Below are 72,089 nucleotides of genomic sequence, written 5' to 3' on the forward strand. Positions count from 1 at the left end.
TCCTGCGCCTTGGTTCATTTCTGTGGCTTATGGAAAATGTTTTAGGGAAGGAACGCATGGAATGTGGAATAAATTGAGGGAGTTGTCAGCAAAGATGGATGGTTTGCCATGGATCGTGGGTGGTGACTTTAATATTTTTTTGGCTGAAGATGAGAGACAGGGAAGCAATAAGAATAGAACCCGAGAAATGATGGAGTTGGCAGAGGCAGTTAGTGATTGCCAGCTCTTGGATGTAGGTGCGGATGGTCCTAAATTCACGTGGGCCAGAGGTAATATTTTTGAGAGACTTGACCAAGTTCTTGTCGGGGAAGGTTGGGCGAACATGTTTGATTCTACTAGAGTGACGAACCTTCCGAGGATTCAGTGTGATCATTGTCCTCTCCTAATAAGGTGCCGAGCACCTGGGCCGCGGTCCAGCCCTCCTTTCCGGTTTCAGAATATGTGGATAAGGCATCATATGTTTCTTAATGAAGTTGACAGGAGCTGGAGAGAGGAGACAGGAACGGCTGGAATGATCAACGTGCAACTCAAGTTAAGTAGGTTAAAGAGGTGTTTGAGAATCTGGAATCAAGTGGTTTTTGGTAACATTTTTGAAAGACTCAAGAAGGCGGAGGCAGAGGTTCAGGAAGCATTAGAGAAATTTGAACAGGACCCGTCTCCGGCTCTTAGATCTGAAATGAACAGAGCATCGGCCGAGTACCTTTTAAGGTTGAAAATGGAAGAAGATTTTTGGAAACAAAAGGCAGCCATACGATGGGTGACGGAGGGGGAAAGAAACACAAGGTTCTTTCATGGGTGGGTGAAACAGAAAAGAATCAAAGCGAGAATCCATATGATAGAAGACGGGGATCAGGTTCTTGCTGAGGAAAGGGATATCAGGGAGTCAGCTGAGAAGTTCTTCAGAAACTTACTGACTGAGGATGTGGGGCAGCTAAAAGAACCAGAGCTGGAGTTGCTGTCAACTCTCCCTGCACACGTGAATTTTGACCTGCTGGAGATGGAACCTTCGGCAGAGGAGGTTAGAAAGATTGTTTTTCAAATCAACCCAGAAAGTGTGGCTGGACCAGATGGGTATTCGGCTCTTTTTTTTCAGACTTGTTGGGAGATTATTGGAAGGGATGTGGTTGAAGCGGTAAGGGATTTCTTTTCTGGGTCTTTAATCCCGAGGGGAATCGCAGCTACTTTAATAGTTCTCATTCCAAAAAGATGAATCCGACAAAATGGGCTGAGTTTAGACCAATCAGTCTATGTAATGTCATGAATAAAATCATCTCTAAGCTTCTTGCAGCTAGATTGGCTCCGTTGCTTCCGTTGATCACGGTTCCAAATCATAGTGGTTTTATAAAAGGACGGCTTCTGAGTGATAATGTTCTCTTGGCTAAGGAATTATTTCATGAGTTATGGAAGGGGGTGACTTCTCCTAATATGGTGCTTAAGTTGGATATGGAGAAGGCCTATGATCGTGTTCAATGGCCATTCCTTCTCAAAGTCCTTAAGCGCATGGGATTCTCTGATAAATGGGTGAAGCTTGTTGAAAATTGCATATCCCCTTGTTGGTTTTCGGTGCTAATAAATGGCTGCTCAGCTGGTTTTTTCAAGTCGACAAGGGGGCTTAGGCAAGGGGATCCGATATCCCCATCACTCTTTATTTTGGCGGCAGATTACTTGTCAAGGTTGCTGGACCGCCTCATTTTGGGAAGAAAGGAAATGATGTATCGCACGGCAAGGTATACCATGGGGGTTTCTCACCTAGCTTATGCGGATGACATAATTATTTTTTCGCAGGCACAACGGTCGGCCATCTTGAACTTGTCGGAATGTTTGAAGCATTATATGGAGGTGTCAGGGCAGAAGGTGAATGTGGGAAAGAGTTTTTTCTTCCTTGATAAAAAGCATCTTACCTGGGCGGAAGAGATAAAGGAGGTGGGTGGCTTTCAACAAGGGGGCTTCCCATTCACATACCTTGGGGTTCCCATCTTCCGAGGCCCAAAGAAAACTAGCATGTTCATGTTCATTCGAGACAAGCTCTCATCTAGAATACATGGCTGGGGCCACAGACACTTATCCTTTGGGGGTCGCCTTACATTGGTAAAGAGTGTTCTAGAGGCCATCCCGATTCACATCATGCAGGTTCTTGAACCTACAAAAGGAGCCATGAGACAAATAGAACAAGTGATGGCGTGGTTCCTATGGGGCTCCTGTAATACCTCGAGAAAAACTCATTGGATGAATTGGCAGAGAGGGGGTTTGGGTATCCGTCGGCTGGTTGACATTGTGGAGGCGTTTAGTATTAAAATGTGGTGGAGGTTTCGAGAACAAGGATCGTTGTGGGCTCGGTATATGTCCCAAAAGTACTGCTCGGCCTCCTTCCCTTTGGTGATATATCGGTCAAACCGATTTAGCCCGATGTGGAGGCGGATGTTTAGGATGGGAAACATATGTCGTGAGCAGATTAGATTGGTGCTTGGGGAGGGAAACATCAGTTTTTGATATGATGAATGGGTGTCAAAAGTGCCTTTGGTGAATCTGTGCAATCCAGGAGTCTCTATACAACAACTATCTGTTAATGAGCTCTGGGTGGGGGATAGATGGAATGAAATGGAACTGTGGATATTGGCAGAGGAGGTGGGGCTGCCTGATGAGATTGTGGAGGATATTTTGCAGGTCCCATTTAACAGGAGGGAGAAGGATAGGGGAAGGTGGAAACCATCAAGCTGTGGCAATTTTTCTACTGCCTCGGCTTGGGAGGTGGTAAGACCCAGGTCCGATAGGAGGTTAGTCCATGAACTGATATGGGGAAAGTGCATTAGCCCCTCCATATCCTTTTTTTTGTGGAGACTCTTGGCAAATAGTATCCATGTGGATACGAAGCTACAGTGGAGGGGGATCTCTCTGGCCTCTAAATGTAGGTGTTGTGAGAAGCCGAGTGTTGAGTCTAGGCTCCATCTTTTTGTCAATGGAGAGGCTGCAAGAAGGGTGTGGACGCATTTTGCGAGATGGTTTCCTCAGGTGCCGGTTTTTGGTGAGATAGGTGAGAATATTGATTTGAGGTTGAGATGGTGGCAGAGGCACCTTGGCATCTGGTCTAGGCATCATCTTTGTGTCTTAATTCCATGCCTCATATTATGGTTTATCTGGACAGAAAGGAATGAGAATGTTCATAGGGAAAAGGCCTTTGAAGTAGAGAATGTGATTAAGAGGGTCAATATGCAGCTAAGGAATCTGGTGTTGGCAAAGTTGATCGGATCTGAGCAATGGAGAGAGTGCTGCCCAAGGCTCGACGTTATGACAGATGCAATAAGCAGGGCACGAACTAGAAAGATTATTAGGGTGTAGTGGAGACCCCCAGACCCTTCTTGGATCAAACTCAATGTAGATGGAGCTTATCTACAGGCGGGACAGAAAGCTGGAGGAGGTGGAATCATAAGGGGACCAGATGGTGAGATTATATCGGCTTTTGCTACTAATTTAAAAGGTGAGTCGGGACTGGAAGCTGAGGTTGCAGCTCTGCTGCTGGGCGTGGTTCTAGCCAAACATCAAGGAAACAAGCTATGGATTGAAATGGATGCTGAATTGGTGGTTAAATGGCTGGGGTCGGGTCTGCTGGGACCAGCGGAGGTCTGCACGGATTTAGCCAGAATCAGGAAAGAGTTAGAGGGAATTACATGGAAAGTGTCTCACATCTTTAGAGAAGGTAACAAGGCTGCAGATTACTTGGCTGAGATAGGCATTCATTCTGGGATGGAGACAATTTTTTCTAAAGAATCAGCGCCTGCCCGGGTAAGGGCGTTATGCAGATTAGATCAACTTGGTCTACCTAACTTTAGATTTTGATGGCTTTTTATTTTGTTGTCTTGTGGTTGGTTATATATTGATGTAGTTGTTCGTTTTGAGGCTGCCCACTTTTGGGGTTTGCTTGATGTTATAACTTTTCTTTGAATGATATAGATGGGACGAGGGACCTACTCAACCCTCCACCGTGAAGATGTTTGATAAAAAAAAAAAAAAGTGTTATACGTTCTGCATGATTATCCATACTGACAATAAATCCTTATTTTAGGATCGAAGAGAAACAGAACAATGGATGAAGAGTTTGTTGGGGAAGCTCATAAAGACTTAACAAAAGCTAGATGAAAAGGGAATAAACAGAGAAAGGAAGCTGCTAAGCAGTCATCTGGACAGCCCAGCAAATCAACAAATTAAAGAGAGGCCCGAGACAGTTCGTCAAAATGAAGGAGGTGCTAAATGATGATCACATGGTTGTCGTAGAAGAAATGGGGTTCAGCCACCTAGTACACTACAAGATGACATCAATTCCACATAAACTCGCGTATGAAATAATTCATGCCTTTGATCAAGACAGTTGCGGCGTGAAGTATCAACGTGGCATACTGCTAGGTTTGGTATACTGAAAAGCATGTTTTGAGCAAGTTTTGCGCGAATAGAATCAGGCTTGTATACGTAAAACTCTACAATCCACTTTTAACCCGATTCAGTATTATTCGAGCAGTCTCGCACGGATAGAATCACTATTATTATTACATTGTGTTTGCTTGTGCATTTATAAGATGTTTTACAAACATTTAAATGCATAAGTAAACAAAGTTTAAGTCTTTTGCTTAGTAGACCGGTTGTGGGCGTCGTCCACTTTAAGGTGACACGGTCAGATCTATGCAATGTTTTGCAAAAGAAAAAGAAGAATTTCACAACCTAGATAGGCTTTGGCTACCTACCGTGAAAGGTTGCAATATCAGATAACATTGGTGTGGTATAGCACTAAACGGATCTAACAGCAAGACGTGTCTTTATGCTATCTACTGAAAGACTAGGTCTTGATAAAATACTACTTCTTAATCTACATATGTTAGCATTGAGCATACGGTATCGATTATGCACTACTTTAACTTATCAAATGGTGCGGGATTTTCGCAACCCAATGATCTTGATATATTGGGTAGTGGTGATTGATATCTAGCGGTGCTAGGATTGCTATTATGTTGAAACGTGCGCGAGGTGAGTCTCGTTTGATAATGTCCTCAAGAAGAGCTCAAACAAGGTTTTATTATTCGGAAAACTGGCCAGTTGGAGTTTTATCGCTCTATGAATAATAAATAAATGTTTCTTGCTAAGTCCACTCTTGGAATTAATAAAATGTTAATTAATTAAGTCCATAGCAGACATTAATTAATTAATGGACATTTATATCTTAAGCGCGAGAAATAAATAATAAACAAAGTGGAAACCCGAATTACTTGTAATTTCGGATTTGGATGGGGAGAGTTCAATATTACTTCTGTAGTGACTGCTCGTAATATTCCAATATAAGCTTGTATTAAATTGTGGGTTCAATTTAATTAGTAAAAAGCTAATTGGGCGAGCCCATATCCAAAACCTTCCATAGATCCCTGTTTGGGCCCAAAAGGAACTTAATATAAATAGGAGAATGAAGGAGAGACAAACATAATTTTTTTTACTTGAAATTTTCGATCTCCTCTCTCTACTGAAGGAGTCGAAATTTTCAGCTCTCCTCCGTGAGAATTTTGTGTCTTCTTTATTCGAGTCCTAATATTATGATGAGATCAGCCCACCGGCCTGATATCGAGATACAGTTCGAGAACCAGAGAGAAGATCCGTGGTCTAGCATTGAAGATCATCGTGGAGAAGGCGCAAGCAATCGTCGATTCTTTGGAGAATCAAAATCGGTAACCCTAAACCATAGAATTCATGTTTTAGCATTTACTTTCTTTGAGCATGAATTATTTGCGTTCTAGCATGCAATTATCTGTTTAACACGTGAATTGATTAATCGCATAATCGGTCAAATAGATCCTTATCTGATTTATTTGTTTTGTACAAGTCTTCCGTTGTGCAAGAGGCACCAAACACCAGCAATTGGTATCAGAGCCAGGTTTTTGGCTCTGATTATGTGGATTAATTTCATGTTATTTGAGTTTGAATTGCCTGAATGCATGATATTATGTGTTTTCGTTTTTAGTCTCTCGAAATACTATAAACCAAGATTTTCGCGCTACTGTGGGAGTATGAAATATTGCATAGTCTATGTGATACATTAATTGATTCCCGCATATTTGATCATTTAATGATTATGCATGTTCTTGTTTAAATTACTTATTCTAATTAAATGGAGTAAGCTTGGCTTTTATTTGAATCGGTGGCTGTTCGTGAATGTGTTTACGACAAGAACCATACCGTTATCAATAGGAAGCAGCAACAAGTGAACAATACAGAGGGCAGTAGCGTGATGGGGCTGGCCTAAGATCGTGACAGCAGCGATGGCTGTTTGGTCGATCATGGCAGCAGCAGCTCCAAAGCAGAGATAGCTCGCAATGGTAGCGATCAAGCAGCGACTTAGCTGCACCGATAGCAGCGGCGATCTGCCATCGAGACGTTTAGCGGCTGTCCGATAACTTCGGGGTGCAGCACCGGCGGCAAAGCATCGACGCAGCAGCGTCGGAGTTCACGCAAACAGCAGCCACAGCGTACGGCAATGACGAAGAAGAAGCAGCAGCATCTGCAGCGACGTCGTCACGTTGGCAGGAGCGGCTGTGGTGCGAGTGGGAGCCCTTTGCAGGAAGTTCCCGGACTCGAGACTTGAATGCGAGAAGTTCCATGGATTCAGTGGGAGCCCAGCCCAACCTTGCAAGGTTTGGTCAAAATATTTTCCAACTTTTGATTAGGATTTAATACAAGCTTATATTGGAATATTACGAGCAGCCACTACAGAAGTAATATTGAACTCTCCTCATCCAAATCCGTAATTACAAGTAATCCGGGTTTCCACTTTGTTTATTATTTATTTCCCGCACTTAAGATATAAATGTCTATTAATTAATTAATGTCTACTATGTACTTAATTAATTAATATCTTATTAATTCCAAGAGTGGACTTAGCAAGAAACACTTATTTATTATTCATAGAGTAATAAAACTCCAACTGCCAGTTTTCGAATAATAAAAACCTTGTTCAAGCTCCTCTTGAGGACATTATCAACGAGACTCACCTCGCGCACGATTCAACATAATAGCAATCCTAGCACCGCTAGATATTAATCACCACTACCCAATATATCAGGATTATTTGGTTGCGAAAAACCCGCACCATTTGATAAGTCAAAGTAGTGCATAATCAATACCGTATGCTCAATGCTAACATATGTAGATTATGAAATAGTATTTTATCAAGACCTAGTCTTTAAGTAGATAGCATAAAGACACGTCTTGCTGTTAGATCCGTTCAGTGCTATACCACACCAATATCATCTTACTTCAGTAAGGCTTAGAAATAATCAGACTGACATTGCAACCTTTCACGATAGGTAGCCAAAGCCTATCTAGTTTGTGAAATTCTTCTTTTTCTTTTGCAAAGCATTGCATAGAACTGACTGTGTTACCTTAAAGTGGACGTCGCCCACAACCGGTCTACTAAGCAAAAGACTTAGGCTTTGTTTACTTCTTATACATTTAAATGTTATAAATGCACAAGCAAACACAATGTAATAATAATAGTGATTCATTCGTGCGAGACTGCTCGAATAATACTGAATCGGGTTAAAAGTGGATTGTAGAGTTTTACGTATACAAGCAAGATTCAATTCGCGCGAAACTTGCTCGAAACATGCTTTTCAGTATACCAAACCTAACAATCTCCCACTTATATTCAAAACATGCTTTCGAGTATACCCACTGCCAAAAACTCTCCCACTTATACTCAAAGTAGGTCTTTGAACTAGATATATTGAACTACAATTCATTTCACTAAGTGAAAGAAAAATCTGCTTGGTTGTTCTCTGATAATATCTTTTTCATCATAATGTCTTTGTTGCGTACTTGATCTTTAATTAATTTCATCTCCATATGTGATTGCTTAGCTTAATAAACTCGTGTGTCCCTTGAGTTAGCCTTTACTAGAGTAATCAAAAATAATACTCATAGGCATACTCAAACTTATGATTAAAGCTATTAGGAAGATATTCCTAAGGTAAACACATATTCAGAGGATGACTTACTCAATCACTGATTAGTCATAAAATTAAGAGAGTGTAACCCCAAGGACATTACATGAATGACATGTAAACTAGAATATAGTTACTAGCCTTTTTCAAGTACTAAGGTATACTCTCTACCTTAATCAAAGTCCTTTTCCATGGTTAATGTGATATACACTTGTCATGCATAAGCACAACTAATATCAAACTTAGTACACACTATAGCATACATGAGACAACTATCTCTGAAACTAGTCTCATAATTCTTGATCTCACTAAGCGTCAAACGACACTTGACTAGAGACAAGACAATTCCATCTTAAAAGGTATAAACCTTTTCATGGAATTTCTAATGCTAAAATGTTCCAAGAAACGTATAGATATACGATTCCTAAGAGGATCTGATCATTCTTTCTAGCAATCTTCAGATGTTCAGAATGTAATTAGTTTCTCTTTAATCCTTTATCTTAAACTGGGTAGACAACCAGTTTCCTACGCCAGATGCCAATCTTAGTTATCTGCAACTTTTGTAGATTTCATCATCGTAGAGTACCAATAATACCATATTTAATGCACTTTCAACTTCTTTGTGCTTACAGCACTGCTATGGGCAAAAGTCAAATTCCAGACATTTGACAATTTTGATAAAACACATATACTCTGATTTAGATGCTTGCTTAAGACCACGAAAGTCTTTATAAGCTTCCAATCATGCGTTTCTTTCCCTTAATTACATATCTATTAGGACATTCTAGTAGATGATTTCCTCAAGACTTCTATTTATAGAAGGCTATCTTGACAATCATAATACATACATTCTAATTTAGGTAAGTTCTAATAGACAATAGGATCAAATAACTCCTGGCACAACGATAGTGAGAAGATAATTCTCTTTGGGCATAACCCATTGTCATTGTCTAGCCATTTGATATCCACACTTACACTTGCAATGATACTTGCTCCCACTGACTGACACAGCCTTTAGGTGGTTTTGCAAGTCTTGTAAAACGTGTTGTCTATCTTAGATTATAGTTTGGAATCTATCACCTTTTCTAGGATGAATATCCAAATGAACCAATACTACATTGTAGTTAAAGGGATTATGTTCAAGTTAATCTAAGACTGAGTCTTACGACACTCTTAGACTCATGAACTTGTTGTGTTCCATAGGAACGCTCCCACTACGACATGGTTCTTACAATCTTAGGTAATGAAGTTGATTTTATTAGTGCAAAAGTTTATAATGGTATGACTTCTTGGTAATCTGGAAAATCCGACATCTCTCTCTTTATTTTGAGAGTTATCACGCTGTTAGGCTTGTAGTTCATCTCTTGATCTTCATACAAGAATTATATCTTTGAAGATTATAGAACTTATAACCTTACATCATTTGGGACAACCTTAAAACATGCCTCAGCACCCAACTCCAATTTCTGGGACATTTTTCCAACACGTGTTGGAACAACATTACACCTTGAGATGTGCTAGACTAGAGACGCTCTAGTCCACAACTCCTGTTTTGTAGAAGGTACTGATGTTGGTAGTTTCTTTAACGCTTATCCCATCAATGATAAGATTTTAATGAGTACAACTCATCACTTAATCAAACTTGTCTTAAAAAGACATTGATTCCTTCTTACATAACTATCTCATTCATTAGAAGAATGCTTGGATTCGTCAATGGAGATTAGACTCCCACTACTGATCATAACACTTTGCTCGTCCTCTTATGGTGTAAACCATTAAGACTCGCTAGTCTTTCTATGTTGCACTTCTATAAGTATTCTGAATCAAACGATTCTAACTCATAGTGCATCAAACAGACATTCTCTACTTTCAAACTATTTAACAAACAAATTGTTAAAATCTTGATAGTCTAGATCAGTTTTGAACAATAGCTAAGTATTTTCTTGGCCTAAAGATTTAAAGCAATAAATACTTTATCATTCATTGTTTAAGAAGTTGATGTGTTTTTTAATACTCTATCTTGTTGCATTTATATTGTTTCAATACTATGATGTCATAAACATCAATCATAAAACAATAATTGAGCATTAATAGCTCTTATTGCAACAAATGCCTAAATGGATCAAGATCTCTTACTTAGAAGTTGCATTTTCATGTAAGTCATTGTCCTTCTATAAAAGAGGCCAATCCAACTTACAAAGCATCCTCACTCGCTTTAAACAAACTTTAATGACAATTCAGGCTCTCCCATTTTCATATCTAGTCTTTTGTTCAAATGAACTAGGACTTACGAAAAATGCAGCCTTTATGAATTCGTCACCTATCATGTTACTTTCCTCTAACAGTAATATAGGAACTAATATTCTGAAAGTTTTCTATGTTTCAGTTAAACCTTTCTAGTAGTAATTTCTTATTACTTTAGGCGATGACTTGAGTCAGAAAACTATTTGAGTGATCAAAAGATTCCTCAAAACATTCTGTCCCTTTAGGATATTCCAATTGAATAATCTAGACAGATTCTATTGATATCCATCTTTCATTGTCACTAACTAAGACTTGTTGAGCTACTTAAAAGAAAATAGCTTGACCTTATTCCTCAAAGAGCTTGTCAAGTACATGCATAATTCATTCTCGAACATTCTTCGTGGAATTATATCGAGGAAATGGAGGACATGAATCGGTGAGTATAAACTCAAGGTTTTCATCGATGAGAATCTTATCCATTTTTGTTTCCGGTCCACATATTTTTGGCATTCAAGTTTACTTATTAAGGATCGTAGACAAAAATCGAATGACATCATGAATATTTGGCAAATAAACTTATTATCACATACTTATGCTCAATACATAATCACAGACAACCACAAAACAATTATGTATCTTGCAACTGTAAAATCGAAAACAGGTACCCTCCATAAGAGGTCAATACTCATTCACAACTTTAACATTTTTACCGGTCACAACACCGACGAATAGTCCAGAGACCACATAATGGCATGGCCGCCTAATGTTGCCTAAGCTCGACCATCAGATTTCGCATTACAGAATTTTATTTCTACAACACACTCTCATAACAATGCTCATGTGTTGATAACAAAATCAAGCTATCTCATAAATTCTGTAAAACCCTGAATGACCCAGGAACCCTCTAACCTCCTTCTGATTCGTGGGGTAGGGTAGCTTCGAGATCACATCCACCTTGGCCTTATCCACTTGAATCCCTTTCTCAGAAACCACATGACCTAGGACTATTCCTTCTGGCACCATGAAATGGCATTTCTCGAAATTTAGGACTAGATTCTTCTCCTGACACCTTCTCAATACCAAATCTAAATTGGCCAAGCACGAATCAAAGGAATTTTCATACACCGTGAAATCATCTATAAAGATTTCAATACACACTTCCAACAAATCTAAGAAGATGCTCATCATACAACGCTGGAATGTGCCTGGTGCATTGCATAAACCAAACGGCATTCTTCTATATGCATAAGTACCGAACGGATAGGTAAAGGTTGTCTTTTCCTAGTCTTCAGTATCCACATATATCTGGAAGTATCCACTGTATCCGTCTAGGAAGCAAAAGTATTGCTACCCAGCCAATCTTTCCAACATTTGGTCAATGAAGGGTAAAGGAAAGTGGTTCTTCTTGGTGGCTTCATTAAGCTTCCGGTAATCAATGCACATCCTCCATCCAGTCACCAATCTAATAGGTACCAACTCATTCTTGTCGTTCTCTATCACTTGTATTCCTGACTTCTTTGGCACCATGTGAACTGGGCTGACCCATTCACTGTCTGGAATACAGTAAATAATACCCAAGGATAGCAACTTCAAAACTTCCTTCAGAACCTCTTCCCTCATGTTTGGGTTTAGCTTACGTTGCGGGTCACCCAAGTCAATTCCCTCGTCTGGGCTCCGCACTTGAACAGACCCTGTCGACTCAATTGACAGTGGTTGGTGGCAAAATGCCATGATCGCTTCATTGATCTTTTCGTCTGTCAAATACCGACCACCCTGCCACATCATTGTCAACAGACTGACTTAACTCCGAATTGTTGAACTGTTCCTGTATTAATTCGGTCTCAAGGTACTCCTGGACCAGGGGGTTAATAACATCAACAACATGCAAATTTTCCACAGCCAATGGTTTTTTCATGGCTTCATCAATGCTAAAGATGTATTTCTCCCCATGGTAGTCTAGGCATATAGTACCGTCAAACACATCAATAATAGTCATAGCGGTGCGTAGGAATGGTCTTCCTAAAAGCACTCCACTAGACTCAGCAGATTCGTTATCACTCATTTTAATTACATGGAAATCAGCTAGGTACAGGAAATCATGCACTTTTACTATCACATTCTCCAGCACACCCTCGGGTGAAATGCATGTTCTATCGGCTAACTGAATTACTACTTTCGTATCAACCAGACTTACCCCTATCATCTTCTTATATATCGAAAGTGGTAACACATTTATCGAGGCTCCTAGATCACACATTGCATGCTCAATTTTAATGTCACTGATGCACTTTTAATCAGCACTAAAAATACATGCAAGTATACAGGGTAGATCTAGTATAGCTAAAGGTCAGTACCGGGATATCAAACACGGGGAATAATTTACAAACTGTGTACCACATACTCAGTCTCAAATACTATTTGGACACAAAGTTGAGATTTGATTAAACTAAGAAAAACAGAAAATAAAAGCAAGTAAATAAAGCAATTAAATGAAAACAATGAAACAGCTTCGCAGTTTGCAGTTAACTTGGTTTGCAGTTAACTTGGTTTGAGAAAGCAGATGAGACAAGGGAATCCTAGGGTAGTGATTTCATCAACTCATTAGTAATTCTAATTATTTAGTTATACGTTCATCCGAATCAAGCTCTACTAGGAGTTATTCCTATCGTGTATCAACACTCATGTCACAAATATTGCATTGACACATAAAATATAAACTACTCAAAGTCATCACTGATAAGAGATTAACAAAAATCAAAGTAACAACCAAGCAGTAAAATATAAACCAAGGAATAATTAAAGTAAAACGAGTTCTGAACATTAAACAAAATAAAAAGAACTACATAGAGACAATTACTTTCATCCCTAGGATTCTACAAATTTAGCTATTCATAGACAGCTAATCTAAATAAATATAATCAAAATAAGACATGTTCAATCTAACCAAAACTAGATAAAACCCGGAAGAATTAATCTTGCTCTTGCTTGGTCTCCCTTGAATTCAAAGCTCCTTGTAGAAGATGGAGGAATTTATGTGTAAGGTAGGAGATGGAATTAAGGCTCTAAGATTGGTGAATAATATGAATTAGGTTATGGGGTATTTATAGGCTCGAAAAGGGTTTGGAGAAGGTAAATTTCGTGCCTTATTGGTTAAGGAAAAGATTTGGTTTCACAAGGTAATATATTCTTTCCTTCCTTGAATTTCCGCCTAGTCTGCAGCTGGCAGCTTTGCGCAACTTTGGTAGAACGGCCATAACATTCTCCACAGAACTCCGATTGAGATGATTCTTGTACCATCTAGAAGAAATTTTCAAGACGAAGAGAATGGTGTGTAGAACGCCCTGATCGGACTTTAGAATCGCCGGAAAATTGAGTTTGAAGACAGTTGTCGCGCGCCGCATGTTTGTGGCGGGCCGCCGCACCGGCGGTCGCCGCGCGCAGTCCAGAAGCTTCTGACTCCTTGTGTCAGTCGCCACGCATTTCCCGGCGGTCGCCGGGTGTGTCTTTGTCTATGCTAAGCACCGGCGGTCGCCGGATGCCACCTGAAGCTCTCTAGATTTCCTACTTCGTGTTTTAACTCCCTTTTTAGGCTCAAATATGCACATTTCTCACAAAATATGTCAAAATACCAAAACAGATAAGATATGCAAATAAACGAACCACAAAATGGCCTTAAAATAGTGCAAAATGGGAGCGTATCTGTCACCCAGAGAAATGGGCAAAGTGAACATACCTGGGTCTGTGCATTTTGATGGCATTCTCCTTTTCGTTATCACAGCCGACATATTTTCTCCAATTACTATCTTCCCGTCGGGCTTGGTTTTTCCAGCTATGAACTCCTTGATGAATTTACTGAATGTAGGCAGCTTCAAAGCTTGTAGGAAGGGTAGATTGATTTCCAGTTTGCCGAAGATCTCCATGAAGTCTTCAGTGTCATCCTTCTTCTTCTTAGCTTCCCCTCGGTGAGGAAATGGCTTCATGCGCTTCAACGTTCCTACTGGACCCCCGACTGAAGATTCTCCTATTTCTTTTCTTCCTTCCTCAATCTCCACTCTAGGCTCTGAGTCTAAGAAAAATGGATCAGCCATACGAGGTAGTGGTTTCTCCAAATCACCCTTTTGAAGGCCATCTTCTACCCTGATGTTCCTTATCTCAGTATCCCCTTGATCAGTGGTCAGTTTTCCGTCTCCCTGGATTGTCATAGGAGGTATACTCTCATCATCTTTCATTACTGGACCCTCATAGCCCCGTCCTCACCTCAGAATAATCTAACTGATATTTGCTCGGTCAGGTGGTTTCACTGAAGCTGGTATCCTTCCCTCGTGTCCCCTCATCTCATTCAATGAAGTGGCCAATTGCGATATTTGCTTGGCCAACATATCCATGGAAAACTTCTGCTCTTGTTGTGCATCTTGAATTTTGTGTACCACATCATTGTTTGCCTGCATATTGTTCTGCATGTGTTGTTGAGTGCTGACTAGATCGTGTACCATATCATCCAGATTCCTCTGAGGCCTATAGTTCGGTTGATTTGAACTCGACCCTTGATTCTGGCCCGGTCCACTCCCCTGATTTGGGCGATAGTTCCCTTGACCTCCTTGATTGTTGCTGAGCTGACTCCCTGACCCTTGATTTCCCAAGTGTGTATGCTGGAAATTCTGATTGTTTCCTGTGGCGTTCCTCTGGTGTGGTGGCACATAAGAACTCCCTTGATTACTCTGGTTCCTATTGTTCAAATTGGGTTGGTCCCCTTGATTGCGATAACCCCGGTTGTTTGGCCCTTCCTGATTCTTCCCCGACCAGTTCGAATTATGTTGTGGTCTATCTTGACTGCGGTTAGGCCAATTCTGCTGGGCTTCTGCTGGACCTGGGTACTGTAGCTAGAGTTGTTGGTTCCCATCGGCCCACCTGAAACAGGGGTTGTCTCTCCATGGTGCCTCCTTAATCTTCCACTGATTCCAGCTTGTATTCTGATTATTTTAATTCCAATTCCCCACTGCCTTCACCTGGGCTTGGAATTCTCCATCGGGTGGTGGACCATAATAGAGTTGGAGTTGATTTTTCTATGGACCTGGCGGTTTCTCTTTCTCCTGCGAGGTAGGGGAATTATTCTTCTCAATTGCACTTAGAAGTGTCTTCTCCAACCGATCTATCATGACTCCTTCTCCTTCTTGTTCCTTTACTACATTAGCTAAACTTCTCCTCATGATACGTGGGTTGTCGTACGCCTTCTTTGCATCAATCAGCCTTCCCAAAATCTCACGTGCTTCACTTGCCTTGTTCTTGGTAAAATTCCCCCTGCTCGAGGAATTCATTAAGTCCTTTGAATCAGGATTAGCTCCTTAATAGAACAAGTAAAAAGTCTCAGCCTCCATCATCCTATGATTAGGACAAGCGTCGAGCAGCCCCTTAAACCGAGACCAGTATTGGCTCAAGGACTCATCGTAGTCCTGCTTACATTCCTGAATCTCCTTCTTTAAGGCATTTGTTTTATTGGACGGGAAGAAATAGTCCAGAAATTCCAGTTTGAAATCCTTCCATGTGTTGATCGAGTCGGGTGGAAGCCTCAGCAGCCAAGTATTGGCCTCCCCTTTAAGGGCAAATAGGACTGCACGCAGGCGGTAGTCCTCCTCAGTGGCATCGTTGGGCCACTTTTGGATGCTGCACAGCTTACTAAACTCGTTTAGGAACTCGTAAGGACATTCAATCCTCGGTCCAGAAAATGTAGGTAAAACACCCATCACGTTTGTCTTAATATCAATAGATCTTTGTCGCTGATTCGAGACTATGGCATGGGCAGGTTCCCCATCCAGATGCGCGGTGAGTGAACCGATCTCCGGATCAGGGTCCTCCAGGTGTGCCATATCTACGTCTGCCTCCTTCTCTGTTTCGGAGTGCTCTGTTTCTGTAGACGACTTCGGGTCCTCTCCTCCTGACGAATTCCACTCTTTTTCACTTTCTGATTTGAACGGAAATGGATCTACTGTCGTAAACCCTGATCTGGTGGTGATTGTGGATGTTGATTCCTTGACCTGCCACCTGACTTGAGCGTCCCTCGACCCAGACGGATTATTCCAATTCCCAAATCGTGAGCCCTTGCTCATAAACTGCCAGAAAAAACAAATAACAGATATTAAAACTATATACACCAAATCTTTAAACACGTAAACAAACTACACCATCCATCCCCGGCAACGGCGCCATTTGAAGAGCGATAAGTCAGCGAGGTGTGTTTGAATTAAAAATCTCCCGATCCAGAGAATCCACTAGACACCAGGTCTAGGAACTCAGAGAATCTTTGGGTTACCTGTCGTTGGGAACACAATCACTTCCTCAGCCTTTCAAAACCCTCAACCTACTATGCTAAAAAGGCTAGTACAGGGAAGCAGGGATCGAATCCACAGAGACAGATGCATAAGTAAACATGCTCAAAGATCTGGAAGCTATTTTTGGCTGCTGCCACGCAATTTTCGGGGTTGAGATTTAATTCCTAGACATGGCAAATGAAATACTCTATTCTAACAGCTAAATCTAGGTGGGGACTTGCATAATAACCAAAAGTATTTGAAACAACTACTGGACTTAGTAAACGACTTCCTGAACTAGCCTAGACAGAGGAAAAGCGAAACGTGGGGACCATTTCCTTAAACAGCATAGTACGACTGAAAAAGGCTGCAGATTAAGCAACTAAAGGACTAACTAATGGCGACATCATCTTCTCTAATTTTTATCACGAAATAATAGATGAAAAACAGAGCAACACAAGGATCGGAACAGGATGAACAAAATTAAACCGGTAAACACAATTAACGACTGAAACTAAACAGATCCATGGCCACTAGACGAGGTACCGAGTAAACAGAGTTCAAAATATCATAACCATGCAAACGCGAACAGATCTACATGTCGGATGCTTCATCCACTCCGGATCCAAGCCATCCACAACAATCAAACACCGTTTCCATCTCCGATTTTCACAGATTCAACTAGATTCAACCGATCAACTACAAATTTCCATGCAATTCAAACTCCAAACTCAGATCAACCAACAATATCCACCAAAACACACAGATAACACGACAAGAACCTAACCGAAACCAAAATAGCAATTTCCATAGCAAAATACGAAGTATCCAACGAGAGAATAACAAAACACGACCGAGCTTCGAACAACGAAGACTCGGGAAATACGAAATGTAAACAGGAAGCAATAAAGGATTGTATCTTCGCCTCCGTAGAGACGGTGTTACACAACAATTGAACCGAAACATGAACTGATTTTGAGAGCCGATTTTGAGAAAGGATGATGATCTTCATGTTGAACGTGTGCTCTTATTTATAGTAGGTAGAGCTTCTAGACTATTCTTGTGGTTCCCATTTTGCCCTCCGTTTGGATGCTCCTTCGTCTAGCAACTCCTCCCTCTTCTGCTCACTTCTCCCGCCAACTTCTTCCTCTAGGTAATCTTCGTCTTTTTCCTGGGGCTGGCGGTTTCTCTACACACCTGGCTTATAAAATCTTGTTAGACCCAGGAAATCACAGAATTTATCCCCATAACCAATGCATGAAATTATCCTTTTAAGATATCCATCTTTCATCGTCATTAATCAAGACTTGTCGAGCTACTTAAAGGTAAATAGATTGACCTTATTCCTCAAAAAGCTTGTCAAGTACATGCATAATGCATTCTCGAACATTCTTCGTGGAATTATGTCGAGGAAATGGAGGACATGAATCGGTGAGTATAAACTCAAGGTTTTCAACGATGAGAATCTTATCCATTTTCGTTTCCGGACATGAATCGGTGAGTATAAACTTTAAGGATCGCAGACAAAATATTGAATGACATCATGAACATTTGGCAAATAAACTTATTATCACATACTTATGCTCAATACATAATCACAAATAACCACAAAACAATTATGTATCTTGCAACTGTAAAATCGAAAACAGGTACTGTAACAGTAAATGCGGCGGCTGCTACCCAAACCGACTCTAAAGAAGTAAACATAGGCTAGGGCTTCATTTAAAGAGTACTGACCAAAAGGATTGGAAGAAATATCAGAGTATTTAATGCAACAACTTAACCTAGAAGTTTAAAGGAAGAAAGATATCATAAATGACGATCAAAAATATCTGAAGAGTACGACATAATATCCAAGACAAAGTCACAAGAAAAGGCTAAGGTCTCAAACCGAAGGCAAGATGCCAATATTCCAAAACAAATTCATAAGTGTATCAAAATTCAGCGGAAGACGACCAAGAGAAAGAATAGCTATGTATGAAGACACAACTACGCTTAAAGTTCAACATATCCATTTTAATTATTTATCCTGTCAACACCCGCCACCGCTCGTCATCATTCAACCTGCACATAAGGAAAACACATGCAGGGCGGAGTATTTTGAAATACTCAGTGAGCTCGTTGCCAAAACATTTTATAAGTTATGCCACACTTACCAAGTGAACTCGAGTTTTAAGCAGTTAAGAGAAATATCACGAGTATCACAAAATATATTTTCCATAGACTGGCCAGTCAAAATAACTCCCCATTTTCCTCAACATAATCCACAATCACAATCATTCCATGGTGCGACGAAAGTGTGGCCACACTTTTCGCCCACGAGACCGGCCGACTAGCAAGGACGGCTCCCGATCCCCTCGTGTACACAGCCTGGTAGGGCTTGCAGCCCATACTCAGACCCGAATTCGTATAAACATATCCATAGCCATATAGCCCAATGGAGCGAACTCACAAACTAGGCATCAGGCACACAATATCACAATGAAACAGACATAGGCATGGCATTACAGTTAAACCACCCTTATAACACCAATCAGTATTTTTGACAAAAATAAAAGAGAGTTTTAAGAGTAAAGCCCACCTCGATTGCTTAGTTTTCAAGTAGTTTCGCTTTTCCGTTATCCGGCTTCGCAACCAAAGTTTCACCTTTTAATCACATAGGCACATATCACAAATTAGGTTTAATACTAGTCTTACTCATGCATGTCTCATCACTTTTCCCTCTTCCCAACGATTTATCTTATCATTACCAATTAATCAAGACCATATTTATCACACAAGATTATTTAACCATCAAACACACACTACACCACACAACAACACACACACACGGCACACACACACACATACACATGTTCCCACATCCCTTCTATCCCTCTTTCACTCAACCAAGATGCATGAGGACTCAAGAAGACCGATTAATCGGATAGAAGAAGAAAAAGAAGAGGTAGAAGGAGAACAAGCATAACTCTTAAACAAAAATACCTTTTCGAGAGAAAATCGGTTGAAAACAAGTATTAGCCTTGATTCTTCAAAGTTCTTGGATTAAACTCCAATTCTACTCCAAAAGATAGCAAAATATTGGAGAGTAGAAGAAGAAAATTTGAGAGAGTGTGTGGGAGGTGGGGGCCGAAAATATGGGGGCTAGGGTTGGGGTTTTGGTTCTTATTTATAGAGTTCCGCAAGATCTTTAGGTAATTAGAATAGAATATTTGGTAAGATCTCATTCTCCCAATTAAATAAAATAATATTGTGAAGTAGGGAAGAAGAATTAACAAAAATAGATCCTAGGGCAAATCCCATAGGTTTCGAAAATTATGGCTTCTAAATAGCCAAGATTTTGTTTTGGTATTTTTCCATATAGAATAAAATATTATGGAGCAAAATAAAATAAGAATTCTCCCAATTTGGAGTGAAAAGTGGCGCCTCCTATGCCTTTTAAATAAGGCATGGATTTTTAAATATTGACTAGAATAAAGTAAGGTAAGATCTCTTGAGGTATGGAAAGATTTGGTAGAATAATTAAATTCTAGGTATGGAAGGAAATCAAGTAAGGAGTAAAATAAAATAAAATAATTCCTTCCTTCCCAAATATGGTGATTTTCGAAAATCACTAGAAAAATAAGGGGCTCGATTTTTCCATCTTTAAACAAGAAAATAATTGGCTCTTGGAAGTTAATTTGGATAAATATCCCAAGGATTAAATAAATTCCGGAAGAAATAGAGTTTCTCTTCAAAGGGGTCTAGGGTTCGAAAATTACAAGAATTAGGGTGACAAGTATTTATGGAAATTTCTCTAATATTCTCACTCACCCTTAAACAATTAATTGCCACATAATCTCACCAATAAATAAATCGCATGCCACATCATTAAATCAAATAGTTTGACTTTTCAAACTTTCAACACAAACCCTAAACTCAATTCGATCATAACATCTCATGAAATAAATGCATTCTCGATTCCACGTCATCAACAATTAATTCTAGGGCTCAAAGATTAGGGTTCTAAATTTCGGGATGTTACAGGTACCCTCCATAAGAGGTCAATACTCATTCACAACTTTAACATTTTTACTAGTCACAACACCGACGAATAGTCCAGAGACCACATAATGTTAGGTTTGGTATACTGAAAGCATGTTTCGAGCAAGTTTCGCGCGAATAGAATCTTGCTTGTATACGTAAAACTCTACAATCCACTTTTAACTCGATTCAGTATTATTCGAGCAGTCTCGCACGAATAGAATCACTATTATTATTACATTGTGGTTGCTTGTGCATTTATAAGATGTTTTACAAACATTTAAATGCATAAGAAGTAAACAAAGTCTAAGTCTTTTGCTTAGTAGACCGGTTGTGGGCGTCGTCCACTTTAAGGTGACACGGTCAGATCTATGCAATGTTTTGCAAAAGAAAAAGAAGAATTTCACAACCTAGATAGGCTTTGGCTACCTATCGTAAAAGGTTGCAATGTCAGTCCGCATATTTCTAAGTCTTACTGAAATAAGATGACATTGGTGCGGTATAGCACTGAACGGATCTTACAGCAAGACGTGTCGTTATGCTATCTACTGAAAGACTAGGTCTTGATAAAATACTATTTCTTAAACTACATATGTTAGCATTAAGCATACGGTATTGATTATGCACTACTTGGACTTATCAAATGGTGCGGGTTTTTCGCAACCCAATGATCCTGATATATTGGGTAGTGGTGATTAATATCTAGTGGTGCTAGGATTGCTATTATGTTGAAACGTGCACGAGGTGAGTCTCGTTTGATAAGTTCCTCAAGAGGAGCTCGAACAAGGTTTTATTATTCAGAAAACTGGCCAGTTGGAGTTTTATCGCTCTATGAATAATAAATAAATGTTTCTTGCTAAGTCCACTCTTGGAATTAATAAGATATTAATTAATTAAGTCCATAGCAGACATTAATTAATTAATGGACATTTATATCTTAAGCGCGGGAAATAAATAATAAACAAAGTGGAAACCCGGATTACTTGTAATTTCGGATTTGGATGGGGAGAGTTCAATATTACTTCCATAGTGGCTGCTCGTAATATTCCAATATATGCTTGTATTAAATTGTGGGTTCAATTTAATTAGTAAAAAGCTAATTGGGGGAGCCCATATCCAAAAGCTTCCATAGATCTCTGTCTGGGCTCAAAAGGAACTTAATATAAATAGAAGAATAAATAAGACAGAATTAAGATTGAGTAATTATGAAAAGGGTTTTTGGCTTTTTAAACCAAAACCTTTCCCCGAATTCCGGTTTTTCCCATGAACTATGAGATTTGTTTTTAAAACCACGAACTTTCATTTCGTTATGAAAATCACATCTACTCCTTAATAGAGTAAGGGATGATTTTTTCATCATTATTCTCCTCCGTGAGTTTTTCAGCTCCTCCTCCGTGAAAAAGTTCTGTCTTCTTTATTCGAATCCTGGTATTTTGATAAGATCAGCCCATCCTGATATCAAGATACAGTTCGGGAACCAGAGAGAAGATCCGTGATCTAGTATTAAAGATCATCATCGTGGAGAAGGCGCGAGCAATCGACGATTCTTTGGAGAATCAAAATCGGTAACTCTAAATCGTAGAAATCATGTTTAGGATTTATATTTTTCTAAGCGTGAATTATTTGCGTTCTAGCATTCAATTATCTGTTTAAAATGTGAATTGATTAATCGCATAATCGGTCAAATAGATCCGTATCTGATTTATTTGTTTTTGTACAAGCCTTCCGCTGTGCAAGGGGCACCAAACCCCAGCACATAATGGCATGGCCGCCTAATGTTGCCTAAGCACGACCATCAGATTTCGCATTACAGAATTTTGTTTCTACAACACACTCACATACCAATGCTCATGTGTTGATAACAAAATCAAGCTATCTCATGAATTTTGTTTGAACTTCTGAAAAGCTGTAATTTCTTTTGATTATTGTCCCCACATAATGGGTGGCGATAATATTAGAAACTACTTTCTAGTTCACTATTTATATTTGAGAAGTCTTCCCATATGAACTTACTATTTAGTAGGATTATTGTCCCCACATAATGGGTGGCGATAGTATTAGAAACTAGCTTCATAAAATTTGCAAACCAACCGATGGAGACAGTATACAACGCACATGTTGTAATCATCATTTAGATATTTTGTATGGTTTTTGCATAATTATCACATAAGTAGATAAAACAGATAATCCACTAAAATAGATAAGCATCAAATAAACAGATAAATCCATTTAATGCATGGCATTTAAACACACATGATAATTATCGGCAATTATTTAATCTAGTCAAGGGAGAATCAATTAAGTATTAATTTTTATCTTGGATAATCATTATCCAAATTCATTTAGGATTTATCAAGATAGAGTTCACTATCTAAATCCACTTAGGATTATTCTAGATTTTATTTCGATAAAATCAAATCTTACAATTCAAGATAACGTTGATCTAGGATTATCATTATTTAAATCGTACTAGGATATTACTAGATAGAAACGGTTCCATCATAATCCATAAAATAAAAGTAAAAACCTATCAACTAAGATTTATACACATCTTAATTCTATTTAGATAGACATGCAGAATATAAATCATTAACATAAGGATTTTCTTATATATCATTAACATCCTAATCTATTTAAGATATAAATCCAAAAGATAAGGATAACTTGGATTAATAATTATTTTAATCCATCTAAGATTTGTCTTAATATAATTAAATCTATTCAAATCCATAGGATAAAATAAATTAATATAAATATTTATCCTAAATCATCTAGGATTTATCTTGGAGTAAAATCCATACAAAAATCATAGAATAAGATAATATTATATTATAATTATTCAAATCTATCTAAGATTTATCTCTAGGAACATATCCATATAAATCTTTAAGATAAGAATAAACTACTATATTATCACTGTCCAAATTTATCTAGAATTTATCAATGAATAAATTTATATAAACCCATAGAATAAGAATAAAATAATATTTTCATTATCTAAATCCAACTAGGATTTGTCTAGGAATAAATCCACATCAATCCATATGATATATATATAAAATTAGATTGTCATTATCCAAATATAACTAGGATTCATCTAGAAATAAAATCCTTACAAATCCATAAAATAAGGAGAGAATCTATAACTAATCCATGATTTAATACAAAATCAAATCTCATATAATATATAAAATCCAGAAGATATATTCAAATCTAATTTCCAAAATAATCTTGAATACTTTCCAAAATTAATTTCAAGGGTTGGAAAACCCTAATAATTTTGGAAAGAATCTTGACCGCTGCCCTTGCTGGTCGGAGATGTCACAGCTGCCTGCACGATGCAGCCATCTCGGCTGATGTTCCTCGGCTCCTCATGCAGTCTCCGCAACCACCGGTGTTGCCCACGAGCAAACAACCGTTCTAGACCACAGGAAACCTTGCGCGACACCGAATCAGGCCGTCGCTGCTGTGCGGAACTCCTTAAGTCGTTGCCTCATCTCCGGCACTGCTGCAGCGTCGTCATCGCTGCTGCGACGGCGGCTTCGCTGCGACTGCTGCGCCGTTGCTGCATCAGTAGAACTCGACGTCAACTGCTCCGATCAGCGCCCTTGTTGCGCTTCCGACGCTGCTGCGTCGTTGCCTTCGCAGCAGCTGCGACAACAGCTTCCTCCGAGCCCAGAGACTTCCCAAGAAGGGCTCCCACTCGAAAAGCTGTTGCCGCCGGCAACCTGCTGTGCCGCGTCACACAAACTGCCCAGCCCGTAGGCTTGGGCTGCCGACGCCGCCTGCCTAGCCTGCTACGTTGCCCTTGTTGCCTTGCGGAAAAACTCCGCGATTTGATTCAAATAATTCACAAATATGTACGAATTGATTCATCAATTCACGATGTTGACGAAACGCAATTCTTACAATTGAATTCTTGTCACGGCAACGCAATTCACATAATATAATATATGAATATTTGTAATCATACGAACGGACAATTACACGTACTCATTACATAATTGGTTTATACAAACAAACACCAATTAATTCTTCTAAGAATCAATCGTTTCTTACAGGAAAAGATATATGCAATTTAGTAAAACCAATTCTTATGTAAAAGATTATGCATTCATGCAATTCACGTAACATGAGATTAATCCACATAATCAGAGCCAAAAATTGGCTCTAATACTAATTGATGGGGTTTGGTGCCCCTTGTACAGCGCAAGACTTGTACAAAACAAATAAATCAGATACGGATCTATTTGACCGATTATGCAATTAATCAATTCACATGTTAAACAGATAATTGCATGCTAGAACGCAAATAATTCATGCTTAGAAAATATAAATCCTAAAACATGATTTCTACGGTTTAGGGTTACCGATTTTAATTCTCCAAAGAATCATCGATTGCTCGCGCCTTCTCCACGTAATGATCTTCAATACTAGACCACGGATCTTCACAGAAAATTCCTCATGGAGGAAGAGATGAAATTCTCACGGAGGAGAATAATAAAAAAAAAATCATCTCCTTCAATAATGAGAGGGACGAAAATTTCATGTAGAAAAAGTGCGATTCTGTCTCCTTTTATATTAAGTTCCTCTTGGGCCCAGACAGGGATCTATGGAAGGTTTTAGATATGGGCTCCCCCAATTAGCTTTTTACTAATTAAATTGAACCCACAATTTAATACAAGCTTATATTGGAATATTACAAGCAACCACTATAGAAGTAATATTGAACTCTTCCCATCCAAATCGGAAATTACAAGTAATCCGGGTTTCCACTTTGTATATTATTTATTTCCCATGCTTATGATATAAATGTCCATTAATTAATTAATTTCTACTATGGACTTAATTAAATAATATCTTATTAATTCCAAGAGTGGACTTAGCAAGAAACACTTATTTATTATTCATAGAGTAATAAAACTTCAACTGGCCAGTTTCCGAATAAAAAAAACCTTGTTCGAGCTCCTCTTGAGGACATTATCAAACGAGACTCACCTCGCGCACGATTCAACATAATAGCAATCCTAGCACCGCTAGATATTAATCACCACTACCCAATATATCAGGATTATTGGGTTGCGAAAAACCCGCACCATTTGATAAGTTAAAGTAGTGCATAATCAATACTGTATGCTCAATGTTAACATATGTAGATTAAGAAGTAGTATTTTATCAAGACCTAGTCTTTCTGAAGATAACATAAAGACACGTCTTGCTGTTAAATCCGTTCAGTGCTATACCACAACAATGTCATCTTATCTCAGTAAGGCTTAGAAATAATCGGACTGCAATTGCAACCTTTTACGATAGGTAGCCAAAGCCTATCTAGGTTGTAAAATTATTCTTTCTCTTTTGCAAAGCATTGCATAGAACTGGCTGTTAGGATTGGTATACAGAAAAGCATATTTCGAGCATGTTGCACGGATAGAATTGCTTGTATACAATAAATTCTACAATTCACTTTTAACCCAAGGCGAGAAGAAGTACTTTTATCGCATTGATGTTTGCTTGTGTATTTATAAGATGTTTCTCAAACATTTAAATGTATAAGAAGCAAATAAGTCTAATTCTTCTACATAGTAGACTGGTCGTGAACGACGTTCACAGAAGGTGACACAGTCGGTTTTTTGTACAAGAGAAATAGAATTTCACAACCTAGATAGGTTTTGGCTACCTATCGTGAAAAGTTGCATTGTCAGTCCGCATATTTCCTTACCTTAGGAAATAAACGACACTGGTGTGGTATAGCTCTGAAGGATCTAACAGTTGAGATAAGTCTTTCTTGCTATTTACTGAAAGACGAGGTCTCGGTGATTGTTATTTCTTAATCATTGTTGATATAACATTGAGCATACGATATTGATTATACACTACTTTGATTTATCAAATGGTGCGGATTTTTCGCAATCCAAGAATCCTGATATCTTGGGTAGTGGTGATAAATGTCTAGAGGTGCTAGTATTGTTATTGCAATGAATCGTGTGTCGGGTGAGTCCAGTTTGATAATATCCTCAAGAGGTGTTCGAAAAAGGTTTTATTATTCAGAAACCCGGCCGGTTGGAATTTATTCCAGAATAATAAATAAAGATTTTGAACTAGACAACTCTTGGAAAAAGATATTAATTAATTAAAGTCAAATAGCAGACTTAAATTAATTAATGGGTATTTATATCTTAAACACGGGAGATAATAGATTAAAGAGGTAAAGCCCGGATTACTCATAATTTGGGATTGGACAGGCAGTCAATATTATTATACTATAGTGGATGATAATAATATTTTGTTTGGACTTGTATTAAATTGTGGCTCAATTTAATTAGTAAAAGTCCAACAGATTTGGCTCAAGTCCAACCTCCATGCATCCCTAATCTGGCCCATCATAACTCAATATAAAAGGAGATTAGAAAGGAGATTTAATGTGATTTAACACATAAATTTCGTTCTCCCATCTCTGGAGTGAACGGTTTTCTCAGCTCTTCATAGAACTGAAGTTCTGTCTTCTTTCTAATCAAGCCCTTTTTCGATTCTGACAAGCTTTGCCCATCCAAAGGTCATTATCTGAGTTCCGGATACAGATTAGAAGATTTGTGGTCGAGTACGAAGATCTTCATGTGGAGAAGGCGCAAGCAATCGACGATTCTTTAGAGAATCAGATCGGTAATTCTAAACCATAGAATTCATGAATTAGGGTTTAATTTCCTTAAGCATGAATTTATATGTGTTCTAGCATGCAATTGATTATTTAACATGTGATAAATTGATCCATAATCTGTCAAATAGATCCATATGTATGATTTATTTGTGAATGCATGACTTCCGCTGTGCAAGGGGCACCAATCCCCAGCACTGACTGTGTTATCTTAAAGTGGAGTTGCCCACAACCGGTCTACTAAGCAAAAGACTTAGGCTTTGTTTACTTCCTATACATTTAAATGTTTATAAAACCTCTTATAAATTCACAAGAAAACACAATGTAATAATAATAGTTATTCTATTCGTGCGAGACTGCTCGAATAATACTGAATCGGGTTAAAAGTGGATCGTAGAGTTTTACTTATACAAGCAAGATTCGATTCGCGCGAAACTTGCTCGAAACATGCTTTTCAGTATACCAAACCTAACAAAGTATTCATCTCTTCTTCCTCATCCAAGGAGAAGAGACCGGATCTACGTAGAAGTCATCTTAGCTCGAAGTTTTTGTAGTGCCCAAGGGGTTAAACAATTTACATTTTGTTTTTCGCTCATCGCTTTCATAGTTTAACTATTTCATCATGCTTGTTTCTAGTTGTTGCTCTTGTTTCTTTTTCGTTGTCGTTTGATTTGCGTTAGAATTTTGTTTTCGTCGTTTTACTAAGATCTTTTAATGAAATGGAGTTTTTAGTTCAAGCTTTGTTGGATCTAGTGTTTTCTGCTTTGATCGCCTTTATATGCTTTGGATCTGCTCTGTTTATGCTTTCCCGTAGGTAGATCTACATTTCCGTTTGTAAACTTGCATGAAATTAGTTTAATTAGCTTAGATCTGCTTTCGTTTACGTGAATTTCTTATGAATCTATGTTCTCTCTGTTCGCTTTCATGTTTTACGCCTGAGCTCTGTTTCAGATTTGTGTTATTCATTTCATCTAGTTGCTTAGAGAAGAAGTAGAGAGGAGTTAGTTAAAACCGCAGTCTCTGTCACCTTTTCGTTGTTTACAGTTTTTTGTGTCGTGCACGCGTCTGTGCCAGTGGTCCCACATACCTTTTATTCTTTCCATTTTTAGCTTAGTTGATCCAGTCGATTTCCTTAGTCTAAAATGTCTCTAGTTAGTTGATCAGTTTTCCCCTTAGTTTAAACATAACCCCAAAGTAAAGCGTGGCCGCAGCCAACCTTCCAGATGTCTCATTCCCAACTCCAACCACATCCATCCCTGAGGGATTCGGCCCTTACTTCTCTTTACTAGTTTAATAGTATTATGGGTTAAGGTCTTGAACGCTCTTTCCACGTCTCTTGTTCACACCCAGCGATCAGTAGTAGTTATCCAGCTTGAACCGGTTGTCGTTTGACTTGATCGGGTTGTGTGTTCTACGTGTTTTAATTTACTTGTGAATTGTGAGTGCGAAGGAAAAATTTGATCAATCAATAATAAAATAGTAGCAATAGAAAATGTCAATACAGTGTCAATATGTGAAACTTATTTATCATTTATGATAAAAGTAAAATAAAATTCTTAGAGGACAGATGAAAATGAAAAATAGAACTCCAGGGACGGTGATTGATGGTGTATAGAAATCGTCAAAACACTAGATACATAAATAAAGAAGGAATGTACCTCCAACTTAATAATCGATACATGACCACCTGTACGAATCCTCTTAATAATTTGACAATTAATCTCAATATTAAATGCAACTCATATTCGTTGATTACAAACATAATTGACTTGGATCCTTCACCAACTTAGTTTGACAACTTGAAAAGAGACAAATTTAATTTATAACAAGAAAATAGTTTTATTTTTAAATGGTTCCTTTATTAGTGCTTGCATACACATGATTTTATGAGTAGAAAACATCGCAACTGTGAGATGGCCGCCCTCAGCCGCATTCGGTGGTGGTTGGCTTGTTGCACTGCATTGTTGACGGTGGTGGTCGGAGACGAAATATTTTTGGAGTGGCGCGTGAAAATAGATTCTAGAATCAAGCCAATATCACAAGATCAGCCGGTATATATACGTGATTTATTTGAATGTTGTATTATCTCTGTCCATAAAAAATAAACTCACTTTAATCATTTTGAGTCATCCACAAAAATTAGAACAATTCCAAATATTGGAATTTCTAAACAAATACCAATTCTACACATTATTCTAAATATGGACTCCATAATCCACTAATACTTCTCCCATCACTTTTTTCATCCATATCTTATTTTATCAATTGCGTATTAAAATTCGTGTCAATTACAACTTTGTTTAGCTCTTGTGGACGGAGGTAGTATTTATTTATTTTATTGAGTTCTGATTAATTGTTTGGATTCTTATTTTGAATGGAGAGTAACAAATTTGTATTGGTCTTTTACAAGGTCATCACGGTTAATGATTTATTTCCGGGTCCTCTTATTAATGCATCAACCAACGATTATGTGCATATCAATGTTTTCAACGATATGGATGAGCCTCTTCTCATGACATGGTAATGTATTAAATACGTGACTTTATTTTCTATTCGTTTTATGACATATTCGCAGCAAAAAGCACATTTTTTATTACTACAATTAACGATCGAAAACATTGGTTATTTACTTATTTACTCTGGGCTTTTAACTCTCTTCGTCCCACGTCCCAATCAAGGGCGGACACATAAATTCTTTTCATTAGGGGCTACACTATACATTAATTTTAATCTCTCCGTCTTTTAAAATAGACTTATTTTGGACATATATTAATTTTTCCAAATAAGGAAAGCATATTTTCTTTTTAATAGAGTTAGTCTTGTTCTCTTACTTAGTACATGGTAATACTTATATCATTTCAAAATAAATCTATTTTTAGGAGACATGGATATGAAAATTAGTAACCCAAATGCAAAAAATTCACAAAGACAACAACTAAAAATACGTAAATATTTTACAAATAAAACTAAACTAAGTACTACATACATTAAAATGTTACTATCATTCCACTATATTTAGAATCGAAATACAGTAGTACTTAAATCAAATTTAAAATATTCAACTTTAGAACTCAAACTCATTTTAAACTCAAATTAAATATTTAAACTGAACCGTTTTAGTAAAATATCATAAAATCCTAGTAACATAAATTTAAAAATGCAGAGCGTATAGCATTGAATTGAAAATAAGAACTTCTGTATTACTTATAATACGGGGTTATATGTATAACTATTATCAGTTCTATTTTAAAGTGGCATGCTTTTTTAGGGAAACACAACTCCTCATTTTATAAAAGAGTTTATCGTAATATACTTCATCCATCCCACTAAATATGAAATGTTGCTTTTCTGCACAAGATTTTATGTAATATTGTTTTGTGAGTTAATAAAAATAGAATAAAGTAAGAGAAAAGAAAAAAGAAGAGATGAATATATTTCCATTTTAGGAAACATTTCTTTTTTATTAGGACAATCAGAAAGAAAAATGTTTCATTTTTAATGGGACAGAGAGATTATTAGTTATGTTTTATGACTTGGTCTTCTTCTTCCCGGTTTAGCGTCCACCACTGTTTTTTGTTATCCATGTAACTTTTTAAATTATAGGTTGAGTTCAACCCATCTAATATTCAATTTTCAATAATTTACTCTTCAATAGCATTCACATATTAAGGGCTTAAGACAATTTTTGTAAATTTTAAAAATTATTTAGTAGAAAAAACTAAAAAAAAATGTTTTGGCAAGGCTTAAGCCCTACCATCTCCTTTACTATGCCCTTTCTTGGTCCAATTAAGATAACATACTTATTTTTTTTAGTTAGTCACAATTAAGATGGTATATTTTTATTTTGAGTAACTTTCTCTTTCCAATTAATACACCAACCCACTTTTTTTTGCAAATTAAATATGCAACTCTATTCCTTTCTCTATTTAATACTTACACTCACTCTATATCTCTCCAACTAACCACGTTAACAAACAACTCCTAAAATCTCGTATCGACTAAGATATGTGTCATCTTATCCGAGACGGAAAGAATAGTATTTTTTCTCTTTTCAGACTCCACTGCTCATGGTAGTTGTATGTCACTTTTTAATTATTTGAATTTATTTTCAATGAATTTATCACTCAAAATGGAATTGTGGTACTCATTGAATTTTGGTTTTCTTGATTTAAGTTCCATAAGAGGCATCCAGTAATGGCGTGACCGATAATTATTCTGATTATATCAACTCATTATTTCTGGATATGTTAGCTTGTAATTTGAATACTGTTACAGGATTAAAAATACATTACATAGTAAGAAGAATTTTTCAGATTAACTAGGAAAGAGCGCAGAGTGATAATTAACGGATTGCCCAGTGATTCAAAAATTACGAAATGATGTTATGTTTCGTCACCAAAAGGTCAGAAGGCTAAGAGCTACGACACTCTTACATACTCCATCCGTCCCACATAATTTTATCCACTTTGACCCGGCACGGATTTTTAAGAAATTTAATGGAAAGTGAGTTGAAAAAGTTGGTGGGATGTGGGTCCTACTTTTAAAGTATTAGTTTTATAATAAAATGTGAGTAGGAATGTGGTAGTGAAATATGAGGTTCACTACCAAAAATGATAAAGGTGAAGTGTATAAAATTATGTGGGACGGTCCAAAATGGAATACTGGGTAAAATTATGTGGGACGGAGGGAGTATGTATATACATGAGTGAGGCTGTGAAGGAGAATAGATGGAGAGAGAGAAAGGAAGACACAATACTATAAATTAAAAATTAATTTACTGAAAGTTACTCCCTCCGTCCCGGATAATTCGGGTCACTTTGACCAGGCACGGATTTTAAGAATTGTAATGAAAAGTGGTTTGAAAAAGTTTATGGAATGTGTGTCCTATCTTCATATATTAGTTTTATAATAAAATGTGAGTAGGAATGAGTTAGTGGAATATGAGGTCCACTACCAAAAATAGTAAAAGTGAAATGAGACAAATTATGTGGAACGAACCTAAATGAAAAATTGGAACGAATTATCTAGGACGTAAGGAGTACATGAATAAATGAGCGCGAACAAAATAATGGGTCTATACGCAACGCCCCCAGAGACAAATAAATTGAAAAAGGATAGAATTGTCATTAAAAAGTACACAAAAAATGTAATTATCCAATTGTCTAGGTCCTATTGGTGCTAATTACCGCAAAAAATGTAAATGCAACTGTCCATAGATTATTTATGTCATTCACTCACACATAATGGTAATTGGTAACGTCGCCTATTAACATAGGTCCGAGAGTATTATTTAAATAAAATAAAGTTCTACCAATAATTTTATTAATTTTCAAATTTATCTAAAATAAGTAACTACATATTTATTCGAATTAAAAAAAATAGAATGTCAAAATTGGAGTATTTAAAATTTTAGTATTTGTGGAACAGATATTTGACAAAATAGTGATAATTCAAGTAAAATAAAATACTTATATAGAATATCACAAAAATGTAGGAATGGAATTCAACAAAGGCTAAATTCTTGGCAAGATGGGGTTTCAGGCAGCAATTGCCCGATCCGTCCCGGCACCAATTGGACTTATGTTATCCACACGAAGGATCAAATAGGTAGTTTCTTCTATTTCCCTTCACTCAACTTTCAAAGGGCGGCCGGAGGATTTGGCCCGATCCACATTAACAATCAGATTGTCGTTGACGTGCCCTTCCCAAAGCCCGAACAAGATTTTGATCTTCTCGTTGGCGATTGGTATTCTGAGAATTTTACGGTATTATCATTCATCTTCATCAACTATATATTTTTTCGATGACTATTGTTACATATAGTCCTATCATCTTATTTCCTCTGTCACACGACAAGTGACATATTTATTTTTTGCACGTGTTTTGGAAAAGTAATATTCTCTCAGTCCCGTCTAAGTTGAGTCATATTCCTTTTGGGATGTCCAAACTAAGCTGAGTCATTTCCTTTTTATTTTTTACAAAAAATTCAAACATTTCACCACTCTTACTTTATTCCATCACCGACTTTATTATCTCTTATCTTTCCTATTTTATTTTATTTTTATTTGAACAATGCAACACAGTTTCTTAATCTCAGTGCTCAAAAGAGCTATTTCGCCATTTGAGGTTATCCATGATTTAAGTAGCCATTTACTTATTTTTAATTTTGGTATGTGAATTGCATATTCCACTAATTTTTTACGATCACTATTAATTATAAAACTAATTCTTAAATTGGTCACACATTCTACTTATTTTCTCCATTTATTTTTCTATTCACAAAGTAAAACAATTTGTTATAACCTGTGGTGAGTTAAAATGGTTCTTTAAATGATAGAATAAGATATTGTAAAGTAAGAGAGAATAATGTAAAGAATAATCTTTTCTTTATTAATTATTCTTTCCCTTATATTACACTCTGTTCACTTTAACAATTTTTTACCCCCTCCATCCTAACTAAGAACTTTTGGACACATGGATTAGGAAATAGTATGGAATGGATTAAATAAAAACAAAGTAAAATAAGACCGAGTTAAAAAAGTATGAGATATAAGAGAGATTAATATAGGTGATGCAATAAAGTAAGTGTGATTAAATGTTTTGTTTTATATTAAAAATAAATCAATAACTCAACTTTGTTGAGAAGTCCCCAAAATAAATACAACTCAACTTAGTTGGGACGGAGGGAGTATAATTTTTTAAAACACGTGCAAATATGACGTGTGTCACTTATCATGGAATGAATGGAATATAATTTCAATTTTTCAATAAATGTGCGATCCACTCCTTCCGTCCCACAAGAATATACACTTTTCAATTTCGGAAACTCTTTTCTCCCTTACGAGGTGATACTCATTTCCTACTAACAATACTTTAATTACTTTTTCTGTCTACCATCTTTTACTATATCTATTTTTGTAATAAAACTCATGTCGAACCCAAAGTGCATATTATTTAGGGACGGAGGGATTACCAACACGTATATCTCTTCTCTCTTTCTCTGTCTTTACCCTGAACCCAAAGTGCTTATTTGACTCTCTTTACCTTATAATTCTTATTTGAGAGAAACTCCACAGATTGTTAGGGCTAGAGGAGGCGTGGGCTTTTTTCCGGATCAGATGCTTATGAATGGAAAAAGCCCATTTAATGGACCAATTTCTAAACCCTACGAAAGTTTCAACGTAACAGAAGGTGAGAATTTCATTTTTCACAAAATCTATATCCACCAGGAATCAAAAATGACTTCTCATGTTCTATATATATTTGGAAGCAGGAAAAACTTACAGATTTAGAATCACCAATGTTGGCAACTTGTGGAGCGTCAATTTTAGGATTGAAAATCACATGTTGCTGTTGGTGGAGACCGAGGGATCATACACCAATCAGACGATGTTAAGTTCCCTCGATGTCCACGTGGGGCAGTCTTACTCAGTGCTTGTCACAACAGGACAACACCCAGCAGATTACTATGTTGTCGCAACACCAAAAATACAAGCGAATAATTCAATTGCAGCAGTTGGTGTGTTGCATTATCACAAATCTACTGCACTTCCTACTGGTCCACTACCGATTGGGCCTGATCCAAATGATATCAATTTCTCTATCAATCAAGCTAGATCCATCATGTAAGCCCAATTCAATTTTATTTATTTTTTTCGTAAAAATGGTTCGATCTGCTTCAACCATATCACGACCAGACATTTTTAATAACGACCACATACTTTGATGACATTATTTTATTTAGGTCATCATTTTTTTTCATTTTATATGTAGGATGAATATGACAACCGGCGCTGCAAGACCTAACCCTCAAGGCTCTTTTAATGTCACAAACGTGACACTATCACAAACTTTTATTCTTAATGGACACATCGCCATACTCGACGGATTCACACGTTACACCCTAAACAATGTCTCATACAAAAGTCCGTCTACTCCATTGAAGTTAGCCGATCAATTCATCAACGGCTCTGGCGTCTACGAACTCGACAAATACCCTATTCACTCGGGCCTTGCTGCCCCAGTGAATGGGACATTTGTTGTGTCAGGACTCTATAAGGGATGGCTAGAGATCGTGTTTGTAAATAATGGGGATATGTATGACTCTTGCCATTTGGATGGGTATGGGTTCTTCGTGGTCGGGTAAGTTATATATACTCATTGGGATCTAAACGAAAGAATTAGTAATATTGACTTTTGTTGGCTTTCCATATAAGTTCAAAATATACACATAAAAGTTCTAATCTTTAAAAAAATTGTTATTCAATCTTAAAAAAGGACTTTACACATAAATAAATGCGTGATTTCTAAAAAATATATAATACTACCTCCGTTGGAAAAAAATAGACAAAGTTGTAAATGAAATGGATTTTCATGTGCAATTGGTATAGTAAGAGAGAGAGGGAGAAAAGGTGGTAGAAGTAGTTCAGTGAATTGTGAGGTCCACATTTAGAATGATGTGTAGGACAGGTATTAGTTTAAAACTTTTTATATTTAGAATTGGTCTAATTTTGGTTTACGCCCTAAAATGGTAAAAATAGTCTATTTTTTTTTGGACGGATGTAGTAGTACATGTATATATATCCAGCTTAGATTGGTAAATTCAATATTGAAATGGTAACATGGTTCTCCTAAAATCACACCTTACATTTTTAGTCCCATACACGCTATATTTGTTAAAATAGTCCATATTCACAAATTTTCTATGTCTAGAAAAATTAATTTCTCTCTATTCATGTATATAATTTTTTTAATCATTACTAACACTATGTTTAAATTGTGAGCATTTTTGCAGTTAAAATATGCAAACACTTATATTAGTCTTATCTTTAAAAGACAGAGCGAACGTTAATTTTGTTTGATACCACATATGTTCTTGTCTGTGTAGCTTTGGTCTAGGCCAATGGACGCCTGAGGTACGTACTACGACATACAATTTGTATAATCCAATTGTACGTTCTACTGTTCAGGTACATATAATCTCCCGAGATTAATCAAACACAATGACGAATTGGACAAACACAACATGAACCACATTTTATGATAATCATGTTCAGGTTTACCCAGGTGGATGGACAGCAGTGTACGTGTATTTGGACAACCCGGGAATGTGGAATTTGAGGTCACAAAACCTTAAACGTTGGTATTTAGGTCAAGAACTCTACATCAGGGTTTATGATCCTGATCCTAACCCTGCAAAAGAGCGTCCACCTCCTTCCAACCTCCTATTTTGTGGTAATCAACTATTTAAAACTCTTTGTTTATTGATTATGATAGTACGTAGAACTTATTAATTTAAACATTACATAAATAGAAAAAAAAAATTGTATACAATAGCGTAAAATAAGGTCATGTTAGGTTGTTAATTATCTTAAATTGCTAACTGCTAAACTATATCAACACGAAGGTATTTGTATGTCTACTAAATTTTGTTGACATGTTGACATCTATTTTACATGTCAACACAAAGATATTTGTATGTAAACTACCTTTTGTTGACATACAAATGTCTTCGTGTTGACATCTGCAATATGTTTATATCAATTTAAGAAAGTTATCAACCTAGCATGACTATATATAATATAACACCCCGAGCTACATTATTAGACTGAAAACCTATATTATTAGACTAAAAAACGTACATTATTAGCCGAGCATTATTAAACTAAAAAACTATATTATTAGATGACGCGTGGCATTAATCTAATAGTTAGATCACAAGATGTAGTGGACTGACAAGTGTTTTTTGTTTTTGCATATATTAAGAGTTAGGATATTAATACATCTTGTATTCATATCCTAACTCGGTGAATAATGTAGAGTTTTGGTCTAATAATGTGGCTCGGCGATAATGCAGCATTTTAATCTAGTAATGTAGATTTTAAGTCTAATAATGTAAATTTTCATGTAATAATAGAGCTCGACTATTATTATCACAACCATCGAATCCAAGGATCCAACAATTGTGATGTGTTTTACACTAAGAAGGTGTACGGACCCTAATACACTCTATCCCTATACATAGTATTCATATGGGGTGGTTCTAGTGCGAACTTTTTAAAATGAGAACATTGATCACAAAAATTCATATCAGTTTTCTAACATATTAATATCAGTTAAGATAAAAAGAACATGTATAGCGCATTATACTACTCTATAAAACCTACTCCCTTCGTTCGATTGTAAGTGACACATTTCTTTTCACACGTGTTTTGAGAAAATGACTCCGTTCCGCGATAGTTGAGTCATTCCATTTTCTGCACTCGTTTTGAAAAAATGATAATAAATAGTTAAAATGGAGAGAGGTTAAAGTAAGTGACAAAATAAGGTAGATAAGAGTTTTATCTACACTATTCTCTCGCTTACTTTATTGTTTCTCCATTTTAACTATTTATTATCATTTTCCTAAAACAAGTGCAGAAACTGAAATGATTCAACTAACGCGGAACGAAAGGAGAGAAAGTGTAAAAGTAATTGCAATTTCATAGTTTTATAAGTTGATGTAAATTCTGCTCCCTTTAAGATTTTAATCTAGGATCGCGATAGTACAGTTACGCTATACATTACACGTTGTGCAAATGGTTTGTAGTTTTTAAATTAAAGAACACTTTTTAACTTGGAAAATTAAATTTTGTTCGATAAAATTCTTATTGTGCAATATAAATGCAGGGGGGGTTTCACCTCCTCCTCCACCTCAATCGCCTTCGAACCCGATTTTAACTTCGCCGCCACCTGCTTCAGCTGATGCGAAGACATCGCACATTGGATGGTAATAATTAGTTGATATTAATCAATTACTAAACTATTTTGTTTTACATATCTTCGGATCCTACATTATTAACGACATTAATTCTTGTTTACCACATACATACAATGGAGTATTTAAATATAGAGGTTGGAAAATAAACACAGATAACCACAAACATAAAAGAATTGAACTCATGGAAATCGATACGATGTGTATCTGCGTCTAGGGGTGATACCAAGCTAATGATTTCACTATATAATTTTTGTATACATAGGAATAATAGAAAGCCATAATTTTAGTCACAATAGGAAACATAACTCCAACGATGAAGGATATATATTATACGGAAACAAAGTACAGATATGGTAGTAAACATTTAAGGTGTGAACAAATCCCCAACAAAATATATCATAGGGAAATAAATCGTAGATATGGTAGGAAACACACTCAGCATGATTTATTTTCATTTAGGAACCATACTTAGTATCAATATTTTCTTGATATCATCCGTGTATCTGCTCAGCATCGCCTTTCCTTGTTTTAAAGTTCCAAGGCCAATTGAAGTTATGCATAACATCAACATATCCAAGGTCACCACCTTAGTAAAAATGTCTATTGAATTCTCACTCCAAGTATCTTCTCAAGTTGATAGATTTTCAACTCCAATAAATGTCTAATGTAATGATATTTGAACTCCACATGTTTTGTTGTAGAATGCTACATTGAATTCTTTGCCAAGAAAATAACACTCTGACTGCCACTATAAAATAACACTCTGACTGCCACTATAAACTATGCCATTCTTGTTATCCTTCTGAAGTTCATCTAAGAAACTCTGTAACTACATCATATCCTTACATACCTCCATCACAACTACATATTCAGCTTCATTAATAGATAAAACAACAGTCTTTTGCAACTTAAAAGTTCATGAAATAACAACACCCCCATAAGTAAATACGTATCTGGTTGCAATTCTTTTCTAATTTATGTCATTAGATACCAAGTATGCATCCACATTAGGGGTGGCAAAATTGGTAGCGGGTATTGGGTAGTTCCCATCTCGATCCACTACTCGCCGGGTATCGGATACCTGCTACCCAACGACAACGGGAAATGGGGCGGGATCGGGTAATGTGTTTTAGAGTTTTGGGGGTAGCACGTATACCCGCTACCCGCGCAGGTATACCCGTTAATCCCGATAATACCCATTATTATTGTATTAGACATATACCATCTTTTAATACTTTATAGAATCTAAGAGTTCTAGAGTTATTTTGAAACATTTTTATATTCCAACGAACATACAATTATTGAAAACTCACCAGAACTAGCTAGTGTCCTTCACTTTTATTCTCAATCTATACAATGCTTACCATCAATATTTACAAAGGATTTCAAATTTTCTATTAGGGTTTCGAGTCGGGTACAGGATACCCAACACGGGTATCAAGTAGTCCCGATATGTTGCGGGGAGGGTATTGAGACAATTAATTTGGCTAAAATTGGGTACGAGTACCCGACTTGTCGGGTACGGGTACCAACGGGTAACCCGTTTTGCCATCCCTAATCCACATGACTTGTCAGCTAAACATTCTTGATATTGAAACACAAGATCAACTGTGTGGCAACTCTTAAATATCAAATGATTCATTAACTATTTTCGAATGTTGCTTGCATGGATCACCAATGAACTTGTTGTGGTTTGCAGCGGAAGATTTGCAGTTTTAATTAATCATACAATAGATCTATTAAGTTTGATTGAAAGATATACATCTATATATACAGATTTAGGCAGACCCTCAACTAGTCCATTACCAACAACCATTCGAGTAACACACAGTCGCCCAAAAGTGACGATTCTCCAACCATTAAAATGAAGTACAGAGATGGCCTTAACCTAAACAAGGAAAAGTCACCAAATTACTCTACTCAAACCAATAAAATAACGAAACAATCAAACAAAGGAGAAACAAAAACACATTATGCCTTCATCTCATTGTGCCCTTTTGGTTCACGTTGGATCCGGTGTGAATGCGGTATCCTGCCCGTTTCATCCTCTTCCACCTCACCATCCTCTTCGAGCTCATTCGTATCAAATGCACCATTTGGAAGCATTCTTTAATATCGGGTCTTGCTAGTTTCCATCGTCATTTGAGTGTGTGTATCCTCGCCACAATTCTTCAAGTATCCCCATCCACTCGAGGACCCAATGTCCGAACGAGGTATGACTACTCTTTCTTTACTCTCGCCTGCAGCCAAAGTAGTCGAGTCCTCAACTCTCGTGTTTTGTCATGGTGGAGGGATGATAGGTTTGCCTCTGTGTTAAATTTCATAAGCGAAGTTGATATCAATCGAGTTCAATTGCGCGATGAACATGTTGAACTCGTTCAAATGTTGTTACACTGGTCTATTAATCGGCTTCCCTACGATATTCTTAAATTAAATAATCGCATTATAAGATGAACATTGTTAGCTGTGGATGGTTTCTCATACATCTCCTCCAACAACTCCCACTGCACGTGTTCTATTTTGTGGGTTTGGACTTTAGGTACTGATACTTATCTTTACCGTACATTTACTTGTCGATCTGCATCTTCAGAAACCCAAAATTAGATTCGACAAACTTTTCCACAACAATTTATAGTCGATTCCCATCGTGATTTCTCTCACCCGTACCTATTGATGTGAAATGAACACATAATATCACAAATATAAAAGAAATGACAAAAAAAAAATTGTTTACCCAATTCAATGATGTGTATCTAAGTCTAGTGGGCGATGTCAAGCTAGTGACTGTACTATATAATTTCTAGATCAAATTTACAATAAGAGAGCAGTACTGTGTATAGACAAAATAGAGAATCATAAATTCTAGTGACATTAGGACACATATCCTTAAGAAAATATATTTTAAGAAGTATGTTCTGGTTTAACTAGTAAACTATCCTACTTAAATTATTGTGATTAAAAAATTATAAATCCTTATTTATTTAATAGACATTGATATATTATTCTTAACACATATTTTTTCAAATTTTCTTTATGTGTTGCAGGTTGTATTTCTTAACGAGCTGTATTCTTTTAGTCATCTAAACAAGCTGCAAATGAACTTTTGGGAGGAATTGTTAGTATTCAATGTTAAGAAAATTAATGGACTGTAATTTATTGTACATAAATAAATTTTTTTTATCATGACAGAATCATATATATATAGATATATGTATATATACATAGAGTCCCATTATCCACAAATCCACTCTTAAAGACCGAACCACCGAATCCTATCAAATTAGGGCTTTTAGATCTAGTTTTTTATGGATAAGATACAGAAATTTATAAATTATTTCCGCCTTCATCACGAGCCTATTTTAATTCATCCAAAGGTAAATAAGTCATACTAACATGTTACGAAGATTTAACTTCGTTCCAGAATATATTACTTCATTCTAGTAGGTTTTTACTTCATTCCAGTAGGTTTTTACTTCATTCCAATAGGTTTTTACTTCATTCCAGTACGTAAATGTGGTTTCGCCGTCGCGTGCCGTTCTTTCTCTCTACAATATCTATCACCAACGCCATGACGCTAATATGGTTTAATAAACACATGGAATAATGTAATAAATTATTGGAATGAAGTATGTGTAGAAGCATTTGAAGTCCTACGGGAATGAAGTAAAAATCTTATCCAATGAAGTAATAACGTTTCTGAATGAAGTAATAAACTCACTTGAATAAATTGCATTTTTAAATGTTAATCAAGCAAAAACTCACGTCAATGAATTTGAATGAAGCATATGTTGAATCATTTCAAAATCTATTGGAAGCAAGTAAAAACATGTTGTAGTTTCAAGGTATTACGTACATAATGAAGTAATGAACCTATATAATGAAGTAAAATGGGCTAGTAATGAAGCAGAAAAAATTTTCACAGCAACACATCTCATCAAAAAAACTAGATCTAATGGCCCAGATTTGGTCTCTAGTTCGGTCTTTAAAATTGGTTCGACATTGATCACAACTCTATATACATATATCTATATATATATATAGATATAGGATTTTGATCTATAAAAACTAGATTTAAATACAGAAACGCAGAACACAGTCATACGTAGGGTATTTTTAGGTCATAGTTAGTTTATTTTTAGGTCATGCTTTGTGATCTTAACATGACATAAACCCGAATTTTATATTATGACCTAAAACTGCTTAACTATGACCTTCCGTATTTTTGGTTAATTATTGACCATTAGATCATCTAATCCTAGGGCCAAGATTTGGGCTGCATTTCTTGATTTAAGCACATACTTGTTTTGATCACTCCCCTATATATATATATATATATAGGGATGTGTTAAAATGATAATCCATCTTAAAATAACACCATACCACCATTCATAGCCAATCATTTGTACATGTGGACGAATAATCAGCTGTCATGTGGCAGTCATAAAAAATTCTCAAGGGTAAATTTACGCGGACTGCAACATCCAATACTCTAGACTGCAATTTCCAATACTCTAGACTGCAAGGTGATGTGGACTGCAATATCCAATACGCTAGTCTGCAATATCCAATACGCTAGACTGCAATCTATAGATTGTTGTAGATTGTTGTCTACCGTTTGTACTATTGCAGTCTAGCATACATAATATTGCAGTCTTGCGTGATGTCACAATGTCATTTTAAGAGTGTTGTCATTTTAACGCACCCCTATATATATATACATATATATATATATATAGGGGTGTATTCAGATGAAAACCATAATGTATATTAAAACATCAAACCATGTAAATAATGTACATTATACACACTAATAATGTACATTTTATTCATGTATAATGTACTGTTCTAAATATTGTACACACTAATAAAATGTACATTATTAGTGTGTATAATGTACATTATTTTACATGGTTTGATGTTTTAATATACATTATGGTTTTCATCTGAATACACCCCTATATATATATATGTATTAAGATGACAACCCTCTTTATTGTAACATCATACCACCATTTTAGGCCATTGGATCTGAAAATCGTGTGCTTGTCATGCTGCCACGTGTACAAACACAGAGGGGTAAAATAGGAAATTTATAATTTTACGTTACTAGATTGCAGTGCTGTTCATTGAATATTGTAGTCTTACCACAACAATATTGCAGTTTACCACGACTGCAATATCTAATACAGTAGACTGCAAACCCGTGTTTTTTCACGAAACTTAATCCTAGGCGTCCATAAATGAGATCTAACGAACTATATTGGTGGTATGGTGTTATCCTATCTATAGTGGCACCATAGTGCACCCCTTTATATATATATATATATCCTATATATATATATACATAGGGGAGTGATCAATTGTTAACTAATTAGCAATCTCAAACTAAGACTAAATCTTAGCCATTAGATTAGAGGATCTAGTAGTTAAAATATTACCACATGGATTATATTTTTAATTAAGAAAATTAATAAATAAAATTAGAGGGTATTAATGTCAATTCTCTCTCATTAAAATAATCTTAAAACTTTAAATTTACGTAACTCTCTTGATTTAAATTATTTTTTCGCAAAAAATATATCAAATTAAAGATAATTTTATAAGGATTCCAACGAGATCTCAATTGCATATGTTCCGACGACGTTCGAATGATGAAAAATTGATATTTTTTATTTTAGTTTTCGTAAATGTTGATAATCAGATTTTTATCAACAAATACATCAAAAAAATCTCAATAAAACCATGTAAAAATCTCAATAAATATGTGTTGATATTTTCTTGTACTAGTGTTGATATTCTTATGTCATATTGTTGATATTTGTAATACACTATGTTGATATAAAAAAACATTCACAAAAATTATCATATGATAACATAATGACGATATTACCCTTTTGTTGATATTTTGTGTACTCTTTATTGAGATTCGTAAGATTTAATCTCATCCACTCATTTTAAAATCTAAGGGTGGAGATTTGGTCTTGATTTTGGATTAGGGTGCTATAAACATTAGAATATGACCACATATATACATATATATATAGGGTCTTGATAGGATGAGATTTTTGGACATAATTGAGAAATGAGATGCAATCTCAGTCACTAATTCACAAGATTAACTAAATGTCAACAACTATCACTTTATGTCAACATGGGGGTATAATTGTCTTTTCATTAAATTGTATTTGAAATCATTTTCTAAAATCCTCTCTAAAATTCTAGCTGCAAAGTCTTCAAATCTTCAAATCTTCAACATTCAAATCTTCAAATCTTCAAATTTTCAACATTCAAATCTTCAAATCTCTTCAACATTCAAATCTTCAAATCTTCATATCTTCAACATTCAAATCTTCAAATCTTCAAATCTTCAACATTCAAATCTTCAAATCTTCAACATCCAATAAAATAACACTTATTAAAATGTCAACAACTAAAAAATAACACTTATAATTCACATATCAATGCCGAAAATATCGAACGTCAAAAACTCGTATTAAAATGTCAACAACTAACAAATAACACTTACAATTCACATATCAATACCGATAATATCGAATGTCAACAACTCATATTAAAATGTCAACAACTAAAAAATAACACTAATAATTCACATATCAATATCGAGAATATCGAATGTCAACAACTCGTATTAAAATGTCAACAACTAACAAATAACACTTATAATTCACATATCAATACCGAGAATATCGAATGTTAACAACTCGTATTAAAATGTCAACAACTAAAAAATAACACTTATAATTCACGTATCAATAGCCAAAATATCGAATGTCAACAACTCGTATTAAATGTCAATAATTAACAAATAACACTTATAATTCACATATCAATAGCGAGAATATATCAAATGTCAACAACTCGTATTAAAATGTCAACAACTAACAAATAACACTTATAATTCGCACATCAATTGCGAGAATATCTAATGTCAACAACTCGTATTAAAATGTCAACAAGTAACAAATAATACTTACAATTCACATATCAATACTGATAATATCGAATGTCAACAACTCGTATTAAAATGTCAACAACTAACAAATAACACTTATAATTCACATATCAATATTGAGAATATCGAATGTCAACAACTCGTATTAAAATGTCAACAACTAAAAAATAACACTTATAATTGACATATCAATACCGAAAATATCGAATGTCAACAACTCGTATTAAAATGTCAACAACTAAAAAATAACACTTACAATTGACATATCAATACCGAGAATATCGAATGTCAACAACTAAAAAATAACACTTATAATTCACATATCAATACCGAGAATATCGAATATCAACAACTCGTATTAAAATGTCAACAACTATAAAATAACACTTATAATTCACATATCAACTACGATGTCAACAACAAACATTATTCATGTCAACTACGATGTCAACAGAAAACATTATTTATGTCAACTATTATGTCAACAGCAACATTTTACAAATAATTAATGTCAATAACAAATTTTTTCATGTCAACGACCTATAGTATTTATGTCAATAACAACGTTTTACATATAATTCATGTCAACAACAATGTTTTACATATAATTTATGTCAACAACATTTTTCATAAAATTTATGCCAACGACCTATATAATTCATGTCAACAACACACGTTATTATGTCAACGAGCTATATAATTCATGTCAAAAATAAACATCTTCATGTCAACAACTTATATAATTTCTGTCAACAATAATATTTTAGGAAATATCACAAACACCTTATCTACACAACTCAAAAATTCCAGCAACACAATCGAATTAAAAGCTGCATCCATATATTTCACAAATTAATTGTAATTTGCTTTCGATTTTAGAGAAATTGAATCCACAAAATTAACAAATAAATTCACAAATTTTGAATTAAAAAGGCAATCAGTAATTCGAACAGTAACCACTTCAAATCCTACCCTATCACACGCTTCTCTTACCTCACCTACGTAAATCAGTTATATTCAACAATAATATACTATATTAGTTAACTCCTTTGCCAAAGCGAGATTCAATAATTTCTTCATCAATTAACTAGTGATGAATTGCAGTTATTTTAACTCATTTTACTTCATATCACGTTAAAGCAATTGCAGTAACACACCAAACAACAGCACAGAATAGCAACAAAGATATCAAAGCTAAACAACATCGAAACAAATTGAAATAATCAAGGCAATTGAGAGGGCGATGGAGACTTCATATCACTTCATTGTCTCCTTCGATCTAGCGTCGAAGCTCTCGGCGGAGAGGGCGATGGCGACTTCTCCGATTGTGTGGAAGGCGAAGAGGTTTTTCAACATCGGCAGCGAGAGGAGGCTGCGCCGCGCGATCGGGATGATCCACGCCATCGCGTGAGATTTTATCAGAGAGCGGCGGAAGCTGGGGATTTCTGATGGGATTCCGTTGCCGCGATTTGGGCGGTGGAGTTCGTGGAGGGCGTGGTGCGGCTGCGGAGCTGCTCTGGCAAGTACCTGATGGCGAAGGACAAGGAGTTCCTCCTCCGCGTCACCGGCAAGAAGGTCGTGCAGTCGGTGCAGCCAATCGCCAACGGCGCCTTCGTCCTTAGCATCGACACCGATTTTGACGGCTGAATGAAATTGATCAAACAAATCACGGCGGAGCTCCGATTGGAAGGGAAGAAGATTTAAACTGTGAAAGGAATTAGGGCTCGTGGATCGCATTCAGCGGCTGGACTCTAATTAGAATATGAAATTACCATTCTGCCCTTTCAAAATAAATTAATCTAAAAATACTTTTTATTTGGCAAAATCTGGACCACTCATTTAATAAAAATGAGTGGCTAATATTGCATTTCATTTATCAATTAGCCTAAAAAATCTCATTTGATCACAACCCTATATATATATATATATATATATGTATATATATAGGGTCTTGTTAGGTTGAGATTATTTAGCTAAATTGAGAAATGAAATGCAATATGAGCCACTAATCCACAAGATTAACAAAATGTCAACAAATACCACATTATGTCAACAAGGGGGTATAATTGTAATTTCATTAATAAAAAAACTTAAAACATAAAAACGTATTTAAATCCAATTTCTTAAAACCTCTCTGCTGAAAAATCTTCAAATCTTCATACAATTCATACAATTCGAACCCCTTCAAAATCTGCAAAATCTCGCTGATCTTCAAAATTCAAACCGTAAACATTCAAACAGAGTTTTCTACAATGACGATAGAAGAGCAAAATCGAAAAGAATCGGTTGAAACACCGATTGAAGCTGAATTGGCTGAAGCAGCGATCGAAGAGAATAGGCATTCCAAATCGGCGACGGTTGAAGCGACTTCTTCAGGTTAAGAAATTGATTCAAATTTTAAGTATATTGCTTTGATTTTGGTGTATTAAAACACATCTGGATTTCGTTTTTCCTGCTAATTTTTTTTGTTGATTAGCGATGGTAGAATCGGAAGTTGTGGATGATTGAGAATTTGACATTCCTGCTAAATTTGACAAAAATAAATTCGTTGCAATTTACCTCCCAGAATTTGGGGCCGATCTGGTTGCGACATTGATGTGGGATTGTGGATGATTTCTCTGATTTTCCTTTTTGGGGGGATTTTCCTTCTTCGATTTCATTAGTAGTATGATTTTGATGTGATTAATACTAGAATAATCAGTTTTCTTATGAATTCAATTTCTGATGATTTTTTTTGTTGATTAGCAATTGAAGAAGCGCAATTGAACATCAGAGAACATCAAGCATCACCTTCCAGTTAAGGATTTGTTTAAATTTTTAAGATTATTGACATTTTATTCAATAGCTACTGACATAGCTATAAAAGTATACATCTGTTAACATGATATTGTATATTGTTGACATAGTGTATGTTTGTTTAAATGGTTGTTGACATAGTTATATTCACATTATAAACAGGATCAATTTCACTAATTAGACTGTGCATTATAAACAGGATATTGACATAGTGTATGCTTGTTTGAATGACTGTTGACATAGTTATATTCACATTATAAACATGATCGATTTCACTAATTGATTGTTGACTGTTGATATGGCGCTGGTGGTACCAGTCGTTGCCGTTAGCCATCAAGAGGCTGCGGCCGGTGAAATGCTTGGAGCCCTACTGCTGGAACAGGATTTCACGGAGAGGCTGTTGTATTTGGACAGAAGCTCTTTGATGATGTGTGATTCGGTGAGGCACAACCGTGGCTCCACTCCGTTTCAAAATATGAAGCGTTTTTCTGAATGAATGAATGAATGATGTGGTGCATATATATATATACTGTATGTTTTGGACCAGAGGATGTAATGGGGAAGGAGACGGGAGATGATATCGTGGTGGAGAGAAAGGCAGTCGTTGACGGTGAAGTTGGGTCCATTGAGGAAGAACAAGTGCCTCAACAACAAATGCCTGATGTTGATGACAATGGTGTTGGGTCTTCCCAAAACCTACTCCCAAAAGAATTCATACAGAATGTAGTGAAAACCATTAATCACATGAATTACGGGAAGATCAATCTTGTCAGGGTCCTTAAAGAAGCTCCCTCACACATCAAATCTAATTTTTTATTTGGATTGGTGTATGATATGGCTAGATCTGCACTTGGAAGCCAAACGACTCCACTTGAATCTGTGGCCGACAAGTTTCTTCATTTGTCCAAGACGTTCCTTCAAGACAAGCCTGACTTTTGATCACTGGAAAACAATATCTGAATAATAGTTATTGCTGAAGAAGAAAAGGAAGTTCTTGAAGATTTGACTAAATTTCCAACTTTTAAATTTGGACATTTCTTTGATGAAGTAAGTACATCATTTTGTTTACATATGTGTCTCTGAGTTGACATTAGATTACTCCTACAGTTTATATACTAACATTGTAGAACTAATTTACAAGCAGTATGCAGAAGAAAGAAACAAAGAAAATATCCCTACATCGCCAGGTTATGATCCTAAAGGGGTGAGCCAATGAATCAGCCTCTCCTATCTCACCACCCGCTGCAGGCCCAATGGATGACGCACAAGTTGAAAGGAACAAAGAAAAACAACAGGAGAAAGGGAAAGAGAAAGAAGAGAATATTGTTAAAATAAAATAACTAAAACTAAGATTAAATAGTATGTTGTTTTTATAAAATGACTGAATTGTTGTTGACATGGCTTGAAAGTGTAGTTGACATTTGGTTATAATTGTTGTCGACATGATTTGTACGTGTTGTTGACATGACTTATAATTGTTGTTGTCATGGTTTCTATGTGTAGTAGACATGGCTTATAATTGTTGTTGACATGGTTCTATGTGTAGTTGACATGGCTTATAATTGTTGTTGACATAGTATGTAACATAGTTGACATGGCTTGTACGTGTAGTTGACACGATATGTACCGTAGTTGACATGACTTGTATGTGCCGTTGACACGATATGCACCATAGTTGACATAATTATATTAGTTGTTGACATGACTAGTATATATAGTTGACATGATTTTTAACTGTAATTAACCTTAAAAATATGAATTATAATTGAGCATAATTAAATTATATGTTTAAGTAATCTTAAATTATATGACTACATCTCCATGTGTTAGTAATCTTAAATTATATAGTTGGATGGGTTTTAAACTATTATTGTGGATTCTGAATTTTGAACTTAGCAGTTATATCAAATGTTAATCAGTTCAACAAATTGTATTGAAATGTCAACAACCTATAACCAAATGTCAACAGCTTGTAAAAAGTGTCAACAACTCAGAAAACAAATATTATAATTAATAAAGAAAATTATAAGATAGATGTCATTAGATAGCAAAATCAAATATCAACAACTAATAAGATAATGTCAATAACTTTTAGTATATGTTAACAACTAAAAAACAACTCTGATTGTTGTTGACATGGCTTGTACGTGTAGATGACATGACTTATAATTGTTGTTGACATGGTTTCTATGTATAGTTGACATGGCTTGTACGTGTAGTTGACATAGTGTGTAACATAGTTGACATGGTTTGTACGTGTAGTTGACACGATATGTACCGTAGTTGACATGACTTGTATGTGTTGACACGATATGCACCATAGTTGACATAATTATATTAGTTGTTGGTATGACTAGTATATATAGTTGACATGATTTTTAATTGTAATTAACCTTAAAAACATGAATTGTAATTGTAATTACCCCTCCAGGCAGGACTGGGGCAGCCTGGACGCCCTCATCAGCGAGTAGTACGGAGGCAAGTCTGACTCCAACTTGTATTAAAATGTCAACAACTTATAACCAAATGTCAACAATTTTCAGCCACTCATTCACAATTTTCGCGCAATGTCAACTACTCAAACATTATGCCAACTAGGGGGCATAATTGTCATTTTCGCGATGTCAACTACGGAGACATTATGTCAACTACAATGTCAACAGCGAACATTATTTATGTCAACTACGATGTCAACAACAAATTTTATTTATGGCAACCACGATGTCAACTGCAAACGTTATTTATGTCAACTATTATGTCAACAACAACATTTTACAAATAATTAATGTCAACAACGAATATTTTCATATCAACGACCTATATTATTTATGTCAACAACAACGTTTTACATATAATTCATGTCAACAACAATGTTTTACATATAATTCATGTCGTTGAAGCCGGATTTGAATGCAGAACAATACGGCAACGATCCAAGGGCCTTTGCTACGAAGTCCACTATACGCTCCCTCATAGCTGCTTTAGACTTGTTAAATGTCACCTTCCCATAAAATAGTTCCTGTTTAATTTTCAATCAATCAATCAATCTCAAGTGCAATTAGCATGTTATGCAGCATTGCAATCTTCAACTAAGTAATTCGAGCTTTAGACTACACAACCACGCTTGAAAAAAAAGAACCACACACAAGATTTCATGAATTATAAGACCAAGAACCGATGTAGGAGATTCACAATGTACCTGATGGTGGAAAAAGGCTTCCAATACATGGAATGTTGATGAAGAGTTGATCTTATTAGCTATATGCAGAGCCTTAGAAGTTGCAAATGAATTATCATGATAACTGCAATCCAATCAGATTCATCTCTCAAATTATGCAAATTGCAAAAGCAAGCAATCATAAATTGGAATAACAAATCCTACAACATAATGGGAAAATATGTAAACAAACTGAAACAGATAATGTCAACTAGCATATCTTAATTGACCCACACCAGCACCAACATCTCAGACATCATATCATGGACTCTCACCCCTATCCATAACACCTTCCTCCACCAACAAACACCACAGTTGTTCAGACAGGGGATGTTGCATTTTGCATACAACTATTTTGTATATCAACAAAATGTCAACAAAGAGTATAGCTACATAGAATATTTAACAGGTAACATACATCAGACATCCTATCATGAACTCTCAACACTATCCATAACCCTTCCTCCACCAACAAACACCACAACAGGGGCTGTTCAGACATGGGAGGGTTCATTTTGCATAAAACTATTTTGTATATCAACAAAATGTCATCAAGGAGTATAGCTACATAGGATATTTAACAGATAACATACATCATGCCAACAGATTTGCATTTATGTCAACAGAAAATCAATTTAAATATCAACAGTGCGTTTATGTCAACAGAGTATAATTCACCAACATAACACAAAAAAATAATGTTAATGAAACGGAATATCAACAAAGAGTATAGCTACAGAGTATAATTCACCAACATAACACAAAATTTGACAGGTAACATACATCATGTCATGTCAACAGAGTATAATTCACCAACACAACACAAAAAAATCATGTTAATGAAAATCAAACCAAATTACCTCCACCATTCGTCGACGTCGACTCGGAATAAGATGAAGAATCCATCAGATAACACTTAGGTTGATTGTGAAGTGAAGTCGAAGCTAAAGATGAAAAAGCAAAAAAATAAAAATTGATTAGGAAGAAATTTGACTGGACATCAACAAATAAAATATAAAAACAGAATTAAAGTAGATAAAATCGACCTAAAAACTTCAAATTCAACACCGAAATCTGTCGATTTGTCTTATGTTCAAAAATTGATATCCTGAGGAATCGTCGAATCAGATATCGTTTGAATCGTTGAAATCATCTGCATTCTAATTTTTGAGTCAATTGAATCAGAAATCGTTTCAATCAATTGAATCAGAGATCTCACGAAATCGCAATTCTCACCAAAATCGCAATTGAAAGCTGAAGAACTTTAAAATCGGTAAAATCGACCGAAAAACTTCAAAATCAACACAGAAATCTGTTTTTCGAAAATTGAAAACAAATCAGACATCGTTGAAATCGTTGAAAATGTTTGAGTCTAATTTTCGAATCAATTGAATCATAAATCGTTAAAATAGATTCAATCAGTGATCTGACGGAAATTGCAAAATCTAACAAGAATAGCCAATCTCACGGTAATATGCGGAAGAAACCTAGATTAAAACGCGAAAAGACAGTTTTACCTTTTCATATTAAATTAATCTTAAAATATTTTTTGTGTGGCAAAATCTGGACCACTCTTTTAATAAAAATGAGTGGCTGATATTGCATCTCATTTCTCAATTAGCCTAAATAATCTCAATTGATCACACTCATATATATTTATATATATATATAGGGATGTATTCAAATCCTTTTCATATCTTTTGTCCTTTTTCCTTCTTAATCCTAGCCCCACGATTTTGTCATCTAACGGTTAGATTAATGACACGTGTCATTTAATAATGCACATTTTCATTCTAATAATGCACAACGGCTAATAATGCAACATTATAGACTAATAATGCACATTTTCATTCTAATAATGAACAACGGCTAATAATGCAACATTATAGACTAATAATGCATTGATCACAACCATCCAATTCATGGATACAAGGGCTGAGATTAAGAAGGAAATAGGACACTTAGGGTGCAAAGGAGCCTAACTTACCCCTATATATATATATATATATATATAAATTGAGAAATGAGATTCAATATGGGCCACTAATCCACAAGATTAACAAAATGTCAACAAATACCAAATTATGTCAACAAGGGGGTATAATTGTAATTTTATTAATAAAAAAGCTGAAAACATAAAAACGTGTTTCAATCCAATTTCAAAAAGCTCTCTAAAACTCTGCTGAAATCTTCAAACCTTCATGCAATTTGAACCCCTTCAAAATCTGCAAAAACTCGGTAATCTTCACAATTCAAACCGTAAACATTCATACAGAGTTTTCTAGAATGAAGATATTAGAGCAAAATCGAAAAAAATCGGTTGAAACATCGATTGAATTGAATTGGCTGAAACAGCGGTCGAAGAGAATCGGCATTCGAAATCGGCGACGGTTGAAGCGACTTCTTCAGGTTAAGAAATTGATTCAAATTTTAAGTATATTACTTCGATTTTGGTGTATTAATGTCACGACCGCATTTTGCTAAGGATAGCGAAAGCGGGTAAATCGCGACTAATAGAAGGATTTAAAGGAATTAGGAAGAAATGGAAATGGAACTTGCACATTGAAAAGTCAAACAATATCATAAGATAGGGTCCAAGTATTCAAATACAAGGATTTAAATGATAATAGCATTTCATCAAAATGAATCAGAGTTACGATGTTGAGAGTTTACTATTCTCTCTTAACAAACTGCAGCAGAAAAAAAGTCCAGAGAACAACTTCGCGTATGAAGACACGAAGCGTCGAGAGATCCACACTTATTTTCTTAAGTAGCATCGACTCTGATCAGCACGCCTCCGCCCCTTTGCTTAAATCTGCACGTTTATAAATACATGCAGGGCTGAGTACAGGAGTACTCAGTGGACACATGCCAAAAACAAAACATACAATATATAGTTGTCATCCATCCACAGTATCACACGGGGGTTTTTCTTAAAAGGCCCGAGCATACTAAATTCTTTTGTGAGCTAAAAGTTCGATTGATCAATCTAAGTTCTCCAAATCACTCGCCTTATCTGATAATCGTGTACCGTGAAGGTGGCCACCTTCAGCAGACACATCGGCGGCCAACCGCTGATGGCTCACGGCTCGCGTGCACGTTATTCCGAACAGGATTTGCGGTCCTATTGGGAACCGAATTCGTTAAACTCGGGCTAGCATCGCCAAAACCCGCGGGCTACAACCCCAACAGATAGGCCTCAAAACAAACATTTTATGGCATGACAACAACTTTAAAATAATCACTGCTTTATTTTGAGAAAATGATTTTTCATAACTTCAAAAGTATTTGCTTTATATCCACACTATAGTGCTGGATATTAAAAGAAAGCCCACCTGATACGCTTATCTCCAAATAACAACTCTCGTGTTGGCCTCACTTTGCTCTCGAGCGAAATATCCTTTGAAAATACATAGCGTAGCACGCTAATTAGTACTTGAAATATTTCTCATGAGAAACAATGCATGTATCCTAATGGATAGCACCTATATCTTAGTCTCGGCTTATAGGATTTCTAATCCTACCTCGGGCTTCACTACTTCATAAGGTTTGATTATTCACTTCACTAATTTCGAGGAAATCTCTATTTTCTCGAAGATAATCACTTAGGTATTTATTTAATAAAGTATGGATTCATGGAAAAATCCCTTATTAAAATTCTTTCTTTGAATTTTCTTAAGGCCACCCATTGGCTTCTCCAACTTCAATATTTTCCATCTTCGGAAACTTAGTAAATTATTCGGGAATTAATCATTTGAGCTCCAACTCAGTCCTTAAATTAATTCCAATCCATCCCAAGTGATTCTTGGCTCAATTATTTAATCTTGGTTCATGCTCCATTCTCCTTTAAAACATCTCGGCCCACTTCCAATTAGTTGCAACAGTCAAACAAGCAAAACTCTTGGCCCACTATTACTTAAATTCCCTTGAGTCCATTTCCACAATTAAACAAGTCCATCCATCATACTAATTATTCCCATCCAAACTAAATTGATTCTCGGCCCAATTATTTAAATTGGGCAGCCTAACTTCTCACTTTTGTTACTTAATTGGAGCTTCTACTTACTAACCCAAATAACGTTTAAAATTCGCAGTCCAACTTCTCAACAAATTAAATGGCCCTCTGCCAATTAATTAGTTAGTCCATGTAAGGAAAATAATTTCACTTGGCCCAATTAAAGAAACTAGAGTGGCCCAATCAATAAAAGTCCAAATATACTCCTTCCTCCATCGGCTATACTCCCTCTCAACACCAAATTCCTTATTTTAAATTCTTTCCTAAATATCCAATTAGAAATTCCCAAACTGATAGAAGCAGCCGCAATTTCTCCTCCGCCAAACCCCTCTTCTTCCTTCGACGAATTCACGCCGCCATCGCTCCCCTCTCCGGCGAATCCGACCAGATCGCCGGAGCTTCACCAGCGCCAGCCGTCTCTCGGCTCTCTTTCCTCTAATCCTTTCTCAACTCGATTCACACCATTAATTTCCCAATCAGAACCCTTAATTTGGGAGATGCAGCGCCTACCTCCGCCTCTCTCTCCGTCGAGTTCTCTCTCCCAACGAAGTCGCCGACAGAGAAGGTGTCGCCTTTCACTCTCCGTCTCCCTCTCTGTTTTCTTTTCTCCGCCGGGACTCTTCCTCCGGAGACCGCAGCGCCGCCGCCGAACAAGTGTCGGGGAGCTTCTAGCGCTGCGTACTCTCTCCGGCTCTCTTCCTCGCGCGTGGGAGCTTCGAGGTCCGCCATCGCACCCACGCCGCCAGCTTCGGCGGGCAGAGCCGCTGCCGGTGCCGCCTCCGTCACGTCGGCGCTCCTTCCCCTCAAGCTAAGTTTATCTCTTTCCACTCTTACTACGATTGAGTTTCCGGCAGTAACTAGGTGATTTAAAGGCATTGACTATTGTTGGGATCAAGCTTTAATCTTGTGATAATTATGCCTACTGGAAAGATTCCTCACTCTTATAACATGTTTACTATGGAAAGATTTTGATGAGTTTGCTACTGTTCTTGGTATTGATGTGAGAATCCTATTGAAGTTCTAAGTTCTCATGCTATCTATTGGCTTGTTCTAAATGATGCACAGGCGGTGTTGTGGACATTACCTAGCTTGGGTGAATCCTTGGGCTGCTCTCTTCCCACCACTCCTTGCTCTCCCTTCCACCCTTGTTGTGCTTCCAAAATTTGTGATTTTCTAAGTATGATGGGTGTGGAGGAAGGAAGGGGTAGAGTGTGGTATGGCTGTTTATATAGCCGATTCTCTTGGCTTGTTGGGGAAGATACTAAATTCCCTTTTCAGCTAATTGTTCATCTCTGTTTTTGAATCTTGAAAAAGGCTTCCTTGCCTTCTTGGTGAAAGTCTTGGAAGGTGTTATGCTTGGTGATCAAGTTCCTTAATTGACCATGTGGTAGAAAAGGATTTTTCACTCTTTCGGTTAAGGAAATGACTCACCATTCTTTATCCAATTGTCATCACATCCACTTTGGGAAGCATGAGCTGGAAGCTTAATCACTCTTATCCATTTGCCTTAGAAATTGTATTTCTCACTTTATCTTTGTAAATCCAATTGCAGGTGAAGGACAACTAGGGAGGATCCTTGGTATGAGAGAGAGCTATTATTGCTAGGCTACACCTTGGTGTTTTGTGGAGTGGGGACCAAGAATCGAGCCGGAGAAGATCCTCAAAGATTTGTAGCTATCTCTTTGCTAATTTTGGTTTGATGATGTAGAGTGACCTTTGTAAAGAAGTTGTACTTATTTCCATTAAATCCTCATTTCCATTTATTTGTTGCTAGTAAATCCTTGATTCTTGAGCTCCTTAAAGAGTATTAACTGTAGCATTTTCTTTATGCAATGTGATGTAAAAAGTCTTGATATGTACCACATAGGCGTGTACTCCCAAATACACATTTATGTGTACATAAATTCTATATATTGTTTCACTTGTATATCATTAGCACTTAAATTTAAATTCCCTTTCCAAAAGAAGGGCACGAAAATTCGAGGCGTCACAATTAAAACATATCTGGATTTCGTTTTTTATGAATTCAATTCCTGCTGAATTTTTTTGTTGATTAGCGATGGTAGAATCGGAAGAGATGGAAATGAACAATGCTGCTGGAAAAAACGGAAGAGATCAAGCATTACCTTCCAGTTAAGGATTTGTTTAAATTTTGAAGATTATTGACATTTTATATACTAGCTAATGACATAGCTATAATATTATACTGTTAACAGTAGTGTATGCTTGTTTGAATAGGCGTTGACATAATTATATTAACATAATGTATGCTTGTTTGAATGACTGTTAGGAACATACAATTTATGGCTGTAGTAGTATGTCAACAACTATTGACATAGTGTATGCTTGTTTGAATGGCTGTTAGGATGGCTGTAGAAAACATATGTATAGTTGTAGTAGTATGTCAATAGCTATTGACATATTGTAAGATTGTTTAAATAGTTGTTGACATAGTCATACTTATGTAATCAGAGTATGCTTGCCATAAACTTTATAAGATAATCGACAGGGTATGTCAACATTATAAACTTTAACTATTGACATAATAATAATGATAATAAGATAATTGTGGTTGCTATATATAGGATATATGTGTTAATTGACAGAGTATAATTCATAAATGAACTTCTGTTAGTTGTGCTTGCTATATCTATTGACATAGCTATAATAATATACTGTTGACATAGTCTTATTTTTGTAAACAGAGTATGCTTGCCATAAACTTTATAAGATAATCGAGAGGTTATGTCAACATTATAAACTTTAACTATTGACATAATAGTAATAAGATAATTGTTCTTACTATATATGGGAAATACCAGTTAATGACAGAGCATACTTAATGCCTGAAATTCTGTTAATTGTGCTTGGTATATCTACTGAAATAATTTTAGTAATATACATGCACTTGATGTCAACAGAGTACACTTGTTATTGTCATGATACTTTGTATAATTGATATAGATTTATTATGTTTGATTTTAAACCAGAAACCAGAAAAACATACAAGCGAAAAAGGAGTACCTCGGTATCTCAGGAAGAGTTAATTACTATTAAGAAAAATCAAAAGAAAAGTGTAAAGGATGGAAAACAGATTGTTATTGCCGAGAATCTATCTCAAAGGCTTCTAGTGAAATGGAAGCCGATGTATTTTGTTAATGCAATAAGCAGATTGAATGAGGAACAGATTAATTCTGTGAAGGAGTTGGGTTTCGAGAGTGTCCTACATTTCAAAATCGATTACATTCCCAGAAGATTAGCATTAGCATTATTAAAAAATTTTGATGAAAATAAGTGCAAGATAAAGCTTAATAATGGGAAAAAAATTCATATCACTGAAGAGGATGTGGAGCTTGTATATGGATTTCCAAGAGGTGACATTAATTACTCCAGAGATAAGTGTAAAAGTAATGCAGCTTTCATGAGGAAGATAGCAGAGAAATGTGGTACGAAACCAGCAAGCGTGAATCATAAGGATGTTGAAGATGTTATGTTAGAAGATCTTTAAGGAGGAAGACAGTTCAAGAGGATGTTCTTGGTCTTACTAGAATCAACATTGATTGAGCAATCAACATGTGGAATGATAAAATCTAAGATTGGGGAGATAATTGATGATCTGGATAACGTGAGGAATGTCAATTGGTGTTCATATATAATATCAGTGCTCAAATTGGTTGATCACAGAGAAGAATGCCTTTGCTGGACCACTTCCCTTCCTTATGGTATGTTTTACATTTTGCATTACAGATTATTAACATGACTACATTAGGTTGTATGTGTAGTTGATATAGATTGTACTATAGTTATCATAAGTTGTATTAGTTATTTAAGTGGCTTGTGTATAGAGTTGACACTACAAACTAGTAATTTATATGCATTTTTTAACTTATGCAGCTTTGCTACTTAGACAGAGTTACACAAGACAAACGTCCTGTTCCTCGGACATTTCCATTAATGAAAGGATGGAATAGTGAGCACCTTCAGGCTAGAGAAGATAGAGAGATTAGTGCAGGAATTTTTGGTTTAGGACATATAAAGAAGAGATACGTTCGTAATGAGGAGCAGCAGGAAGGGAATGGAGAACAAAGTATTGATGTAGATGACAGTGGAGTTGGGTCTTCTTCTCAGAACCTACTCCCATCAGATATGGTGAACAATGTAGTAAAATACATCAATCAGATAAATGATGGCAGGACCAATCTTGTTAGAGTCCTCAAAGAAGCTTCTTCACAGATCAAGAATAATGATTTATTCGGATTTGTTTGTGATATTGCTAGAAGCGCAATTGGAAGCCAAAAATCTCCGGTTGTATCTGTGAGTGACACTTTCATGCATTTGTCCCAGTCATTTCATATAGACAACAATGTTGGTGTTGACAACTGGAAAGCGGTGTTTGACTCAATACGGAATGCTGAAAAAGAAAAAACGAAACACTTGAAGATTTGAATGAATTTCCAACTTTCAGATTGGGAGATTTCTTCGATAAAGTAAGCACATAATCAACCTATATTCAGATTAATACATCATTTTGTTGATATATGTTTCTCTTAGTTGACACTGGATTACTCCTACAGTTTAGAAAGTAACATTGTTGAACTAATTTTTGAACAGGCTGTAGAAGAAAGAAATAGAGAAAATTTACCTACATCACCAGTTGATAATCCTGAAGAGGTCAGACAAACTATTGAAGAAGATGAACAAAGCAAGGAGAACATGATGTGTGATGGTGATAATGAATCAAACTCTCCTATCTTGACAGCCGTACTAGGATCTCCACACACAACATCCCCATCTCTCCAACAACAAGAAGCCAATGCTTCAGAGCATGTCATCAATCAAGCATTAGTTTTAGAATCTGAGAACAGAGGAAGTGAGTTGGAAATTCAAGTAGAAGTTCAAGCTGATAGGGCATCACCAACTACTGAATATCCTGGACATGTCAATACTCGAGCATCAATTATAGAATCTGAGAACAGTGGAACTGAGTTGGAAATGCAAGAAGAAGTTGAAGCTGATAGAGCATCACCAACAACTGAATCTCCTGGACAAGTCAATAACCAATCATCACTTATAGAATTTGAAAACAGGAGTAGTGAGTTGGAATTTAAAGAAGAAGATGAAGCTGATAGGACATCACCAACAAATGAATCTCCTGCACATGTCAATATTGAAGCATCAATTATAGGATTTGAGAACAGTAAAAGTGAGTTTGAAATTCAAGTAGAAGATGAAGCCGATATAGACTTAAGAACACAAAATGCCTTGCATCTATTATCAAAAGTATGTACTGACTTTGAAATCAGCAACAATGAAGAAGCAATCAAGGCAACAAATGCTATTGTTGATATCATAAATGAACAGGTACAGTTTATAATGGTTATATTAAAATCTTAAAGCTTTGTATATAATTTTATATTAGTTATTGACATTGTGCATATCGTAGTTGACATAGATAAAAATATAATTGACATGGTATAGAATGGAATTTCAGGAAGACAGGGAGGATGCAGCTGCATGCTCAATTGTTGAGTATATGATGAGAGAGGGTATTGAAACACTAGATGACACCCCTCCTGAATCGAACATACAAAAACAAGAACATAAAGGGAAAGAGAAGATGAATGAGGAAAAAGAAAAAACTCCTGAAAACACAGACAGAAGAATGACTGTTTACCAGGTAAAAAAATTAAAATTAACCTTATTACTCTTAAAAAATGAATGAATTATTGTTAACATTGCTTGTAATAGTTGTTAAAATGGCCTGTATGTGTAGTTGTCAAAGCATGTAGATTAGTTTACATAACTTGTCTGTGCAGTTGACATGATATGTATCGTAGTTGACATAATCATATTAGTTATTGACATGATTAGTGTAATATAGTTGACATGATTTGTAATTGCAAGTAACAGTAAATTCACTGACAACAGTACCTGGACCCTGTTCCGATCTCTGAGATTCCACTGGGTGAAGCTAGAGAGAGACGGACTCGTGCTGAAATGCATCCTAGCCCAGTGCTACGCTCACCATTTGAAATACGAGCCGTGCATATGAAAACAACCCTGAACCCAGATGAAAGAGATATGTACTACTACATAGTAGAAACTGAAGGAACAAATGAGTATGCATAATTTAATTCTTTGAATAATCTATACAATCCTTTTATATTTCCATGCAGTTGACATAATTTATGAATGTTATATAAATGTTGTCTGCACACTTTCATTTCAGTGATTCATGTGTCTACACTAATGGCTTTGTTTGGGCAAGCAAAGGAGTGTTTTCATCTCTGAAACCCCATTCAGAAATCAATATAGGTGTAATTGATGTATGGGCAGCGCACCTGAACTACAAGCAAAGAGAAAGGGCAGAATCGTCACCTCCGCGCCTGTTTCTGACAACATCCCCATGCGTGAGTAATCTAAATTTCTGTGTCAACTATTTGGATGACAAATTTTACTAACAAAAAATGTTAAATGCAGTATTTGAATATAACAAATCGGTAGCCTCATTGGGATCCATTACAATCCCAGAATAACTTTGTGTCGCGAATTCAACAGGAGATTAGAACAATAGAAGATTTCGATTGGAGAAAGATTGATTTGGTAACAAATTTATTTTTGTGCAAAGATCTCACAGTTTCACCTACATAGTTTTGGACAGGAGTTGTCAAATTCTTTTCTCTAATTTTATCTAACATACAATACATGTATTCTTCCATGTTTTTAAAAGTGGCTATTACTATCTTGTGGTATTCTGGATGAGGATGAACAAAATTGAGATAATTGATAGTGCCAAACCAACTAGAGACAAGAATCCCTTGGAAAAGTATAGCTTTGATGTTGCAATACTGGTATGCTTTTTTAAATACAGTTAACATTATGTTTAGATTTTTGTTGACATAATTTATGAATCTTGCTAAAATGCTTTGTATGCTAATTTTAATTTAGATGTTTATATATTTGCAGAAATATATGTTTGAGGCATACTTTATAGAGAATAACATGAGAGATCTATCACAAAATATAAAGAAGTCTCCTTACAAAGTTATTCCTTTAGATTGGGCCACAAGCACCAATAAAAAAGACAACGGTGTTTATACGATGAGACATATGGAGACATACTTTGGCAGTAAGGGAAGGGATTGGGATATTGGCTTTACTCCACGAGGCATGAAGATTCTACAGGTACTCAGAGGAAGATATTGCGAAGCCATGCTTACATTAGAGAGCAACAAGAAGTGTATGGATATGATACGCGATGCTAACATCTGGATGAATGCAAACAAGCAAAGATTGTCTGCGTTACAAAACAAATACAAGGAATGGTTTAGCCGTAGAAGCAATAAGTAAAAAACTGTTTTATTCTGATTTGAACAAAGAGTGGTTTGATGCTTATCATGTTTTGAATATTTGGACAAAGATTATCATGTTTTGATTTGATGCTTAGCCATAGAACCAATAATTCCTGCTGTCTTGATTTGAATATTTGATGTTATCATGTTTTTTAGATGGATGTGTAAAACAATTTTCAAATGTGGTTTTTAAACTATGCAGTCTGTAATAATATATCAACTATCAAATCAGTACAACAACTTAAATAGAAATGTCAACAACTTGAATTGAATGTCAACAGTTAATAGTTTCCATATAAAAACTCAACATTTTGTCCATACCTTAATTATCAAATGTCAATAACTTATAGCAAAAATGTCAACAACTTGTCAATAGGCTTCATATAAAATTTCAGACAACTCAATATTTGGAACATATTCATGAATTATGGTCATACAATACATATTAATATAAAGCAAATTAAATGTCAAAAACAAAAAAGAAAATATAAATAAACTGTGCGTAATGTAAATAACTAAATAATTGTCATGTCAACTGCCTTTTTTTCTAATAAAATGGAGGAAAAATAATTTAATTCCAAACCCTCTACTCTAAAAACTATTTCGCTAACTCACAAAAAAGCGTAGCAATAAATATTTCTCTTCCATCTACTCTCTCACAAATAGATTACCGCTCAAAAAATTTCGACTACTCTCTCATATACAAACCCTAAATATACTCTTTTCTAGATTTCTAAATCGATTAAGAGTATTAGGAATGTCAACCGGAAACAAAAACGCAAGTGATTTAGTTGGATCGTCGACCATTCCTGGAAAAACGACATCAGAAATGGAGGTCAACACCAAATCAACAAAAAGCACTGAAACGACTGGTTCAGGTTAAAGATTTCATTCGTTTTTTATTTGTATGACTTCAATTTTAGGTTTTGAAAACACAGTTTGATTATTCAAAAGATTTAATTTTTAGGTTTCATTATTTAATTTTCTAATGAGTTCGATTTATGCTTTTTTTAAACAGCAGAAAAATATTCTTGCAGTTATATTTAAATTTTTATGATTATTGACATTAGAAGATGTCTGTTGACATATTGGTATTGACATTTTATACAATAATTATTAACATAATGTATGCTTATTTGAATTGTTGTTGACATAGTCATATGGTTGCTATAAAATAGATATGTTATGTATACATAAAGATGAATTCATATGTGAAGTGTGAGAGGATTACATAGTATTATATTATATATATACCAACAGGGTATGACTGCACTTGTCATATGTATGCTTGTAGATGCTATAAATTTTGGCATGATATTACTGTATTGTTGACATTTTGTTGACATGGGGTTTTTGACGTTTTATACAATAATTATTGACATAATGTATGCTTGTTTGAATGGCTGTCAACATAGTCATATGGTTGCTATAAACTGTATATGTTCTTTTGACACGGGATTATTTATATTAAAAAGCGTATGACTGCACTTGCCATATGTAGGGTTGTAGTTGCTATGAATTTTGACATGATATTACTGTATTGTTGACATTTTATTGTACTTGATTTTAATCCAGAAAAAAAGAACACATCAAAGCGTAAAAGAAGCACAACAATTGACGAGGACGAGTTAACTATATCTGAGATTAGAAGCAAAAGAAAAAATGACCGGAAACAGTTAATTGCTTTTGAGATTAGAAGCAAAAAACGGAATGACAAGCACACAGAGGTTAAGGAACAGAATAAGAAAAGTAATTACTTTTCTAAACGGCTTCTAATCAAAAGGAAGACGATGTTTTTTATTCAAACCATGAGACAAATGAATGAGGCACAGGTTAATGCTGTGAAGGAGTTGGGTTTTGGGAATGTTTTGCATTTCAACATCGACTACATTCCTAGCTTTTTGGCATTCGAATTGGTGAAGAGTTTTGATGAAAACAGTGCAAGATAAAGCTTAATAATGGTAGGAGTGTTAATATCACAGAAGACGATGTGGAGCTGGTATACGGATTTCCGAGAGGTAGGATTAGTTATTCCAAATATGACTGTAAAAGTAATGCAGATTTCATGAGAGAGTTAGGCAAAGATTGTGAAATAAAAAAAGGAGGAAATGTTAGCCATAAAGCTGTTGAAGAACTTATGTTAGCAGATTGTCAAGGAGGGCCAATGTTCAAGAGAATGTTCTTGGTACTATTAGAAGCAACATTGATTGAGCCATCAACATGTGGAACAATCAAGTCTAAGATTGGGGAAATAGTTGATGATCTGGAAAATATTAGAAATGTCAACTGGTGTTCGTACACATTGTCTGTTCTGAAGTTTGCAAAGGAAAATTGGTCAAAGAAAAAGAAGAATGCTTTTGCAGGACCACTTCCTTTGCACATGGTATGTTTTACATTTCACATTACAGATTATTAACACTGAACATAATTATATTAGGTTGTATGAGTAGTTGATATAGCTAGTAACTGTTATTGATATGGATTTTATATGCAGCTGTGCTACATAGATAGAGTTTTACAAGCCAAATGTTCAGTTTCTCGTACATTCCCAATAATGAAAGGCTGGACAAGCACTCATCTGCAAGATAGGGAAAATCGAGAGATAGATGTAGGAATATTTGGTAATGGACTTATCTTCAAAAGATATGTCCGTAATCTGGAGCAGGAGCAGGAGCCTCAACAACAAATTCCACACGTAGTTGACAGTGGGGTTGGGTCTTCCCAAAGTATTGTCCCAAAAGATATCATGCAGAATGTAGTGAAATACATTCTACTCATAAATTATGGGAAGAACAATCTAGTAAAAACCCTTGAAGAAGACATGTCAAAACTAATCATCTATTTGGATTAGTGTGTGATATTGCTAGATCTGCAATTGGAAGCCCAACAACTTCTGTTCAATCTGTGGAAGACAAGTGTGTAAAATTGGCAGAGTCATTTCTTCAAGACAAAGATGAGGCATTTGACAACTGTAAAAGAATCTGTGAATCAATAGTTACTGTCGAAAAGAAAAAGGAAGCACTTGAAGATTTGACTGAATTTCCAACTTTCAAATGGAGAGATTGCTATAACAAAGTAAGTACATCATTTTGTTTACATAAGTTTGTCTAAGTTGAAATTAATTTAATATTAATTATAAATTACTATTTCAATAGACTGCTGAAGAAGAAATACATGAAGAACAAGAAAAGGAACAAGAACAAGGACAAGGATCAAAAGAGGACACATCATGTGGTGTCAATAATGAATCAACGTTTCCTATATCACCAACTGTTCTAGAATCTGATAACAAGTGAATTGAGAAAGAAAATCAGAAAGATCTTGAACAGGTAGAATTTACAATAACTATCTTAAACTATAAAGATATACTGCATATTTTAGGATTGAAACAACTGGAAGATAAGGAGAACCAAGATGACACACATGTTGAAACGGACAGACAAAATCCACTGGATAAAGAAGATAATATTGTTGAGGTAACTAAAACTAAGATTAAACAGTATATTATTTTTTATCAAATGAGTGAAGTGTTGTTGACATGACTTTATAGTGTAGTTGATATAAGTTGACATGGCTTCTACGTGTAGTTGACATAACTTATAAGTGTTGTTGACATAGTCTCTATGAGTAGTTAACATATTATGTACCATAGTTGACAGGAGAAAGAAACAGAATACATATACCTACATCGCCAGTTTCTGATCCTAAAGGGGTGAGTCAAATCTCGTCTTTTGTTATTTAGAATTAATTCAAATTAATTTGATATTAATTATAAATTACTAATTTAATAGGCTGTTGAAGAAAAAGAAGAAGAAGGAACGAAAGAAGACACAGTGGGTGATGACAATAGTGAATCAGCCTCTCCTATCTCACCACCAGCTGCAGGTCCAATGGATGACGCACATGTTGAAATGAACAAAGCAAAGCAATAGGAGAAAGGAAAAGAGAAAGAAGAGAATATTGTTAAAGTAAAGTAACTGAAACTAAGATTAAATAGTATATTGTTTTTATAAAATGACTGAATTGTTGTTGACATTTTGTTATAATTGTTATTGACATGATTTGTACATGTAGTTGACATGTCTTATAATCGTTGTTGACATGATTTGTATGTGTAGTTAACATGTCTTATAATTGTTGTTGGCATTAATTTTATTTACTGTTAACATGGTTCTGTGTATAGCAGACATAGTACGTACAGTAATTTACATAACTCGTATGTGCGGTTGACACAATATGCACCATACTTGACATAATTATACTAGTTGTTGACATGGCTAGTATATATAGTTGACATGATTTTTAATTGAAACTGACATGAATTTTATTTGCACTGACAGAAGACTGTTGTTCCATTCTCTGAGATTCCACTGACAGAAGCTAGTGTGAAAAGGTCTGATGATAAAACGCATTCCGACCCATTCCTAGGCTCTCCAGTTGACATAAGAGCTATAGATACAAAAACATACCTGGAATCTTATGAAAGAACTATCTACTACTCCATACTAGAAACAAAAGGAACAGATGAGTATGTATTATTTAATTATTTCATTTGTATAACTTCATTTCAGAAATGCATGCGTTTATGAAGATGATTTTACTTGGGCGACCAAGGAATTGTTTTTATCACTGAAGCCCCATGTTGAAATTAATGTGGGTGTAATTAACGCGTGGGCTTCACACCTGAACAACAGAGAAAATGAAAGGCCAACAACATCACTTTCACGCTTTTTCATGAGTACATCTCCATGTGTAAGTAATCTTAAATTATATGTAAACTGTTTGAGTCAGATGTCTCCCTAACCAAAAATTTTAAATGCAGAACTTCAATGTAACAAATCGGCAGGAAAATTGGGATGCTTCGACAGCAAAGAGAAATTTTATTTCTCAGATAGATAATGAGGTTGAAAGAAGACCAGATTTCAACTGGAGAAAAATTAATTTGGTAATAAGATCTAAAAATGATATTTATGTTAGAATATGAACAAGTATTCTATGGATATAATTGTATATTTAATGTCATACAGGTCTTCTTCCCAGTTTGTGCAGATAACCATTACTACCTTATAGTATATTGGATGAAGAAAAACATCATTGACATCATAGATAATATAAAGCCACTTAAAGATACAGATCCGTTGAAGAATTATGACATTGATATTGGCTTACTGGTATGCTTTTATCTATGTTATAGACATATTCTCTACATTGTGTTGAAATGCTTTGTACGTGTAGTTTAATTTAGTTATTTATATATTTTGCAGAAAGATATGTTCGAAGCATACTTCATAGAGAAGAAATTGCTAGATCTTTCAGAAAATATAAACAAGTCTTCATTCAACTTTCTGAATTTAGAATGGGCAACAACCACAAACATAAAGGACTGCGGTGTCTATTTGATGAGGCACATGGAGACCTATGTTGGGAAAAGGGCAGTGATGGGATATCGGCTTCTCTGCGCGTAGTCTGAAGATTATCCAAATACTCAGGGGAAGATATTGCTGCACGATGATTGCCTCAATTTACAATAACCAGAGATCGCCAATGTTACAACTAGCTCATGATTGGATGGAAGCAAACATGGACAAATTTTATAAGCTAAACAACAAATACAAGAAGTTGTTTAGTTGTAGAAAGAGGAAGTGAACAAAAACAGATTTTAATGTTTGATGTTAACTTATCTTTTGTATTGGTTTTAAAATGATTATTATGCATTCTGACTTTTGAAATTAGCAGTTATAACAAATGTTAATAAGTTCAACAAATTGTATTGAAATGTAAACAACTTGATTGAAATATCAGCAACCTATAACAAAATGTCAACAGCTTGTATAAAGTGTCAACAACTTAAAATTGACATAATTATATTAGTTGTTGACATGGCTAGTACATGTAGTTGACATGACTTACAATTGTTGTCAACATGTTTTCTATGTATTGTTCACATGGCTTGTACGTGTAGTTGACATGGCTTGAAACATAGTTGGCATGACTGGTATGTGCGGTTGACACGATGTGCACCATAGTTGACATAATTATATTAGTTGTTGAGATGACCAGTATATATAGTTGACACGATATGTACCGTAGTTGACATGACCGGTATGTGCGGTTGACACGATGTGCACCATAGTTGACATAATTATATTAGTTGTTGACATGGCCAGTATATATAGTTGACATGATTTTTAATTGTTGACATGTGCACCTTAAAAACATGATGGAGCACGAAAGCAAGGCAGAGTCCAAGTTGTAATAAAAAGTCAACTACTTATAACCAAATGTCAACACCTTGTATAAAGGTGTACAACTCAGAAAATAAAACTTAATATTAAAAAAACAGAATCATAAAATAGATGTCAATCATAAAATAGATGTCAACAGAGAGTAAAATCAGATATCAACAACTAACAAGAAAATGTCAATAATTTGTAGTCTGTGTCAACAACTAAAAAACAATCATGTCTCCTTTCTGCCACAACTTCTAGCATTATGATCAGTAATTTTATGAAACTTTCCACAACGCCTATGAGGTTTATTTGCTTTTTCAATTGCTTTCTCTATGCTTGACTTAATCCTGCTTTTCTTGTCACTTGCACCTCCTTTTGTACTAACCACATCTGGAGCATGTGCAGTTATTTCTTCAGGTACAGCAATACCATATATGTTCATGATTGAATCATTTTTATCAATAGACGACGATCCAGCACAGTCATCTTTAAAGATTTGAGGACCAATACCCGCAAGCAAATTATCCAAAGCAATCAAATGATCTTTATTCCTAAAAGCACGCTGATATAGACCAAAGTAACGACCATGACACCTGTTAGCAATCTGTAGTTTGTCATCTTTGTTAGAACCTGCACACATATAAAATGTCGACAGCCTATATAAGATATGTCAACAGCTTAAATAACACATGCTAAAACTTAAACTGAAATATCTATAGAAAATAGTTTGAATACCTCTGTCAGACGCACTATCATCACTCGTGAGACCATGAACTGCCTTTAGTAATTCACTTTTAAGCCAACGGTTACCAACATATTTCTTTGGAATATTGTTGACATCTTTGTTTCTGAGGATGAAGAAAAGGTGGCTGCATAGATAACCACACCTTAAAAATAGTTTACACTCACATTCATATGACTCAGTCTCTATCTCATGTGTAACTGTAAAGGTCTTCTTTCTAGCATCAGAAACTTTGAAGACCTCGATATTCTCCAATGTGGACATGCTAATCATCCGACAACTCTTATCAGCCTCAGCAATAAATTCTTGTATCACTCTAAACATCCTATCTGTGTATACAGATGCCAATTGCATCTCAAATGCTAAATCAGTGACATATTTTGGAGTGATTACAGAATCATAATAGTCAAGCCTTTCAGTTTGATTCCTTTGAGCATCAATGGCATTATTATACTGAATAGTGAAGTCAGCAAAATTAAACAACGGTTTCGAGTACCTCTTAAAAAAACTGTTTTCAGATTCTGAAAAAGATGTTGTTCTCATTAAAGAACCCATAGGAACATCTCTAAAGAAGGCTGGGATCCACATATGTTTAATAGCAAACATATCCTTAAACCATTTATGATCTTCTACACCATATTTTTCAACAATACTAGTCCATAATATATCAAACTCATCCGGATCTAACAACTCTGACCAAACACAAGACTTAAACTCCTTACTAAACTTTTCTCTGTCAGAAATAGATTTAGGTATCTTCTCAAACAACTTGCTCATAATATGCCACATGCACAAACGATGCCTTATACCAGGTAATACTTTCTCAATGGCAAGCTTCATTCCCCAATCTTGGTCAGTGATTATGATTCTTGGAGCAACACCCATGCATTCAACAAATACAGTGAAAAGCCATGAAAATGCATCACAATTCTCACCGGATACGAAACCAGCTCCAAACGCAATAGGACACCCATGATTGTCTTTCCCGGTAAATGGACCAAACACCATACGATACCTATTGAACAAATACATCAACACAAAACATCGATAATGTCAATTATAGGTATATGCTATGTCAACTATTAAATCAGAAATGATGCAAAGTACAAATGTATCCTATGTCAACTACCATATCAACTACTATCTATGTCAATTACTAAGTATAATAAACAAACTACCTGGTTGTTGAATATGTTGTATCAAATGATACAACATCTCCAAACATGTGGTAATGCTTCCGAGACTCAGCATCAGACCATAATAAGCTCACTAACTTATTATCTTCAGGTGATAATTGATATTTGTCAATAAACCCTTCACAAATTCTCTTCTTCTCTTGCATCTAATTTAGGATCATTTGCACATCCACTTCTTTTAATTTCTCTTTAATATCACGTGAACAATTCCTAACATCAGTCAACGTACACCCAACAACATCATAACCACCAAAAAACTCCTTTAATAAGTTAAAAGTAGAGGTAGGACCGATGTTAGCTTTGGTGCAATCTTCAACAAACTTGTGATGAACATCATTCAAACTGCGATTACATTACATAAATCTCTTATGATCTTTGTCAACCATAGCATGATTGTGTTCCTCAACAAACTGCTGCACAAGGTAATACTTATCACCAAAATCAGAAAAAAACTTAAAACTAATTCTCGCTCCACATCCACACCTTTTGGTGCCACGTCTACGTCTCTTCTTTGAAGATACTTCATCATCATCAGACACATTACCATCCTCAGATACACTAACATCAACATCCAACGAATCTACCGTATGAAATCCTTGTCTATTGCAAACAACATACTGAAAAATAATAACACCACCACTAGACCTATTTCCAAATCTTCGACAATCAAAATAACACTCCAGAGCATACTTTTCATAAAAGGAAATTACTTCCTCAAGGGAAGAAAATTTTTGACCTTCATAAGGCCTCAACTCAGGCTTGCAAATTGGAATAACAGACCCTACAACATAGAATATTTACCAAGGAACATAAATCATGTCAACAGATTTTCAAGTCATGTCAACAGAGCATAAATCAACAACATAACACCTTTAGTTATCTCTAAAGAAGTGGCTGAACTCTTGTAAAATTCTTAGACAATTGTTATAAGTTATGTAAGCCAAAATATCAGAACATGCTTCAAATTACTAGGATCAAAATGTCCAGTTTAATTAGAATACACCAATTCAAACACACGATGTCAACAGAATATTTAACAAGTAACATAAATCATGTCAACAGAGCATAAATCACCAACATAACACAACAAAATAATGTTAATGAAACAGAATGTCCACAAAGAGCATAACAACAACACAGAATATTTACCAAGTAACATAAATCATGTCAACAGATTTTCAAGTCATGTCAACAGAGCATAAATCACCAACATAACACAAAAAAATCATGTTAATGAAAATCAAACCAAACTACCTCCACCATTCGTAAATCATGTCATCAGATTTTCAAGTCACGTCAACGCAAATCAAGAGACTTACGTAAATTACCCCTATAGTTATCTCTAAATAGGTGGCTGCACTCTTGTAAAATCCTTAGACAATTGTTATAAGTTATGTAAGCCAATATATCAGAACATGCTTCAAATTACCAAGATCAAAATGTCCAGTTTAATTAGAATACACCAATTTAAACAGACGATGTCAACAGAATAATTAACAAGTACACATAAATCATGTCAACAGAGCATAAATCACAAACATAACACAACAAAATAATATTAATGAAACAGAATGTTCACAAAGAGCATAACAACAACACAGAATATTTACCA

General features: G+C 35.6%; 2 protein-coding genes and 1 long non-coding RNA gene across 3 annotated transcripts; 2 read left to right on the forward strand and 1 right to left on the reverse strand.

Annotated features, from left to right (window-relative positions):
- Positions 1–29,110: 29,110 nt before the first annotated feature.
- Positions 29,111–41,040, forward strand: LOC148926336 (monocopper oxidase-like protein SKU5). The gene is made up of 10 exons (XM_089058119.1): positions 29,111–29,248; positions 29,608–29,717; positions 32,692–32,962; positions 34,274–34,388; positions 34,471–34,822; positions 34,971–35,339; positions 36,085–36,166; positions 36,254–36,431; positions 37,866–37,965; positions 41,001–41,040. The coding sequence occupies exons 1-10, from the start codon at positions 29,111–29,113 to the stop codon at positions 41,038–41,040; spliced, it is 1,755 nt and encodes a 584-aa protein (XP_088914245.1).
- Positions 41,041–55,775: 14,735 nt separating this feature from the next.
- On the forward strand, positions 55,776–56,720 carry LOC125192289 (uncharacterized). The gene is made up of 2 exons (XR_007171352.2): positions 55,776–56,171; positions 56,510–56,720. It is a non-coding gene; the product is annotated as an uncharacterized LOC125192289 (long non-coding RNA).
- A 7,474-nt stretch (positions 56,721–64,194) lies between these two features.
- On the reverse strand, positions 64,195–69,836 carry LOC125189787 (protein FAR1-RELATED SEQUENCE 1-like). Its single transcript, XM_089059086.1, has 3 exons — positions 69,275–69,836; positions 68,903–69,169; positions 64,195–64,352 (listed from the first exon to the last, which is right to left on the reverse strand). Exons 1-3 carry the CDS (start codon positions 69,834–69,836, stop codon positions 64,195–64,197), a joined length of 987 nt encoding a protein of 328 aa, XP_088915212.1.
- Between the last annotated feature and the right edge of the window lie 2,253 nt (positions 69,837–72,089).

The sequence above is a fragment of the Salvia hispanica genome, chromosome 5 (assembly GCF_029641045.1).
Source record: "Salvia hispanica isolate PSC_SH4W2 chromosome 5, Shi_PSC_v1, whole genome shotgun sequence".
Classification (NCBI taxonomy): Eukaryota; Viridiplantae; Streptophyta; class Magnoliopsida; order Lamiales; family Lamiaceae; genus Salvia; species Salvia hispanica.

Excerpts from the sequence above, each read along its gene's own strand:
- LOC148926336 (XM_089058119.1), top strand. The coding sequence starts at position 29,111 with ATGGCCGCCCTCAGCCGCATTCGGTGGTGGTTGGCTTGTTGCACTGCA. Across the intron at positions 34,389-34,470 it reads AAGTTTCAACGTAACAGAAG|GAAAAACTTACAGATTTAGA; the intron begins GTGAGAATTTCA and ends ATTTGGAAGCAG. Across the intron at positions 36,167-36,253 it reads TTGTACGTTCTACTGTTCAG|GTTTACCCAGGTGGATGGAC; the intron begins GTACATATAATC and ends AATCATGTTCAG.
- LOC125189787 (XM_089059086.1), bottom strand. The coding sequence starts at position 69,836 with ATGGGTTCTTTAATGAGAACAACATCTTTTTCAGAATCTGAAAACAGT. Across the intron at positions 69,170-69,274 it reads TGATAGTGCGTCTGACAGAG|GTTCTAACAAAGATGACAAA; the intron begins GTATTCAAACTA and ends ATATGTGTGCAG. Across the intron at positions 64,353-68,902 it reads TAGTACAAAAGGAGGTGCAA|TCATATTTGGAATAACTAAT; the intron begins GTGACAAGAAAA and ends TTACTTTTACAG.